Genomic DNA, 72,089 nt, shown 5'->3' on the forward strand with positions numbered 1-72,089 from the left:
ATGCTTTTTTTGGAGATGTATTGGCAAAATCAGGCTCCCACTGCCTGCACTTGCTCTCCATCGTGTCATGTCTCCAGTTCCAGTTGCTAGGTCTGCAGAAGTGGAGTGGCAGGGCCATGGGCAGTGTCATCTCTGACAGGTTAGACTTGTGTATCTGGCCTGCTCAGAGGGTTTGACAAGCAGTTTGTTTGCACTGCTGATCCTCAGCTGAGGATCTGAGAATGGGACTGATCAAGGAACCTGCCCCAAAGGAAAAAACACATCACAGGCCTGTACTTTAAAAACAGCAAAAAACCGAACAACACACACCTCTAAATAAAACTTGTGAATGAGCCAGGGATACAAATAATGCTAAAGAAAAAATACCTTCACTTTAATATTCATATTTTAAAAGAAAAAGGATGTTTTGTGTCCTAAAATGGCTAAAGATAACATCTTTATAAATAYTAGCAATCTGTTTATCATGGACAAGATACACCCAGCTTTTAAAGACTGAACTGCAAGGCTGGGGGTTTCACTGTATCCACTCAAGATACCCTCAGAAGTGATTGGAATTTATGTCAGAAGAAAACAATTCTTGGTATAAAAATCACTAATTTATGATCTTGTAACTGCTATGTAGGTATGTTGGCATAGGTCTAGTAAGCAGATAAACCAGTTTTGCTATGCATAAATCAAACTGTATGTGGCTTCTCTGGTCTTGGATCCCATCTTCTCTGTCTGAAGTAGAAAGTTAACTACTTCTAGTTTCCCACAAACCTTCTTTTGTAAAACTTACAAAAATGTGTTTTAGTGTTATTTCTGCTGCCTTTTTACAAGGCCCACTTTAGTTCTACACAAGGTTTGACTTTTGATTTAAATCTCTAATCCTTCAATTACAGGAGTTAGGGCTAACTTTATAGCTATTATTGTTGTATGCTGTAATGCCTACTAATTTATCAGGTGGACCATAAACATCTCATAATAGTGAAAGAAATTAATTAATGCCATCATCTGCRTTGTTGACATTTTCAGAAGTGCTAAAAATATTTCCATCATAGTAGTAAACAAATTAAATCAGGGTATTGTTGTCATCTTGCAGGCTTAAAAGAGGAATTTTGCCTGTGGTAATTTCACTTCTTGCCAAAAGCTGTAACATGGTACCTGGTGCCAAGCTAGTGGCTTGTCCATGTGACCATGTCCTCTTCATAAATTTCACTTTTTTTTAGTTTCCTCTTACATGCATACGAACTGTTCATCTGTCCCTGGACAGGCAGAGAACTCTTACAGCAATTACAACAGCAAAAATACTTAAATACCAGTTTTGTTTTGTTTTTTTTTTTAGAAGCTGGCAGTCATATTTTAACTTACAAACTGCCTTTAAAGATCATAAATCACAGCTTGTGTACATCTCTTTGAGGATACCATACAGACGTTTTGAACAACAGCCAGTGTTTTGTTAACCATTAATGAACTTAGGGCTTTCCTGCCTTTATCTTTTGCAAAACTTGTGCAATTGTAGTTAAATCATGTAACCATTGGATTGAAACAAATTATACAGTTTTAATACTGTTCTGTAGTTTGTTCTCCAGATATGTGATTTTAATGAAACATCTCATAAAATTATTTAAGAATTAACATATGAAGGGGTTTTTTTGAGAACAGAGAGGGGTCCTCATCAATGTCTTTCAGTATCTGAGAGTGTCAAGAGGATGGAGCAAGGCTCTTCTTGGTGGTGCCAAGCAATAGGATGAGAAAGGCAATGGGCAGAAACATTGGAAGCTCCATCTGAATGTTTGGAAGAACTGTTATGACTGTGCACTGGAACAGATTCTCCGGAGAGGCTGCGGAATCTCCCTCACTGGAGATATTCGAGAACCATGCGAACTCAATCCTGTGCCATGTGCTCCGGGATATTCAAGAACCACGTGAACAATCCTGTGCCATTTGCTCCGGGACGGTCCTGCCTGAGCACGGAGCTTGGACCAATGGCTGGGGGTCAGGTTGGAAGGAGCACTGTGGTCTGGCCCAAACTGGCCCAAACTGGCCCATTTTGTGTTCCTTGTAAATCCCACCCAACTCAGAGTATTCCATCATTCTGTTGGGTTTGGGTGTTTTTCTGGGAAGGCTTCTCGGTGTTCTATGGAAAAAGCTAACCATGCGACGGTTTGGGTTGGAAAGGGACCTCAAAGCTTATCTCGTTCCCATCCGCACCCGCCGCCATTGGCAGGGACACGTTCCACCGGACCAGGCTGCTCAGCGCAGTGACCGCCCCGGCGGTAACTGGGGAGAGAGAAGGGCTCTGTGCGGCCCGGCGGGAGGCACACAGCCCCCATTGCGGGCGGGCAGGAGGGATCGGGCGGGAGGGAGCGGACGGGAGGGCCCGACCGCCCTTTCCCATTCCCGCCCTTTCCCGCTCCCGCCCCTTCTCCTCATGGCCCCGCCGCGCCTTCCGGGGCGCGCGCTCCCGCCATGCCGCGGGGCTGGGGGTGGAGGGAAGGGCTCGCCCGCGCYCGTCAGCGCTGACGTCACCTGGCGTGAGGAAGTGCCCCCTCATTGGTCAGACGTCCCCCCCTCACCCCTCCGCGCCCGCTTCTGATTGGTCCTCCCGGTGGAGCTCGGCCAATCGGCGGCGCCGAGCGCGGGCAGGCACCGCCCCGGCAGGGGCTCGGGGGTGGAAGCCGCCGCCATGTTGTCGTGAGCGGTGGTGGCGGCGCTGCGGGACGCGCCGGAGCGGCGGGCTCCAGCCCCCGGGGCGGCCGTGACCTCCGGCGGCAGCTCCACCCCGGCGGGTGCCCGCGGTGCTGCCGCCGCCGCCGCAGCCTCCCCCCTGCGAATGATGCGGCGGGAGGCGCCGCTGGGCTGGGTCGGAGCTCGGGCGGCGGCAGAAGCGGCGGCGCTGGGCAGTGTCCGGTCGGAGGAGGAGGCGGCGGCCGCCCGGTCCCGAGCGCCCCGCGGCGGCCGGGCGGGCGCAGGATGCTGAGAGCGACCCCGCGCCCCGGTCGCGCCGCGAAGAAAGGCTCCCCCCGGGGCTGAGCGCAGAGTCGCCCCCGTCCCCCGCCCCGCACGTGCTTTTCCCCCCCTCTCCCCCCGTCTCCTCAGCCCCCTCGCCTTCCCGGGCACCGCCTCCCCGGCGCCGCCGGTGCCGAGCGGCCCCGCCCCGTCCGGCTCCTCCCGCGGCGGGAGCGCGGCGGGGCCGGTGGAACATGGCGTGGGTGCTGAAGATGGATGAAGTGATCGAGTCTGGGCTGGTGCACGACTTCGACGCCAGCCTCTCGGGCATCGGGCAGGAGCTGGGAGCCGGTGCCTACAGCATGAGGTAACTCATCCCGCGGCTTATCCCCGGCTCCGGCCGCCGCGTCCCCACCGGCCTCCTCGGGCCGCGGAGCCCTGCCCGTGCCGCTGGGCAGGTTGCGCGGGAAGGAGCCGGGCTTTTTCCTTTCCCCCCGGCTTATTTTTGTATTCCGAAAGGTTTTCCCGAGGAGTTGGCACGTGTCGGAGGGGCTCCCGCCCTGCCCTCCAGTTCTGCTGGCAGGTCCGCTTGGGAAGGAGGCAGCTGCCTGCGCTGGGGTGCTGTTCCCTTTATATGTGAAATCCCTGACCTAAAACTGACGTTTCSCTGTCCCTGCGGGATGTAACCGGACCCCACGTTCCATACGATGATCAGCTTATATGCAACAAATGTAATTCTTGATTGTAATAAACAATAGGTGTTTTCTGCCAGGTTTGAAATTGCTCTTTCTCGAGCAGGTAAATGTTGTAGTTTATAGGGATCTAGTATGGTTGTACTTTAATCAGTATGTTTATTCTATATTTTTGTATAGTGATTTTTTTTCTATTTAGTATGTCTTCAGTGATGGGGAGTTTTTTTCTTACTGTGTAGCTCTTTTTTGTTCGTAGTCAGCTTGGCGGTTTCCTTACCTTTTGATTGTTTTCCAGGTGGTACAAAGGGTGTTTAAGTAGCGTTTGGATGTGCCTTTTCCAAGCTAAGATAAAACTGTACTTGTTTGAGTTACTTTTATCTCGCCCATGGGCAGAATGTGTGGATTCCTGAGTGACGACTTAGTGTGGAAAAGAGAAACTGTTTTGGAGGCACCGAGAGACATTTTAAGTCCAAGGCCTTCAAAAGGGTTAGCCAGTATTTTAAGTTTGGCGAAGTAAAACAGTTGCATTTGATAGTTTTGAYGGCCTAGCCTTTATAAAAGGCACATTCTCTCTCAGGGGAAACCGAAACTTGCAGGTGGCCCCAAGCTTCATCTATTATGTATATTTTAAGSCACTACTTCCCAGGTAAAGTGTTTWGAAGTGCAGTGTATTTACTGGAAGKTACAAAAAGGGCTTCTGCTGGATAGAAATGAGGACCCCTGTGATAGTATTTGGGATTGTGAGCTCAGTGGGTTTATGGTGGGATATGTATTTAATGGGGGTTTTGTTCTGTGTGGGGTTTGATTTTTTTTTTCTTTTTTTTTTTGGTTTTTTTTGGTTTTGGTTTTTGTTTGGTTGGTTTTTGTTTGTTTGCTTTGGTTTTATCTTTTATTAAAAATAACATTGAGAACTTGCCAGTTCAGAGAACAAGGTGATTCATCTCTCTTGATGAGAATATTTCTGATTTTATATTCACCTTTTTTTTTGTAATATATTTAGCTGGTTTTTTTTTTCTACTTCTGTCTCATTTCTGTCTTAGCAAACATTCAGACATTTATCCCATGAAGTGGTGTGCCMGTTTTTGTGGGCAGCTGTGTGGTTGTTACCTGGATGGCTTCTTAGTGTCCAAACACCAAYAGAAAGTGCACGTGCTCCTGTACAAAAACTGCTCTTCTTTCTGTATCTTGATTCAGTTCTTTCCACAATCTCTTAAGATGAAAAATTTTGAGTACGGACTGTTCTCTTTTTTATATTTTCCTGTGTTCTCATAAGATCATTTCTCATGCCAGTAATGCACACTCTTCAGTTTCTAGGAACTGTAAGAATTATCATTCTTACWGTTGTTGGRTAGAWTGTCTGTTCTGGTCATATCATCATRGGATGGTGGGCAGCAATCCTARGTGGCTTTTTGTTATCTATACCTGCCTGTTAGGACATTCTGAATGACCACAGAAAGAGTTGTAGCCATTAAAAACACTTGTTTAGTATTGAGTTTAGTGTTTAAGAGTTGTAGCACTTAAAAAGCAGTTTTGTGTAAGCTAAGCTATACTTCAGTCATGAATTTTGTTGSACGCTTTGTCTGCAATGTAGTTTTGGAAAACATACACAGCAGTAGTATTTGTGACTTTATTCATGGACCCCATAGGTAAAGGGATCACTTAAATGCTATTAGTGTTTTCTTGATTCAGAGTGATTTCAGCAAGTATGAAAGTTATTCCATGTATTGGTTAGATTTCTGCTTTAGAGAAATTATGRCCTGATAGGTAATGGGAGAGGGGAAAACTAAGAGAAGTGGAAAAGCTTGAACAGGAGAGATACTGCTCTGTCACTGTTCACTCTTGCAACTAAAAGTTAATTACCTGTTGCTTTCTTACAAAAAAAAAGATAAAAGAAGATGAAATACTGCCTAGAGGAGGATGCTGGGACAGCTCCTCAAGGTACATGCCCCCTTTGTTTTGTTAGGAGGATCTGCATGTAACTCTTCTAACTGTTGGGGTTAATATATAAAGGAGTTGATGGTTCCTGGAGCTGATGATGAGTAAGTGCCCTTAGGCAGAATATATGGCATTATTCCTGTGTTTATTCTTAATGAGAAAGTTGCACATGTCCGTTGATCATCAATCTGTTGTAGGATTTTGGGATTTTTTCAGAGCTAAGTGCCTCCTCAATTTTCCTGCAGATTCACACAGTTTTAAATAGTTTCCAAAATTTCCCTATAAAGTTTTGAAACACATTTTTTTCTGATTGCTGTTCTAACACCTTCTCATGCAATAAGAAACTGCCTTTAATAACAAAATTAAATTCAATTGATAATAACAGTTGTCAAATGTGTCAAATAACACTCCCATCAAAACCTGTATAAAAACTTTATGTACAGACTTTAGTGCTAGGGAGATTTGAGTTAATTTCAGGCAGCTAATGTTAATTTCAGTTGATAATGACACCCATCATGTTTTCTTACAAATCCTCATAATATCCATTGTAACTCAACACGAATTGTATAATTTTGAGGACCACTGATGGTTGCTGTGAACTGCTAAAAAATGGGAGCTATTTAATAGAAAAGACAAGTTTCAAAGCTCTGCCTGTCATCTTTGTAACAGAATTCCATTTTTCATCTAATGAATTACTTCATTAATGAATCAATTTAMATTAGGTTAATTGAGCGTTAATAGAAAGACAAGTACCTTAATGACTGAGTCTTYATGTGTAATTTGGAAGCTTAGTATAGGGATTTATTTAAATACTTGCAGTTCCAGTGGTGTTYGTAGTGCTAAAATTCAAACCTGTCATGGGGAACTTGGTAATTACTTCAGGAGTAGCTGTTTTGGTATATATTTGTAGGTTAAAACCTGAAGTTTATTAAATTAGATTGAAAAAGCAGCTTTTGCTTCTGAAATGGGAAGGTCTCTACAAAAGACTGTGAAAATCCATCCAGACAGTCCTCCATTTTTGGACAGTCAAGTCAGTTTGACCTTGCTGCATCTCCCAAGCACCTAAGTGWCTTCAGAGAATGGAGCTCTCTGCTGCTTTAGAARGTTTAAAAGAAGGAAAGCCTATTGCAGTCTTCAGTCTTGTTTCCTTACTGTGATGTGGAGAGCCTTGGGTTGGGAGGGGACTTCGTGTACCACCCTAAGTACAGTCTAGGCTTTAGTCACCCTGGGATGGTCAGCTGGAAGTTGAGGAAACACTGTACAACTTGGAACTCTTTGTTTTTCAGCTTTTTGGTTCTTGTCATCCTTTTTTGGCTTCTGGTGAACATGATTGGGTCATGACAGTTAYTGCCCTAATTTTATAGTTGCTGTGCAGAAACAAATAATAAAAAAAGAGTTATCTCGTTCAGGTCTTGGGTTTGGCTGCTGTTACATTATGACAGACAAAAYTGCTGTTTATGCTTCCCCTAAGGCCTCCCACTCTTTTGAGGCTCTACTGCTTGTTATATTGTTCTTTTTTGAAGGGGAATGCTTACTTAAGGTATCCTGAATTTTTTCTTCCCTTTTTTTTTTCAGATGTACAAAGTGTTTTCTGCAGAATGCATTATAAAGCTTCTGTTGCAATAGTCTGTTCTACTTTGTTAATGCATTGCACTGTAGAAAAAGTAATTTTCGCTAGTATCTAGTGTCTAACATAAAATCTTATATACTGATTGGAACTGGAGCTTGATTCTTTGTGCAAGCACACAGATACATAAGTACTTGTCAGAAAAAAAGGCAGAAGAAGAAGAAAAAGAGAATCCACAAAACTAAGCCTCCTTGCTTTGTCACCACAAATAAAACGTTGAAAGATAAACTTCATGTTCTTGGTCACTGCCATTGGCTTGGAGCTGTTGGTTTGTTTGTTGTTGTTTTCTTCCAAGTTGAGTGTGTGAATACTGAAAGTCAGGGGCCATTTTCATTTTTAAGGAAAAGACTTCAAAATGCAGAACTGTCTTCTCTGTTTCCTGTCACCTCTTGCSGTAGATGGACATACCAGAYTGAGAGCAGGGCAGCAGGTCTGCCTATGTTTGCTCTTCWGGAGCTATCTATACTAGAGCTGCTTCAAGTTACAGSAGTTGCCTGACCTCCCTGTGTCAGAGGAATGCCTGCAGAACCGTGGATTTGTCATATTGAACATTTTTCTTTTCCTTAGTAGGAAGGACTAAGGTTTTAGTGTTGTATTTTGTTGTTTATTTGTTGTATTTTGTGCCATACTCCTCTTAAATTGAAGCCTTTCACCGTCTGAGTTTCTGTGTGATGATCTGTGGGATTCYCAGGAACAGCATCACATTTGCACCTGTTTGTCATTCTTGCTGGACTTCTTGACAGGTGCTGCAGAGAAAGTTGTTTCCCAGAAATTAATTCCAGGGGTCTTGCCTCCCACCAGACTTGYTTTTGTGAGCATTGGGAAAGTGTTAGAAAGTACCAGCTCTCCCATTGCCTTACATTTTCCTATGGCTTGCTCTCACCTCTGAACAGTTCACAGYTTGGCTTTGAGATCATACCTCTTAGTTAAAATCCTGCTAGAGAAATTTTTTTTCTCAAAGTATTTGTCCTCGTAAACCATGCTTTAAAAGGGGCCGTGTGTTCTTGGGATGCTTTAGTACTCACACCCAAAAGTATACAATCCAGAAGACAGATAAGGGAGTCAGTTGATGGAACATCACTTGGAATTTTAATGACGAAGTAGTTCCTGTTCTTGTAAGGACAGGAAATTCTTAATTTGTTTTTTGGTCCTATTATTGTTATTAAGGAGGGATGTGTGTGTGTGTGTGTGTGTGTGTGTGTGTGTGTTGTTTTTTTTTTTGAATGCTGTGGACCAAGTGTTGAAAAGAGGGTTTTAGATACCTAAGGAAGGTGATTTTGAAGGCTGACAAATGTTTCACGAGTATGGGAAGATATATTACATTTTTCTTGGTCTTGTACTATGCTCATAAAGACTTCATGACATAGGACAACTTCTCACATGTGATGCATCCCATTAGTTTAAGTGTTAACGTTCACCTTGCTTCCTCCTCTGAGCCTTCCATCTTTTGTATGGTGAGGTTTCATCTAAGCACCTCTAGCACAAGTAGCTAAGACTTGTTTAAATGGTATTTGTTTAAAGATGCTGTAGGAAGGAGTTTACATTGTATTGGCTTTTCTTTTCATYTGGAATGTACTAGTACCCAGAAGATTTTTATAAAGAAAAAATTGCCTTTTGCTGTCTTCTGGAGTGCTTTTTGGAGTGGTGGTATTTAAGAATGAACATTATGCTTTTTTTTTACAGCTTAATTGTAGGGTTGTAAAGTTCGATGTCTTTATTTTTCGTTCTTCTATAGTGACTATTAGTCATTACTGCTTTGTAAGTATTAGTAAAACCAGGTTAAAAGCTGCCAAAATTGATGGTTTTTTTGGTTTCTAATGCCTTGTCTCTTAACTAATTAATTAATCACATTATGCTTTCTTAAGCCAGACCAGCTACAGCTACATTTTTAACTTTAAATTGTGAGTGGAAAATGAAGGCTTTAAAGATATTTTTCATGAATACACAWAAGACTTCTTTTTAATCTTGTGTATTATGTGAAAGTTAATGCTGCAGAACTTAGTTGAGAATTGCAGGTAATTTGTTTGGTGAGATACTTTGTATGCCTTGGTTTTTGCACTTTGACTCGTGTGTGTATGTGTGTGTGTGTGTGTGTATTTTAAACATTGTCATTGTTTCTGTGTTCTTGCTATTTTAAAGTTCCTCCTCATAAAAGCACTTGTGTTTAGTGTGCTGAATTGTGCAGCGAGCATGGGTTCCTGGTGTAGGTTCCTGTCTTGGAACCGTTCTTCCCTCTGCTTCTCATGGTGCTCCCTCTTGTGTTGGGCTGCTYGTGCTGCCCTCCCGACTGAAACCAAGTCTTGAAGCATCTCCTTGTTTCTTCAAAATCATTGTAAGGAGCRGTCACCAATCTATGGAATTTTCTGTCCTACTCATGGATCCTTGYATAAGTAAACTCTTCTAAGGGTTTCCACTTCTCCTAAGTGGGCATTTCTCATCTTCCTTTGTAACTTACTTAARCTTTCTCTGGGCTCCACTTTGGGGAACTGGCATCAGAAGTAATTAGGACATGGTTCAGCAGGCTTGWAATGCTTTTTTGGACTGTATACTGCCTTGTCCTGCTTACCCTGCTTACATCAGTCTTTGTAGCATCTCCTGTGGTTTCTTCCTAGTGGAAAGGAACCTGTATGGGTGTCATTCCAGCTGCTTTGTGTGGAGAGACACTGTAGTCTCTACAAGGTATAGGCAAATCCCTGAGTTTTTTTCACCCTTCATAAATACATTTTGTTCCAGTCAGTATAACTTATTCCAAGTAGCCAGGGGAATGACATCCCTTACTGAATGCTTGCTGATTATTTGCTCTGAAAGAATAGTTGGCCTACTCCACGTGTACTCTGCATATCTAAGACTTTGGTAGACCAAGTCTTAGATTCTAACCTTCTGTGACACAAAAATATTGGCTGACATTTTATTTTTTTAATTTATTATGATATTGACACTTTTCTGATTCTTCAAAAGTGAGTTGCAGAGGAATTAATAAAGTTCTGTAAGTAAAGCACATTCTTGCAAAAATGAAGAATAGTAAAAAAGTTTTACTTGAAAAAATTTAGGGCACAATGTACAAATAAATAATAGTGCAATACAGRTAAGACATGTATAATTGTTTTGCAAAACGTATTAAATCTGTATTTGTGYTCAATGCAAGAGCTACAAACAAGATACATGTTAGATAAAAAGCGAATAAACAGGTGAGGTGATGTGGGAGCTGAATTTAGTTTAGAAACATTTTGAAAGAAATTTTCATGGATCTTCAAATGGTTACATCATGAAAAAAAATGCAGTGCAAATAAAACTCTTTGAAGAGTAATTTATGAAGGATTTCTGCATAAAAGGGAGACTAATCTATTGCTAATACAGATTACTAATTTTTGTAGAAAGCAGAAGATTTGCTGGTTGTGGTGAAGCTGTCTTTGTTCCTACAGCTTGTGGACAGTATGGACTCCTCTTTACTYTTTAGAAACTTAGCAGTTGCAAAGTTCTTCTGGTTGTTGTGAATAAGTGAAGTGAATCTTGGCATAAACATATAGCTTATGTTTTGTGAATCTGCTGCTTAGTCATTTTTGGGTTATTCAATGTGCTAAAGCCTAAGAAAAGGGAAGATTGACCATGTTAACAGAAATATTAGSTTAGATATAATGATACTAAATGTGGATAGAGATACTTTCACAGGGTAGGTAACTTGCTTTGGGGAATACGATATTTCAAAGGAGAAAGTAAAAGCCTTGCCTTCACTTGCATGTTTAGTAGGCAAGCTTTGCTGTGTTGACCAGTGGAAAGTTAAAACTGAACTTTTTCAGTGGACASTGTAAAAGCCCTCAAAAAGATTAAATTTCCAGAGAATCAGCACAACYGTCTGCTTAGGTCTCCTGGTATTGTTTATGTATCCTAAAGTTCTGGTGGAAGATGTTTTTAATACGGTTCACATAGGTTTTACTAATAAAATGAACAACAAAAATCTGTATGTATTTCTCTATGGGTTTTTTAAGTCACAAATAGCTTTTTTTCTTTAACTTCAGGCATAACAGGGCCAGCAATCTCAAATTTATTTGTTTTTTTTTCCTTTTCAGTGATGTTTTGGCACTGCCTATTTTCAAACAGGAAGATTCYAGCCTTCCACAAGAAAATGAGACCAAACATCCACCTTTTCAGTATGTTATGTGTGCTGCAACATCTCCAGCAGTAAAATTATATGATGAAACTCTCACATACTTGAATCAAGGTTAGTATACCTATGTGAATGCGGCTTGTGGTGCAAGTCTAACACTGGAATGGTATTTCATATTTCATTTCAATATAAATGTACTAGTAGAGGGTTTTTTGTCCAATTTGTAGGCTCCTAACTGTAGCACGGACCTTCCCCTTTTGTTTCTGGTGGAGATGAGGGGTTTTTTTCTTTGTTGGCTTGGTTTGTTTTTTTTTCCCGTTGTGAGATGCCCCTCTCCTCCACATCCCCCAATAAAATCCTCCACATCCCCCAATAAAATCAAGCCAATAGAGCTTTTAGGAGACAAATTACATGTAGTAATAGCCGAAAATACTTGACTAATTTTGCGTTTCTGTTTAAGTTTAGTTGATAGTAGCAAGTTAATTGAATATTTTCATCAGATATGTGTAAACAGTCCTCAAAAGTCATAATAAATGTTAAAATGTCAGTCCCTGAACAAGAAGAGCACAAAAGAGGCCAGTGTAATTACTCTCAATTTAGCTACACATATCTGTCCAGAACAGTATTATGTTTGAACATGAACACAAGTGCAGCTACCTTTGGATTTTGTGTGTATTTTGCTTTGTTTGTGTACATTTACCAGAAATTAACTAGATAAATACTTCATATAAATCGGGCTGGGGTTTTTTCCTCATAGCCTGTGGTTAAATGTATGAAAATCAACTTTTTCTTCTTGAGAGCGCACTCACTGCTGGGTAATCTGAATGTAGTCATTGCCATATGATAAAACCTTCTTCACCTCTGGGAATTACATTGGTGTCCTAAGTTTAGTCAGTTAGTATTCTCAGCTCAACTAAACTGATTTATCTTCTTTTTTTTTGGACCATATCAATGGCTTTGTACCTTCCGATTGCTTCATCCCCCTCCTCTGGCTCTAAGCCCTAGGATCTCCATTCCTATATCTAGTTCAGCTTTCTTTTCCTTACTGTGCTGTAATTTGAAGACAGAGCACAAACAGCAGGCTGAAGGAAGAAAGTGCTTGCTGTCTTGCTTCTGAGAAGAGCTTGCCATTTAAAGTGACACTGCCTGAAATGACAATCAGCGTTTCATCTGTCCTTGAAAATACCTTTTAATATAAAGATTTAATTGGCAAAGAAGTTTTRTTATTTTTTTGTGTCCTGGGTAGCTTTTCCTGATGTTGAATAATGAAGGCATTGGTAAACCCTTTTTCTAAGTAAATATGGGAATAAAAAAGTATTTGGCCAGCTTCCTTTCTCTGCTAGTACTTCAGACAGAAAGACAGTACATTTACTGCCAATGTTAAGACCTTTTCATTAAAATTTCTCTGTTAGCTGTTAGTGTTTGTATACACACATATGTATGCACCCGGAGGGTGGTTGGGCACTGGAGCAAGCTCCTCAGGGAAGTGGTCACAGCACCGAGCCTGACAGAGTTCAAGAAGCATTTGGACAATGTTCTCAGGCACATAGCATGTCTCTTGGCATGTCCTGTGCAGGCCAGGAGTCAGACTCTATGATCCTTGTGGATCCCCTTTCAATTCAGCGTATTCTGTGATATGCAAAAAAAAGGTTTTGAGACATGAGTTCTTTCATACTGAAGGCAGCTTAAAATAAGGATCAGTTTGCAGCACTGAATTGTGCTGATAGGTACGTTTGTGTAATGAGTTGGATTGAGTCCTCTAGCAAAAGTGTAATTTACATGCTTGTTATTTAGATATCTGGTTTCTGGTTTGGCCCCATTTTTGTTTTCTTGCCTTAAATGATTTCCAACGGAAGTATCCTCTTTAAGTTCATCAGCAGTAGTTTTAGTTTCCTGTCTTGAGAATATCAGAAGCAGCGGGGGCATTTCCCCTATCTGTTAAGCTATGGTGACATTCCCTAAGGCARTACTTAGCAAGCCCTGACTTTACCCTCTGTCAGTATTTTAATTAGTATAGCTCAKTGTCACTCRGAGTTCAAGGAGCATTTGGCTGATGCTCTTAGTCACATGGTTGAGGTTTTGGTAGTCCTGTGAGGAGCAGGRTGTTGTACTTAATTCCCATGTGTTCTGTGAGTTAATGGAATATTTAACATGATTAGRTGTTCRGCTGAAGCTGATTCTAGAGGTTCAGATCTTGAAATGATGAGGGTTGGTTGTTCAGGGGTTTTACTGTGAAATCTGTTAAATTGGTCCATTGRGAATGCATATTGAAGTTGTGAGACAGTTTTTTGCATTGGCTGCTGTTCAGCTAGATGTATATGGAATACAGAAGTGGTATGGAAGATAATTGCTTTTGAAAGAGAAGCATTCTTTAGGTTGGTTTACAGTGCAGCAAGGCTTGGAGTTCTGTGAATGCAAAGAACTGCTTGGGAGAGATGGGATCCAGCTCGGAAAGGGGAGTGACAGTACCTTTGCCAGCTCATGGCTGAYCTGGTCAAGAGGGCTTTGAAGTAGGAAAAATGTGGGAGGGACAGAGTAACCAGCAGCACTGTGTGGGAGTGATGGACATGGTTGATAAGCAAAGAGCATGAAAGGGAATGCAACATCAACAAAAGGAGGCTTAAACRGGGTCATCTCCAGCATTTGGATGTAAGCAAGTAGGTGCCTGTAAGGCATCATTCCATGGAAACACCAAAGCCCTTTGTAATATATCAGCATGTTAGGGTGCCTCTGAAGTGCATGGATATGGCACAGGAAGTAAACATGAGGAATTAAGACATCTATGTGATTTTGGGATCGAGGAGACTAAATGGGATGGCTTGCATCAGTGCAGTGTTACAGTGTGGGGAYATTGGCTCTTTAGGAAAGGCAGAGCAAGAGGCTAAGGGAGGGGAAGTTATGCATTATGTGGGAGAACAGCTGGAATGTCTGGAGCTCTGCCTAGGGATAGGTGATGTGCCAATTGAAAGCTTATGGGTTAGGATTAAAGAGCAGGACAATATAGGTGACACTGTAGTGGGGGTCTGCTGTGCGCCACCTGATCAGGAAGAACAAGATGGGACCTTTTTTGAAGAGCTAGAAGTAGCCTCATATTTGCAGTCCATGGTCCGTGTAGGAGGACTTCAGCCACCCTGATGTCTCCTGCAGGGACAGCGTAGCAGGACRTGAGCAACCTAGGAGGTTACTGGGAAGTGTTGATTGACACCTTCCTGACCCAAGTGATAGAGGAGTTGGTGAGAAGASCTGCTCTGCTGTACCTTGTGAAACAGAGAAGGGCTCAGTGTGGTTGTGAGTATCAAGATCAAATCAGGCTTGTCTGCCTTCAAGATGGTGGACTTCCTTATCCTGAGAGGAAGAAGCAGGGCAGAAGACAAGATCACATCTTTGGACTTCAGGAGAGCAGAGTCCCATGGAATAAGGCTCTGGAAGGAGGAGGGACCTGAGATAGTTGGTTAACATTCAAGGATCAGCTCCTCCATACTTTAGAGCAGCAAATCCCAATGAACAGGGAGGTGAGCAAAAATGGCAGGAGGGCTGCATGGGTAAGCAGCCTAGGAAAGCTCAAATACAAAAGATAGGCATACAGAATGTGGAAGCAAGGACAGGTAACTTGAGAGGAGTACAGAGACACTGTCCAAGCCTGCAGAGATGCAATCAGAAAAGCCAAAGCCAAGCTGGAAGTTAATCTGGTGAGGAATGTCCAAAGACAAGATGTTTTACTCAAAGTACGTAAATGGCAAGAGGAAGACTGTTGAAAATGGGCCCCCTGCTGAATTGGATAGAATCCATGGTGGCACGGGACATGGAAAAGGCTGAATACCTTCTTGGCCTCAGTCCTTTTTGGTATCACTGATGGCTGATGTCACTGTGAGGCCTCTCTTGATCATCTTTGAATAATCTTGGTGACTAGGAGAGGTGCTTGAAACTACAGGAAAGCTAATGTTGCTCTGATCTTCAAAAAGGAGGACCTAGGGAACTACAGACTTCCTGGGAAGGTGATGGAGCAATGTTTCTTGAGAACAATTCCCTGTACATGAAGGAGAAGATAATCATTAGGAATAGTCCACACAAGTTTCCCAAGGGAATATCATGCTTGACCAGCTTCATAAACATCTGTGATGAACTGGATGGCTTGATAGACAAGGAGAAGTTAGTAGATACTGTTTGCAAGTGATTTCAGTAAGGCTTGTGCTGGTTTCTTCCGTAAGATCCTTATGGAAAAGCTAATGAAGTATGGACTGGATGAGCATTTTTTGAGATCCTCAGAACCAGCCAGGCTTAGTGCTAGGCAGTTGGCTGTAGGTGGCCTTACCTTGTGCAGGGGGATTGGCCAAGATGATCTCCAGCAGTCCCTTCCAAATTTGACCATCATGGGATTTTTGTGAATGAAGTTACCACAGATTCAGTGTGAAGTAGAGGGCAGTTATCATCCATAGCTTATGTTACCCTGCTCCTCTGGCTGCTCTCCAAGAAAGAGCAGAGAAAATAGCAWAWATAGCTCYCATGTAGGGMTGACAAAAATCAGTGCTSTAGTGCTTTTCACTTTTTCAGAATAGCTGCATGTCCAGAACTCCAAAATGGAATGTCTGTTCCTCTSTCTTGAAAATTTCCAAGCTGTTTTTACATTTTCAAGTTGGGTATTCTTTGATTTTATCTTAATGAAATCTACTGTCTTACTATTATTCTGTAGCTGTCAAAGGTTAGCAACATTTCTTGAGGAAAAGATCAGAATTTTTTTTCTTCACCCACCTCCTCACCCCCCCAAAAAAAGCTGAGATAGAACAGAAAAATACTTGAGAAAGTTTATTAATATTGCTAGATTTAAAAAATGCTGATTATAAATAAAGTTGGACTTACATGTTATAACCGTGTGAGTAGTATAACACTGGTGATTGAATCACACTAACAGGAAAGGTTTTCCTCCTGGTAAATATAGAAGAAGAAATTATCTGTTACTTACTCAGCTGCATGAGGTCAATATCTAATTTATATGGATTTATGTCATCAATGACCATATCAATCAATGTTCATATGCTTCTTGGGTAAAGAAAGCCTGTTGCATATGTAGAGTATGTACATGAMTATGCTAATTGTGTTCCAGGAAAAAAAAACAAACAAAACAAAACAACCTGAAACAGTTCATAGTTGGAATTAACATCTGTGGAAACTGAAAGGAGTTTAAATCATATGCTCGTTCACAGGGTTATTGCCTTGTAGGGCAAGTCAAAATGTCTTTTAAATGTATGATACACTGAACCAATAAAGGCAGCCAAAAGAGCAGTGTTGAAGGTGATGATTTTGCTGCTTTTGATCCTAGTGACTATGTTGAAATTTATTTTGTCCTATGTTTTAGTTAGGAAAATGTGATTTCTCAAATGAATATGTTCTTTTCACTCTGAAAAGAAAAAAATCCTGGTAGTTAAATAAATTGCTACAATCTTTGCCTCTTTAGAAACACAGCAATTTATCATATTCCCTGGAAAGATAGGTTTGTTCATACTGTTGATATGAACAGTAACTGACTCTTTTAAAGGTGTGTTTCTGAAATTATGTAAAACATAAAAATCATACGAAGGCAACAGGCATATGGACAAAATTAAACATGGGAGAATAGTATTTATATTTTGGGAAAAGTTTAAAATCTCTGCAAGAGTTTGTTTTGGGAGTTAGCAGTTGTTAGTATGTTGCCATTCATCAGTTTTAAATAATAAAGGAATTCAGCCTTGAAATGTTTTTCTTCAGAAAAAGAAATAGAGAAGCAAGTACCTACACTTCATGCAAAGTGTCATAATTAAGCTTTGAAAATATCTCTAGTTTTAAAGGGACCAAAAAGTTTCACTTTGTTTTTGTTAATTTGCATGCTGTGAAATGCACGTTGCTGTCTGGAGCTCTCAAATTCCAGTTACAGGTACTGGTATTCTTGTGTACTATGAACCAAAAGCTAATCTTGCATTAAAGACAAAATAGCCTTGTGCTCTTACTCTTTTAGTGATGCATTTTTTTTCTCTTTAAAGGTCAGTCCTATGAGATACGGATGCTAGATAATCGAAAAGCTGGAGATATACCAGAGATCAATGGAAAGCTGGTGAAGGTGAATTTAAGTTCACTAGATTGTATTACTTACAAACCAGAGACTGTTTTATGGAATTTATTTTTTCTGCTAGGTATATTGGTTGCTTGGTATTTGCTAGGTATATGGGGACCAGAGATGTTTACAAATAAAAAATGTATTGATAGAAATACCCAAAGCATACTTGTGTGCACTGAAGACCTAAGTATTTATGCAAAGCTTAAGATAGTTGTCTGTGGATTTTGTATTCAGTGTCTTCTGAGCCATCACATTGTCCATTTCAAGTGATCTGGAGAGGTGAGAGGAAGGTAGAGGATCATTTAGACACAGGTGGAGGTATTGTGAATGTGTTTCTTAAGAAGTCTTACAGAAAACACATGGAGCCACCCTGCGGGTTTTGCAGCAGTGGGATATTGGAGATACATCCATAGAAAAATGGATGTCCAGTTTTGCTGCTCGTTGAGCAGTTTCTTCCAAAGCTAAGCCCCTTTCCTCAATTCCAGATTTGTCTCCTCATGCTTCTATGTTAGAAGAAAGTACTGTGGATCTGAGCTACTKTACAAAGTATGAAAATGTAGCAAACTGAAAAATTACCCAGTTCAGAGTACAGATGATAAATAGAACTGATGGAGGGGTTTGGATTTTTTTTTTCTAAGCATCTGATGATTATTGGTTTTATTGATTTTCTAAAAAATCTTATTTAGGTGTTAGGAAAGAAGAAAAAAACTTAATTAAAGTCACTTTGAAAGTGGTGCTGATAAATGCACCACAACAGTGTACCTGTTGGAGGCTGAATCTTTACCTGCCAGCTTTGGGCTGTGTGATTTGTGAAGTTTGGCTTGCTTCTATAGTCCTATGCCTTGTTCTTACTTGTCTGTGGGATGCTTATTCAGAGATCATTTCAGGAAGTGTTAAGCACAAGCATAAAAGTGGGATTTGAGAGTTCTTAATTAAACTTTTACAACCTGGCATGGTGATTTGCTGTAATAAGCATATAGTCTATTTTGCCCCCTTAGGTGCTCTTTCCTTGTAGCCTTGAGGTGTCTCTCTGCTGTAGTTTTCTAGSTTTGTTTGTGGGTTATGAGTCGTTTGGTAAGTAGAACAGGGCAAAGCAAAGTAAARGTTTAGAAAAGTGAATTTTACCATAGCAAGGTATTSTAATGCTGCATCAATGAATTTTCCATTTTGGACGCTTAAATACTGGAATCCCAGTACTTTACCACAGAAGTAATTCCATGGTGGTGAAGGTGGCTGCAGATATTTCCAAGTTCCAAACTTGCCAGTTTGCAATGCAAAAGGGAATGGTGTGTTTGTACCTCTATTTGCTTTCTATTATCTTTGAAATAAACCCAAGGTAACACAATCCATCTTGAAGAAGCACTCCATTTGAAAGTTCTTGGATTTTATCGATGCTTTTAGTTGCTGTTAATACAAGAAAGACTGTGTAATAATGGAAAAAGAAGCATGCAAATTTGTCTGSATTCTATATGTTGGGTAACAATGTGTATGGTATCTATACCCAGCCTCTGTAACAAATTRCTTTGTATGTGCATTTATTTAGCAGTACCAAAACTGGTCACAAAAGCAGACATTGTTAGATAATTACTCCTAGCTGCATAAAGTTAATCATGTTGTAATTGTTCTGGGTGAGTATTTCATCTAGAATAGTTAAAATAAGTTTAGAACATTTTAGTTCTTTCTATTAATKAAAATCATAGTTTTTTGTAAATATCTTATAAATACTAGGAAGGGAATTTCCTATTTTACTTCCTAAARTGTCCTACAAAAATTCACAGAATACTCAGTGAAAGAATGCTCAAGTAATATTTGCCATTTTTCATAATAAATTAAATCTCTGTTGTTTGCTTTCTAAAATAATTTGGCATTGCCTACACATTGTTGATGCTGTGCTGTCAGCATTTCTCAGTTCACTGTATGTAATCCAGAGTGACCTTTCAAGTGTCCAATCAGATCCCTTGCATTTTTACCACATTTTCAAGCTGCTCGGTTCTATTTCTGTGTTTTGGAATATTTTGGGATACTGATGGGTTGCCAGATTTTTTGCTGTAAATACATRTTTATCGGCACTTGTGGCTATCTTGGCATGCTTAGGTGCTTTATCTTTTGGCTGTTTCTAAACGTGTGGTGACTCTGTGGCTCATCACAGGATTGTCTTCTTTTTTATTAGAGCATTATAAGAGTTGTGTTCCATGACAGAAGGTTGCAGTATACAGAGCACCAGCAGCTAGAGGGTTGGAAGTGGAACCGCCCTGGGGACAGACTTCTCGATTTAGGTATCTCTGTTTGTTGCCACTGTTTGTAATTCAGTTTCCAAATTTAAATTGCTCACATTCACACTTATTCACACTTATGCTGGGACTGGTGAAAAGGGACAGACCAGATTTCTGGATGCTGCTTTGTCATAGGGTGTATTTTGAATGTAAATGTTCTTACAACTTACACAAACTTTTAATTGCTATAAAAGTAAGATAGCATCTCTGCAACCCTATGCATTTAATAATCTTTCTAATTTYGACTGCTGAGTGTTTCAGTAATTAGGAGAACACAGACAAAAGTAACTTTCTCTACTAGATTGTAAAAACAGTGCCAACATCTTTTTTGTACTTGGCATAGCTTGATCACTTTTGGTGCATAACTTCAGGGGTGGTAGCAAGGAAGGAGAACCAAAAAGCCCCTAAAACYTTGAGTACTTTGTATGTTGAATCTACTAAGATCCTATGTATCAGTCCTAAGAAACTGGACCAAAGCCACCAAAGCCCACATTTTTCCATCCTGCCTTCTGTATACTGATGGTAACCTTATATTACGATWTATCTATAGCATTTTCTTGCAATATGATTGTTCTGAAATATATGCTACTTATTTTAATAGATATTCCAATGTCTGTTGGAGTCATTGATATCAAGACAAATCCAAGCCAGCTCAATGCAGTTGAATTTTTATGGGATCCAACAAAATGTACATCTGCTTTTATTCAGGTTTGAACCTTTATTTGACTGGATGTCTGTGTTTGGTGCCTTTCAGATCATAAGCAGCAGTATATTTGAACTACGAAGCTTCTTGGGGTATTTTTTTGTGGGATAGTCATTAAGTTCCATCTTTGTGAGAAAACACAGTTTCATAGGTCTTAGTAGAGTCCCCAGTAAGGTTTTTCAACTTAATTTGGGTTTATAAAAAAGTTTAAATAAAAAGCTTTCAAAAAGTCCTTGAAGAAGCTGTCATAGTTAAAATACGATGTTGTATGAAGTATAAGAATTAACTTATATTCCTCTCAGTAACTCTTACTACTACTTTCAGCAGAGGCTTGGCTTAAGGATTTAAAATTAAAGTATTGCCCCACAAAAATGAGGGTTTTAAATCAGACATTCAGGGAGGTTTATCACTACGTCAATAAGCTTCCTTGTAGGAATTCTGTAATTTGTGTATTTATTATTCAGGGCAATGAACGCGCTTTGTTTGGAAGTTATTTAGATAGAATGTTCATATTCACATTGCWTCCTTTTGTCTCAGATCCGGGCGTATAGATGTAAAGTTTCAGGTAGCAACATTTCTTATTTAGGCTGTCACAATAGGTTAAATTCCATATTGTCAGTAAATTAACTCTTATCTAGCACAATAAAAGATAAGTTTTTTAGTAAGAGTTACATAATTGCTAAAATGTACTCTTCTTGGAGAACTGAGAGGTAAACTATGGAATATTTTCCTTTATGCATTTTCTTAGAAGCTTTGATAATAGACTGAAAATGGAACTGATGCATATTACACAAGTATATTCACTCATTCTAAAGGTTGGCTTAAAATTCCATAAGGAACCAAAAAGAATTGGGAGCACTGTCCAGTGAGATTCTTCATAATTCCTTCTGCTCTGATTTTCTCATTTGATATCCTTAAGGGGTTTTTATAGCTTATGAACCAGTCTTCATTCTGATGCAGYACCTGAAGCAATTACATACTGATTAAAAGGTCTATTGATTTTTAAAGGAGTTGGACATATTTGAAAATACCCTGAGATGAGGCTGCATGAGATGAAAACTCTTTCAGTCAATGACCTTTTATGGCTTTGCTAATATTTATTATGAGAAACTTCATGTGATGTGGGTAACATATGAAAAMGTTCACATCTGAAATGCTTCTGAGAGTCCTTTTTGTTTGGTCATTGGTTTTTTTTCAGGTACATTGTATCAGCACTGAATTTACCCCTCGTAAACACGGAGGAGAGAAAGGGGTTCCTTTTAGGATTCAGGTTGACACGTTTAAACAGACTGAAAATGGAGAGTATACAGATCATCTGCATTCAGCCAGTTGTCAAATCAAAGTTTTTAAGGTAAGAGTAGAAAACAGATTCTCAAGTCTCTAAGTGAAGCTCTCATAAAGATATGGCAAACCTATATATTACTGCTTGTAATGCTTCACATCTGAGATCAGATTTCAGTTACAAAACCAATTTCCACTTGTGTTCATGTTCACATAACTATTTGTTTTTAGCCCAAAGGAGCAGACAGAAAACAGAAAACAGACAGAGAAAAGATGGAAAAGCGAACTGCACATGAAAAAGAAAAGTATCAGCCTTCATATGACACCACAGTTCTTACAGAGGTAACAAAATAAAATTGCATCTGCTSACTGAGTAGAAAATACATACATAGAGCACATTACTTAGCTGTAATCTTGAAAGGGTTGGGGAAGAATTAGTTCTCCATAAAAATAAGCTTTTTGTTTGACAGACCTGTCCAGCAAGCAGCAACATTAAATKTAAAGTTTTTGTTTAGTAAACATGGATTTAGATACTCAATAGATGGTTGTATTAAAACACATTTAATTTTGAGCACTGTTTGACTGACTGTACTGACCCCTGGAGCAAGACTTTTGATACAAATTTCAAAATCTTGCAACTGAAAAACAAAAAAAAAAAAAAAAAAAAGAGGGGGGACTCTAAAGTTTAATTATCAAATTTGAGCTTCAAAGTCTATTTTTCAGAGATTACTGAATTTAAGGCCAGAGCCTCAGTAGGTTTTTTTTATTTAAACATCAGTGAGTTCTTTGCAATTTTCTAAGTATTTCAGTTTTAAAAAGGCTTTTAGATAAAAGGCTTTTAGATCTTTCCTCACTGTATAATGAAAAGAAATTGATCCACATCTTTGGTGTTTGTCCAGATGAGGCTTGAGCCTATAATTGAAGATGCAGTTGAACATGAGCAGAAAAAGTCCAGCAAGCGGACTTTGCCAGCAGACTACGGTGATTCTCTGGCAAAGCGAGGCAGTGTAAGGGACTTCTGCTTACCTTTTGATTATGCAAGATACCTTGTGCAGTGTTAGATATAGGAGAATCTTCCATTATATAAAGTAAAAATACTTTTGATTGCCGTGTCTTAATTTTATTCATTTTTATGTATACCAATTGTTCCTTGTTTGTTTCTAGCAAAGGAATCCTTCCTAAATCTAACACTTAAACTGTTGCAGAGGATCTATTTAACTTAAAAGTCAAGAACTTTCAGTTTATATGACTTTAAATGAAATAGGTTTTTGCTTTTCTGTACATGTGTAATCAGTGGAAGTAAAACCAGTGAAATTTAGTGGTTTGTTCCTATTTGTACTTACATGCAATGGAAGTTTTCACATACATCAGTATTTTAAAAAAGCCACATCATGTTGCAGTGGTTGTTAGTGATTTTTCCTTTAGCCATCTACATACTGTGCTCCAAGCAGGTTTAATGCCGTTCAGAAGAGTCRGCTCATTTTTGTGACCTGTTAACTCTATATGTGCACCTCAGAAGGAATCTAACMTGTATCCTGTGCCCTGACATATGTCCTATGCAGTTGTCCTGCCAAGGGTTAGCATTTTAGATTTCTTAAATGCTTCTCCTTAAGAGAAACAACTCTGCATCTTCCATTTGGCAAGTTTAAATGTCAGTTAATAATGTAACTGTGGAAGACAATTATTTGACTGTTCTTTGAACAGGCATAGTGTGCTAAAGCTCTTCCCCAGCAGTACTGTAGCAATGACTATCTGACTCCTGTCCCTCAGGTGTGATTTGGTTTGTATTTATGATCTGTGAAAGTAATGTATAAAGTTTTATATTTAGCTTATAAAATACTTCAGTGTATGCCTCTTGTTGTTTATAACCCATGTAACTGTGTGGGAAGAAACAAGCAATATTAGTTGAGTTCTTTGAAGGATATTTGGATTTTTTGTTTTGTGCACCCAAAACTATTGTATGCACTGAGCTCTCTGAAATTACCTTCTTCTATTCTTGGCTGTTGGTTTTTTGGTTTCTGTTCTTTTAAGGTGCACCTTTAGGATTCTTTGGCAGTGCATTCTTTTACTTGTTCCAGCTGGTCCTGGGGGAGAGGCAGGAGAAAACAGGCTTTTATCACTTTCGCTTATAAAGCATCTTTTGAAGCTTCTCTTTGGAGACATTTCTGTGTTTTTCTCTTCTTCTGCTGTTRCAGCTATTTCACTGAATGATTGTTGCTTATAGGGAGAATAATAAAGGTATTTTTAACAGATAGGACAAATCCACTACCCAGAGTAGGGCAAACTGTAGCTACATCATTCCCTACAAGTTGTCTAACCTTTCCTAAACAATCTCTTGGAATACTAAGCTTCTATGAATGGAAGTATTACCTTAATTGTAGTGAAGAAAAGCTTAGGTAGGACAGTACTGGATTTCTGATGCCTTTCCCAAAGCACACAAAGGATAATGACCACAGCCTGTTGTGAACAGCTGTTATATACATCTTTCCACTTAATTGTGCTGCTGAATATTCCTGTTTTGCATTTRCCCATAATAAAATGCTCAGTTTTAATTTGCTCAGTTTGTTAAACCATGTTGAATTTTACCCATGTAAGATGAAATCCTTTCATCTTAACTTGGTTTTGTTTGCAGATTTAAACACATGGTATTTCCATCATTACATTGATTTTTATCATTAGCAAAATTATTAGAAATTGCAAAGCCCTTAGAATATATCAAGAAACACTATTTTTTCTGTATTTRTAGTGAAATCTCGGTAATTGCTATGCACTCAGTGCTGGTATTAGCTATAGAAGTTGAATGTAAAACTTGTTTGCTTGACCTAGAAAAGGAATATCTGATCTACATCTCGAAGGCAAATTCATCGACCTTTTTCTTTTGTCACCAGACTGGCTTATTCTTACGGGCCCTGTAAATATGGACAAGGATGATAAATGTTTCTACTTARAGCTGTTCTGTCCTTGCAAATCTGTCTTCCCAAATGTGGCCATCAGAAGCTTTGGCTGTTTCTAGACTTCCCTCAGACGTGCAGATTAAGTGTTCCATATGTGCAGTACCATGGTCACAGAGGTGCTGAGACACAAAAAGTGAAGACCTGTGTCCCTACATTTAAGTATGAGATTGACACTCTTACACATGTTATGCGTTTGTGTATTGTGGATCTTGTTGCTTCATATGTCCTGTAGGAACTCTGTTACAGAAAAAAACTCCAACCAAACCAGAATTGTTTGCAATGTACTTTAATAGATGSCCTCAAGACTCCTTGACTGTTCGTTAGTGCTGTTCCTAGTTGCCTAGAAATATTTTTACCTTTTATTGAGTTTCAGAAATTAATGTTGATTCAATCTGTAGTTCTCCTCCTTTTTAAAACTGAATTCTTGCTACATCTTCTTGCTACATCTGCATCCTTTTCATTCCTTGATTTTTGCATCTCATTTTGTTTGTTGTCTTTTTAATTTTACCCCTCCAAGATTCTGTTCTTCTATTTGTTAGATATTTCCATTTTTGTTTCTTTTATTTTTTCTCTCCTATGTGATTATTTCCAGCTCAGTCACAGTTGGATTTGGACAGATTGGTTTTTTACTGTGCTTCCTTCAGGAAACATTGAATCTAATATTTCTTTCCAGTCTAATTTGTATGGGTTTCTAACACAATGCAAGGAGTTTGGTGAAGCTTCCTTTTGAATGGTCATTTTTCTCTGCTCTCCTGTCCTTRCAAAGAACCCAGAGGGTTTTTTTTCTAACTACCCATCATTCCCTTATCACTTCTGAAAATAGGAATGCCATCTAGATAAGGTTTTCCATTACTTCTTTGAATTCAGCTGATGTATCAAAATTCAGTACAGTCACTGTAGTTTCTGCAGTGTTTATCTCAGTATTGTCTCAGTATCAGGCAAGACATATAGTTAAACTGCTTGTTGGACTCTTCTTCACATTCTGAAGGGTTAACTTTTTCTGTAGATGTAAAAGGCTGCAATTTAACCTTGCCTTCTGGACCTCAGAGTGGTTGTTTATGTGCAGGTGACCTTCTTTCAGGGGCCATTTTGGGAAGGAGGTGCTTTGTTTTCCTCTCTCTCAGTATATAAAAGTTGGTCCTTATGTAATGAGGAAGGAAAAAAACCCACCAGTTTCTTTCCCCTGCTTCGAATTTGTAAAAGCAGGAAAATTTGTATTCTTGTAGTTGTGCCTTCGTTGTTTTTTTATGTCTGCAGTGTTTTGCTTGATTTTTATATTAGTGTATATTATATGTCATAAGCTGGAATATATACACTACAGTTTGATTAAACTTGGTCAARTAGTTATTTTTTGCAGATAGAGCTGATTATAGAGCACAAGGAAGTTAAAAGACYTCCAGGTATAGACCTTGAAATAAATTGGAACTTTAGGTTGTGGACATGAAAGAATGAAAAAGCCCTATACCATRTATAAGAAAATTGATGCTTTGTTCTCCAAGGAGGTGCTGTGTGCCCAAGTATATATTAAGTCTAACTTGGAGAACAAATTAGACTTACTGTATTTTGATTTTGTATTTTGTTTCCATGTTAATTTGATATTTGAATACAACATGGAGTTCTTTGCCAAGGTTCAGTTTTACTGTCTTGTAAGGTATGAATTTGGACAGATTCTRGTATACTGGAAGTAGGAAGGGATATTACATTAATCCGTGGCTTAGAGTAACTTGCGATTTTGCAATTCCTCTGCAGTTAGGAATGTCCTGAGTTTAAATGCTAATATATCCAACTAAATGCTAATATATCCACCTAAATCTGATAAGTTGTACTTAGAAAGATTTCTTATCTTTCTTTTTAACTCTGTAAAACTTAATTCATGGCCTATAYTGAAGGCTTTTAAACATCTGAAACCAAAATGGTTTTATTCTGAATTAATCCACATTTGGAAATAAGACATAGTTTCTGGAATATAGTAGCATCAGCAGCAGCTAGTAATGGAGGGCAGTTAGTCTTGATACCTCAAAAACATGGTCTTGGTAAATTCATCAGTGTGTATGAATTGTTTATTACAGGTAAAGATACAATGCCAAACATCTTTCTGTTCTGTGATGGCTTTTTACAGAGCTGAATGCTCCCTTGTGACAGGTGACATTCTCTCCTGTGTTTGGGTCCATTGGTCAGGAATTTCTGTATTAGTATCATTACCTTCCTGAATGTCATTTGGTTAACTGAAATTTGGTTTAGGATTGTAATAAATATCCTGACTAATCAGACCACAAGGATGAAGTCCAGAGTTCTGTCCCTGACAGTGACAATGGCAGGTGCTTTTTTAAGGAGACAGTGCCACTTTCTGTGATCCATTCCCCTTATAACCTCCCCCCCCACACACAATCCAGCATCATTAGAAAATCATTAGATGTTAGAAAACACATCCTTGCTTTGTAATGTTAATGGATTTGGTGGCTAGGCATTTGCTTAATCCAGTTTGTGGAGTGCAGGACATTTGCACATGGGAGTGATTCCGAAAGCATAATCAGCTCAGGTTAATTGCTGGAAGACTTTCTTGTTCCTTGAACCTTTCAGAATTAAGTATCTCAGTGCTCAAATACTCCCTTTTCCYTCCACAACCTGTAAGACAGAAAAAAGGAGAACAGAGGCAATAGGTATGTTGCCGTAGTATTACACTTACTATTTATTTTTCCTTTTTAGCCAACCTGTTCAGTCTTAGTGGATAGTTAGTGGTCATTTTGCTGGAATAGGAGACAAGGTAGGAAAATATGTTTATGGTAGAAGAAAGGCTACTTGCTTTGGGTTGGGATTTTATTTTTCTAAGTACTTCACATCTGTTTCTTCCTGGATTTAAACCCAGATTTTTTTTTGTGAAGAACTCTTGCTGGGTTTGAAGGACAGAAACATTGACTGCAGTACATACCTTGGAAATGGCTCAGAAGTTGTTCTCTTGMACCAGTGCATTCTTCTCTGCACCTGAATTCAAATATATGGTGACTAGACTTCTGTAAGGGAATGGTGGGTAAGAATGTGGTGCTTGCATCTGTATCTCCACATAAACATCTTGGATTAAAATTTAGGAASAGAATGTCAGAAAATGAAAGAATTYTMATTTTGATTTCAGAATATTTCAGAACAACAGTTGACATTATTATGTTGAGCTTTTCTCTTAAAATTATGGCTTTGGACCACATATTTAGRGAATGAAGGCTACATGTAATTACCTGATGTAAAGTAATATCCTTGAGGTTAACATTAAAATGAGCTTGAGGAGACAACAGGTGGGAATATACAGAACTGGAGGAGGAATGTCTCACCCTAAGAGACATTCAGGTCATAGAGGAGGATGCTCTGTGTGGGAGCACTGCTTGTAGCCCAAAGGGTGGCTTTGACCATGTAATCAAAGACTCTGGACACTGTGSCTAACAAAAATGCTGGTTTGAGTCAAATTTCAGATAAAGAATGTTCCTCATTTTTAATTTACATGCAGGACTAATTTATTTTAATTCCATGTGCCATGCTGGGGAACTTGCCATCTTATGCTGACAAGTGAAGATTGGTGTCCAGCGCAGAAACGTTGTTAACTCTCTTAGAGCAGGTGGAACTTGGTGTTGCACTGAACTGTTTGCCTTATTTAGCAGAAAGATCTTTCCACACAAAATCGTTRAAGCAAGTTTCCATTGATATCAAGTCATACTTGTTCCCCTCCTCCTTCTTCCTCCCTTCTAACAAGGCTCTGATTTAAATCTGCGAATTCCTTACAAGATATTTAGCTGGTACATGATAYTGTAAACCCTCATTGTCTTAACAGGCATGGTCTTAGCTTACTTGATCTTGGGCTACTYGCTTGTTTTAATCATGTCTTTGAACATACCAAAACCTGTTCGGTTTTTGTTTTTCATTAAAGTACTGGATTTTTAATACTGTTGGAAGCACTAGAAGGTAGCCTTGTTTTGAAAAGCTTTATCATGATAATTTTAAAAAATACCCAAAAAAAGACTGACAAAATTGGACAGCTGCCTTATCGTATAAGGCACTTGCAATGACCTAATTTTGTGTAAAAAATTCCAATTTACCAAGCAGTTCAGAAAAATCAGTCCATGTAAGTAAGCATAATTTTAGTCCTGGAGTAAATAATTGAAAATCTGCACAATATTTCTGCAGAAAATTCTATTTGTATTTAATTGCTCTCAGATACATTCAGTATATCCACAAGGTGCATCCAAATTCATAACTTTACTTACTATTATAGAACACTTTTTGTCTTGTCATTATCCCTSCAGTTTAAACAGCCCTTTCATCACATGCAGGATAAAAGACATTTTTTTCCAGCAGATGGCTGGGGGTTGGTTGTTTTTGGTTTAAACTGAATAATCTGTGCAGGTCTTCTGTCACTTTCACCAATAATACCTTCTTTTTTTTAAACAGAAGGCATTATAAATATGAGTCTTTATAAAAGAACWACATAAAACAGAACTGATTTTTATCTGGAATGTCTGCATGTAATGTGTGGGATAGAGGGAGTCTTTATTTGGAATTGCAAATTGGAATACTCTGCGGATAAAACTCGCTTTAAATGAAAGAAGTGTGCATCAGAATAAAAAATGTATTGTCAAGAGAAACTCAAGTTTTAATTCTTTATCTTCAGTGCTCACCATGGCCTGATGCTCCTACAACATTTGTCAACAACAGTCCTACTCCTGCTCCAACTTTTACCTCTGCTCAGCATAACACTTACAGTGTCCCAGACAGGTAGGTTTCTATTCTGTAGCTCCATTAAAGGCAACATTTTAATCAGGCTTATTCAAAATGTTTTCTGAGTAAATCCAACTGTGTTCTGTTTCCACTTGGGAATTGGGACATTGTTTTGACCTATATATTTCTTCTACGGTGACATTTGTATCGCATGGTTCAGTAATAAAGTAGTTACTTCTGCCTCACCATTTTCTTTCTTACTATACATTTTTAAAAGTTTCTTGTCCTTTGTCATATAGCAAATACTTCACCTTTTAAGTATTGTAATTTAGTCCTTGTCTATGGAAACTATTTTTAGCTTTTTTTCTGTAAGAGCAGTCTTCATTTCCCTCATACACAGTATAATTTGCAAGAAAAASCCCCAACAAATACCTTCAAAAGCTTTTCAATAAAAATTGCATTGGTGAAAACATTTTTTATTAAGCCATTTATTAAACTACTCTAACCAAACTTGCACTTCATCCAAACATTATTTCCAGTGGTATGGTCTAGTCCATGTCCTGTGGAATGGTCTTTCTCTGAAGTTTAACTAGTTTCAATGTTTTATTTCTTTCAGTTGTGATGTTTGTCATTTTGGGAATGTTTCAAGTTACTTTTCAACAATGTTTAAATATTTTGGTTTGTAGAATTCTAGTAATACTTTTTTTTGTTGTTTAATTTGTAGCAATTCTTCTTCCCCAAATCATCAAGGAGATGGAACCTCTCAAGGGTCAGGAGATGTGAGTGTTTGCTTTCTAGTATTGATCATGATTGTATTTGTACAGCTGTGTCAGAATATTTGATTTAACTTTGAAAGTAATAGGTGCTAAGAAAGTGTTGAACTGAGGGAGATTTTATTTTTAATGGCTTGGGTTTTGTTTGGCTTTTGTAGTATCCAAATTATCGTATCCCATCTTGTTTCTTACAGCAGCTTCATCCTTCAGCCACAATCCAGGAAACTCAGCARTGGTTGCTCAAGAATAGGTTCTCTGCCTATACAAGGCTTTTTTCAAATTTCTCAGGTATCTGTAGTTWACTTTTTTTCTGTCTCTGTGTTACTGAGCAATTTCTGTGTGGAAGAAGTTCTCTAAGAACAATATGGCATACATATTTATATGTATTTATTTTCTAATTTGCTTGTTAAAAAGCAGTGCAGTTCCCACTGCATGTGTGGGCACAGGACATGGCAATAGAAGCACTGTGTGGAGCAATGTTTTGCTGTTTGCTTCCTCAGTCTTCCATGGAATTGTGCAAAGGGTGGCAGGACATGAAACACACCATAAGTAAAATGCCTTTTTTCGGTCACACATGATGGGRACAATAATGTGAACGATGCCAGCTCTCTGCCTCTTAGCTTAGCTCGTGCTTCTGTCAGGATTCCCTTTGGACCAGGCTTCTTCTCTGGGAAGGTTTATTTTGCTGCTGGTGGTTAGTTTTTGACCTATGCTTCTTGTGTGAGGGTTGCTAAGCTTTCTCAGTGAACTTTAGTACCAAATTTCTGACAAAGACTCTTGGAAAACTTCTCTTCTTTTTCATTATTATCTTTATAAAAGTCAAGTACTAGCTGGGTGACTTTTTTTTTAAGCATGAGGTATGGGAAATGTGGCTTTTATAGTACTACCTCAGGTCTGGGTTTTTTTTATTATAGTATTTAAGCTCTGTGATAAATGATTTTTGCTGGCTTTTACTTGTGCATTCCTGGATAGTCTGCGGGATATTTTCATGAATAAAGACTTTTTTTCCTGTTTTCCCACTCATCTATTACAGTGACTGATATTTCAGAGTTTTGTTTTGTTGACACTCGTGCTGCTTGTCAGAAGAATCTTTCTTCCCATTTTTTGCTGCAGCAGCACCTTCTATATATAAGTACATTGTCATAACTTAAGTGCACAAAGGAAGTGATGGATATGTTGAATGYCTGGGATAATTCATTGAGTGACAGACCATGGGGTATTTTTGCTCTGTACTTTGCATGCATTCAAAWTACACTGCCCTGGGTGCCAGCAAAAATCATTGTTTGTCTGTAGAACAGTCATCTCTCTCCAAAATAATGGTGTGCCTTGCAGACTCATACTGTTTCTAAAGCTGTAAATGCCGTAAAGTGTACTCGCCACGTTTGGAAAAGAGGTTGCTTTATTCAGCACTCTCTAGAGCATGGTCTGAATTTTACTTACTCCTGTTTCCCAAATTCCATTTTTGTTTTGGTTAAGCTTGTTACTCTTGGTTTAAATGAACGTACAGTTAATTTTAGAAAGAATTGATGTGCTGCAGTAATCTTCATTAAATTCTCATGTGTTTGTCCAGGTGCTGATTTATTAAAGCTGACAAGAGAGGATCTGGTACAAATCTGTGGTCCGGCCGATGGAATTCGGCTGTATAATGCACTGAAATCCAGGTGATGTGCTGACCCTGAGCCTGAGTGGGTTTGGTTGGGGGATTCTGGAACTGGGAGGTTTGGCACGTTATTGTCAGGATGGGCCTTGGTGCCTGTGTGATCTGCCTCAGGAGTTGGCAGCAGAAAGTTGAAAACTCTCCTGCTGTGCATGCCTTCAGGGCAGGCCCAGGTGAGGTGCAGGTGGGCTGTAGGGCTGCACCAGTGTTGTTTGGCCCTGCCAGTTTCTTGGATACAGATGGATTTGTTGCTAAGATGTAAAATGGTCCATTAACAACCTGAGGCTTTTTGAGGTTACAGGTGTTGAGTGCTAGCACAGGTGGCATCTTTGGGGGTGTCTGATTCTGTCTGAAATGGGTGTTTGTTACCACTGGCCCTTCTGGAAGAATTGCCGTTGTTACTCAGTCCTGTTCCAGGAGTCGAATGAGCAGCATTCTGATGAGCTCTGAATGAATTGAAATTTGTTGAAATGCAGCAGCATCTGAGAGACCACTTACTTAGAGATTAATTGAATGTTTTGGGGTCAATGAAAGAAGGCACGTGAAGTGTATGGGTTAGCATAAAAATCWACAGTTGTGGCATAGCAGCTTCTGTATTTCCAGGGCACACAGCCTTTCRTGTGATGTGTGATTTCCTTGGCTTGCAGGTCTGTTAGGCCCCGTTTAACCATCTACGTGTGCCAGGAGCCACTACAGAGCATACAACTGGAACAACAGGACGCAGGCGGTGGAGATAGCAACGGTGCAATATACGGTACAGCACGTGCTGCTCACAGCACACCACACCTGGGGCTCAAATCTATAAAACAAGATAGGTGTGGGAAGAAAAAACAAAGCGAAGAGGCTTAATTGCTGTTTCTACTGTACAAAGTTGTGTCACAGTGGTATCGCTACAGAGCGAACAGAAAGAAACKAAGACCTCTCATGGTTCAGTCATTGAGTATTTTCACTTTGAGTTATTATATTACAGTTTGGTAAAACTGTAGTCACAGGGTAGTGAATTAAGGAGCTCTGGAATCAGCTGTGCATGTTGTTACAGACAAGGTAGCAACCATATAAATGCAGGTGCATGCAAAAGCTACATGCAAATAAAACAATTCTTTTCCATTTTCTATTAGATCTTCTTGTAATTTTCTGTGCAACTGAACTAAAACTGTGGAGTCCGGACATGGAAAAATAGCCAAGTGGTGAATTGGCTCTGGTATATTTTCCTGACAGACAGCAGTTGATTCAACACAGATGGGAATATAACTGTTTATTCATAAATTCATGTCACAATTAAGAGAATGGAGCTATTTGAAATTATTCTTTTCTTGCTCTTGGTTTTGAGAGACCACTCTTCCCAGCTGAAATCTGTACAGGCTACTGCAATAGTGCTTGTATATTTTCCATGCAGGTGGAGGAGGATCTGTAAACAAAATACTGCTGCTGTCAAATACATGTTTTCCCTCAGGATCCAGAAGAATGTGTAAACTTGGAGTTGCCAAGGGCTTCTAGCACTGTTAAATAAAGCTATAGAACTGTAAATACAGCATCAAACTGAACAGCTGCTTTGCCTTACCATTCTGTTTGCTGTGTTGCGCTCCCACTCCTCAGCTCTGAGGTGATCTGTAGGATGGTCAGAGAGTTGCAAAAGGCTTTATTTACCAAAAAAAAACCAAAATGTCCATCTATATTTAAAGCAACAGCATAGGCATGTGWGTGGGGTGTAGGTATTACCTGATTCTTTTGAGACTGCTCAAAATTACTTCCAAAACCATCTTTTGGGGGACTCTCTAAAAATCCATTTTTAAGTCAGTTTGACATGATTGCGCCTTTTTGTGCAGGATACAGGAAAAAATAAGGAAGCTGCCTTCAGTCTCAGAGCAAATAGAAGCCTCCCCCTTGTCAGAGTGGTGTTTATGACTTTTCCTTGAAAGAGAAGACAGAGCAGTTTATGCTTTTAGTGAGAACAGGGAGAGAGTAAACTGGAAGTTTTAGGTTTTAAAATTTTTGAAGGCCTGGAGTATAAACAAATTCAGATTTTTATTTATACAGTTATTGTTATCCACTAGTACCATGCTTATGTAAATGATTTTTTTTCTTGTAGTTTATCATGCAATCTACTTAGAGGAGATGGCAGCCTCAGAAGTCACACGCAAGCTTGCTTTGGCATTTAATATTCCTTTGCATCAGATCAACCAAGTTTACAGACAGGGTCCCACAGGCATCCACATTCTTGTTAGTGATCAGGTAATTGAAATTTTATTTTCTTGGCATTTTATTTATGACTTGGGAGTAGAGGATTTTCTTATGCTTGCCTTTTTATTACTGTTTTTTCTGTTTGATAATGCAACCCTAGTATTTTCTGACATATAGAGTATTTTTTCCTTTACATTAAAATGAGCAGGATTCTTTAAATGTGATTCTTCCTCTGCCTAGCTAAACTGAGATTGAGGAGACAGAGGCAACAGGTTTATATAGTTCTGAGATGCTGCAGTAATTATTTTATATATATTTATTTTGAGCACACCCAAAGGCAGGGAGCATTTAAACACTGCTGAACTCTGCTTATTTGAGTGTCTRCTCCACAGAGTTCCAAAAACACAGCCAGCAGTAATAGGTTCCCAACTGGTTGTCACAAGAGTAAAACATAGTATTTTGATAGTAATCAATTTTATTTTGGTGTATATCTGTCACTTACGGAACAAAAACAAAAATACAGATTTGCTCAAAAAAGGCTGTGTTTAATATCAGGGTWGTTGAGAGTTGTTCTTGTTTTGCTTTGTTTTTTGATTGGTCATACACCAAAGGGTTTTGAACCTTTTTTTTTTTTTGTAGATGGTTCAAAACTTTCAAGATGAGAGTTGTTTCTTATTCACCACAATAAAAGGTATGTTGTCTTTTCTTTCCTGACCATCTAAAACTTGTTTATTCTAGCAAGGAGCCTTCTTTAAAAATAATTAAAGATCTGCACACACAGCGGCAGAAAATATTCCAGAGTTCTTCATTTCCTCGCCAGATTTCAGCCTCTGTGCTCAGGCTTTTCTCCAAGYTTTCAGGATTCACTAACAAACTTYACTTAAAATTCAGTCAGCCATTACTGGAAAGTGATGCTAGCAAATAATTTTGCGAATGGTAAAGTTTCAAAACAAGTTTAAAAAAAAATTAAATCCTAGCAATAGTACTTCTGAAGTTCAGAAACTGAATGTTAACCAAGTTCTGAGAGTCTGCAGAATTGAGCATAACATTCTGTTCTTTCCCTGCTAGTCAATAATCATCTTCAGTGGGCTGTTGTTGACTCCCACACTTCCTTAGAAGTCCAGTTTATTTCTGGTACAAGGTGCCAGCAARTGGTTCTAATCAGTGGACAACTTTGACTCTGGGCAGACTTTACCTACAGAAACTGTCCCAGCTTTGGAGGTCCAATTACAAATCATTAATCATAACATTTCTGTTTAGCACAAGTRGGAAATTTTTAAGAGCTGTTTTTGTTTTAGATTAGTTGTATTTTCAAAACTAAGTCCACAGTTGGGTGTTTTGATGCACTGTGTTGTATTTCTGTGGTTCTGTTCAAGACAGACTGACATTTCCTTCTTGTTTTCAGCTGAAAATGGAGAAGGCTTCCATATAATTCTGAAGTGACATCACACACTTGCTAGACCGATACTCCAACGCAGAATGAAGTCCTGCCTAAAGATTATGAAGATCATTCAAAACCTTAGGATCTAACTTCACTGTATAAGATGTTTCATATTGAAAACACAAAATGACCTTTCTAATGAGCTGTTTGATAGGTGAACTTTCTTATCACTGCCATAGCTAAGTGTCCTCATRAGAGGTATAATGCCATGACAGCTTCTGTACAGGCATGGAAGACAATGTAAGCAAAGGTGCTTGCCCTTCACTGAAATAAGGCAAACAATGGCCAGTAGATACAGTTTATAGAAGCGAAGCAGTGCTGCTTTTCTATTATCTGTATCCAGTTGGAGATGAATGTAAACTTATTTTGGGGCATTTACCTTTTTGTGCCAGTTTGTCTATTACGTGCTTGTACCTTACGCTGGTTTTATTTTTTGATGTTAGCAGAGCACATGCTAATCTGTGTGGAGATGAGTAGTTAAGGTGATAGTGATCAGGTTGTCAGGTCTTTGAGAGTAAAGCTGTCAATACAGCTTCACGTGTAAATTGTGTATAAGAGTATATGTAAGAAGTGTAAATGCCAGAACAGGGCTTTTAAGAAGCCCAAGACAGATGCAATATATGCATGCAGCAAACTGCATTATCAGTAGTACCTTATTGGAGGGATTAATATAAATCCTATGGGGTACCAAGTAATCGTGTTTTGCTTTAATGAATTTAATGGAAAAGAATTGCCTATGCATCCTTTATGTTTAGTTTCCTAGGTTCTCTGCAGAGCACTGCTGCAGTTTAACTCTTTGCTTGTAAAATTGTGGGTTTAAAAATACTGGCAGTGAGAGGAGGTKGGGTTTTCAGTGGAATTATGCTGATGAGGGAAGATGACCCACTGGCACCACAGGGCTGTCATAGCTTTCAGCAGCATTGAATAAATTGCTTGAGAAACACTAAATATACACCCTGTAAGTCTCCTTCCCAGCAGGTGAATGCCCTGCTGGAGTTCCTATTCTGGACAAATCTCTCCTTATCTTTTCTTCTGACCTTCCTGCACCCTCCATCCATCCATACTGTACACCTGTTACAGTGCCTCTTCCCTAYGACCAAATATTCACTTTTCTCTGAAACAGGCAATGTGCTTTCTCGGTATTTTGGATGTATTGTAAAGTCATGGCACAACATTAAATTTCAACTGGTTAGGTACTTAGAGGGGAATATTTCCAAAGGTATTAGGTGACAGTTGGAGAGCTGTCATTCTGTGCCTTTGGAAAGTTCCACCTTGATCTCTGGCTTAAAAGCTTGAGAATAGTTGTTTGCTTTTTATGCTGTGGTGTTCCATGTACACCAATACTACAGCATGTAAAAAAGCAACTTTGATTTTTTTCATTTCCCCTTTCATAACTGGCTCAAGTGCTTAGCAGAAAAGCTTCTAAAAGCTGTAGCATTTTGAAAATTTAAATTCATCGGACCTAGACGTTTTTTTCCTATTTTTGTTTTTTTTTCTGCACTGAAAGTAAAATTTTATGTACTTAAACATTTCTGCCTATAAGTTTTCATCTTTGGGTATTGTTTGGTCCTAGTATTTTCCTGAACTGACACTTGTGTCTTTTTAGCTCACACCATATTCAAATCCAAATGTTTTATAAAAGTGGAAAAATCCTTGATTGGAAAGTATCCAAATATCTAATTTTAAAGAATATTGAAAGTTGTACAGTAGTTTGTCCAGCTCACTTGAAATTGGAATTAAATTATGGCACCAGCAAATGGCTTTTGTTTTTTAATAAGATGTACACATTTCAATTTAAGTATAATAAATGTTTTTCAATAATTTTGTAAATGTGCTTTTCTTTTGGTTTACTTCTTTGTTTCCCACACCCACATTAGACATAGTCCATTAAGATTCAGAATAATTGCAGGACCTGCCCTAGCAAGAATGGTAGGTCAAGGTAAGGAAGGGAAGTAAACCAGCCCTGGTAGTATATCCGATACACAGTGAATTCACATGGATCTTCTGCTTCTAGTAGAAACCTTGCTTAGATGCGAAATAATTCCAAGAAATTCAAGTTTGACATCAGCTGATTGTTTATTTAAGTGTCCTATATCAGAGTAGGTTCCATTTTTTTTGTACATCTTCAATGCAATAGACTTACAAGGTTCATTGTGTTCTTAGAAAAAAAAATGAGCCAACAGAAGGCAACACATCTTGACATATGGGTACCAATGACTTCCCTGGTACAGTTGAGAATAAAATCTGGTTAAAACTCTCATTACACCAGCAGTGTCTTAATGGAACTCTATAATTGTAACAGCACTCCACTACTGTGCAAAAGAAGCCCAGATTGGCTTACTTTATAGYAGTAAAGAAATCCATGTACTGTAGTCTAAGATAGAATTTAACCCCACAGCTGAGGTCTTTAGTTTACTGTCCCCATCCTCTGAGTCAKGAACACAACCCAGCCACTGCTGGCTGTGGAAGTTCATGTTCACACTCACTCCTCTTCAGAAGTAGTTTAAAGTTTGCAGGGGGAAAATTGCAGTACTATCCAGTAGTAGCTTTTCCAACTGTTTTTTAATTTTCAGTAAACACAGGCCCAGAACTCTTTAAAACACACATACACACACACACACACAATCAAACTTACACAAAAAAAGCTTTCTGAACTGTCGAGTAGTTTCTCTCAGGTAATTAAATTGCTTAATATAAAAAAGTTTATCTAATTGTCTAGCACTGAAAAACTAAAGATGAAAGCATGGCCTTAAGAGTTGATACATAGATTTTTATCATTATTATCATTCAGAAGTTGACAGTTTCTTAACCAAATGTGAAGAGTTTGGCTTTCTACATTTGCAAACCACAGGTTTGGTTTGGTTCAACTCCTGCCTACAGACTGATGAGCACATATGCTTGTCCCTAAAATGGGTGGGACAAATAGAATTCCTTGCTTCATCCTGTTTTCTGTAGCTGAACCTGTTTTCCATTCATCTGTAGAAAAGCATGTGTGCTACACCCCTCTTCCTGGAAGTGCTGCATCCTTTCCTTCCACCCCGCAGAGGTCGCAGAGGACGTGGGGATGGCATTACAAGAGCACCATGGATGGTTGTGGCAGCAGGTACAGTAGAGTGCACAGGCTCTACCACAGTGGATTTCTTACCCCCGTTCAAGGCCGATGGCATCGGGCAGAACGTGCATTGGTGAYGGGCAAGCTTTGTACGAGCAGAGTTCAACTGAACCAAGTCCAAAAAACTTGGAAAGTATTTCTAGTTCTAAGGTTATCTTGAGGTACTACCTTACCTTTTGACATTACCTATTATGTCCTGATACATAATTAAATATGAAGCTGAATCATGAAAAACAACAAGTTGCTGTTTCGCTGTAAGAGCTTATGATTACTTCGCATTTTTTGGTCAATGTCTGCTAAAGCTGATTTGTCCTTAAACCTGATACTTGATCTGTGGTATATGTTACAGAACAGCAGGCTCAGTTCCTTGGCATGGCAGCCTTAAGCCCMCCTTTACATCAGAACTTCACACCGAGCAGTGCTTACAAATGCAAATTAACTTCCAAGTTTTGTGAACTTCCACCAAGTAGCTGCTACGCTGCAATGCCCACGCGTTTGACACAGTACTGCAGTTCTCATGCCAACAGAAGGAAGGAGTTACTAAATACAAACCAAAGCATCACCAACTTAATCCACAGCTGCACATTACGTTTAGATTTTTACCTGGGGAAAAAAAAAACGCTTTTCTTGTCACAAAACTGGATGACCAAACACCACCATTAGGACTTGTCAGGAAAACAACTCCTTCCGCTGACTTGCAGTCCCATTCTTCAACAACAAAATTTTCTGTGTGGCTGCAMTCACTGTCAAAGGATAATACAGCATCTGCAGAGGCGCTGTCCACTCCCTCCGACCGACGGTGGGGGAGTTACTGGAGCAAAGTAAGCATGAACTTTCACGTGAGGTAGATGAGCCTGTGGATGAAGAGGCTGTGTTATAAYGGGAGAAAAAGAACAGAACTGAAAAGAGAAGCAGCACACCTCAACTGTTGTGCCAACAAGTGCTCTGCCATTAAGGTTAGTTAGGGAAAAAGAAAGTGGATACCAGCCAAGCTCTCTTCTCACACATAATTYCTCCTGTTCCATCCAGCTAAGGCACACCAATGTCTGGGCACTCTGCACAGGGCTCCCTTTGGTTTCCCAGCAGAGCACTGATAAGCCCAGACAGCTCTGCATCAGGAGAGGCACATGTTTTGCTGCAGGGGAGAGAGGGATGGATCCTGGCTACTGAAGGATGACTTGCCTGTACCTTGTCTCCCCTATTCCCGCTGCTGTTCTCATCCTGAAAAGCAGCACGAAATAGAATTGTGCATCTGCCCTCACTTTGAGTCACTATCAGGGATGAGCTTTCCGGTTGCAAAATTCTTTGGACACAAATTTGGGATACGAAGCTGCAGMCAAGTTTAGCTCCAAGGCTAAAACGCTGCCCCTGCAAGGCAGGTGTTCCTGGACCTAATGGATATGCAGGGAAAAGGTTTGGGGCTGGATTCCAGGGCCTGMGGGCCCTACAGCCCAGCCCAACAACTGAAATATCCATGCAGATGTTTCACTACTGGCTCTGCATATTCATGTATATTTTAGGATATATATACATACATATATATACACACATATTTAGATATAGCATACACCATCCTAAAAACAGAGGCCCGTATTTGAAAAAAATACAGAAAGCAGAAGATAAGTACTCATCATTCCACCAGCAAAATGTCCTGARTCAGAACTGCCAATTATTGCTGTTCACACAGGAAAGTCACAAACACGGGGACCTAACAAAAGGCTAATCAGACTGTTTATCCAGCCTGCCTTGCCTGGGACACTTGTAGGACATCTACCATCTCAAGCAGTACCAACAGCTCTGGCATTTCCAGGGGAACAAKGCAGGAAACACATACTCTGATCCGTTTGATTCCAGCTCGTGTGACTTGCTGACAGTCATACAGCTCAATTCTCTCCAAGTTGTGGCAGTTCTCCAGGTGTTCCAGAGTCACGTCTGTGATGAGGAGACAGTTATCCAGCTCCAGCACCTGCAGCCTCTCGTGCCCACACGTRCTGTTGCTCAGGTGAAGAATCCCATCATCAGTGATCAGTTCACAGTGAGACAAGCTCTAAAACAGAGAGGCAAACAAACAACATCCTTCAGTCCTAAGCTRCTCGAGCCTCTGGACATCAGAAGCCCTCTTCAACCTCCTTCACTCCAGTGGTTAAACAGCTACAAGTAATACACAGCTGAAATCCAGAAGAGTAAAAAAAGAAACTGCTTTACTCCACAAAAYGGCTGTACTTTTTGCTTCAAAACAAGTTGTGTCCCAAAACACATCCCTGGCAAAACTCCTCAGGCCCCTCTGCTCTCTGTGAATGTGGGAATTCTTTTCCAATTGTCCCACACAGTGCAAACAGCACCATGCCAGAAACAACTTTAAAGGATGATGGAGAACATACGGGAATAGATGAGTATCTGTTCAAGGGTTACTGTTTCACAGCTGCCATGTTCTCATRCATACACCAAGACCAAGCCCGTGCAAGTCCACATAGATAAAGAACAATCACAGTGGACTGATTTCAAAAAAAACAAGCTGTGAGCACTTGGCACCTCAGGCTGTACAGACTGGAGCAATAAACATCTTGTACAGCTGCAGGAGCAGTCTYTTCTGCAACACTCAGCATAATAAACCAAAAAAATCTGCTCCTCTTCAGCATARTTTTTCACTCCCTTGAATTTCAAGAACACGGAAAACGATGCCGCATCTCAGGCAGTGGCACCACATAAAGCACTCTCCTCATTCCTTTAGGGAATTCATGACTTTTGGAGAAGCACGGATGATGACAACAACAGGAAACAGACATTCCTCAGAGGCAGCTTAAGAAAAACCACTCTTTGTCAGCACTGAAATGAATGCTCTCAAGTCTTCCCCAGTGAAACGTGCAGGATCTGTGAACTCTACTCCTCTTGCCCTGGGCTCTCAGCTAGTGCCGTGCTTTTTGCTCAGCTTTGTGTTTTGTCTGTACTTGTACCTAAGTCTAATAGGTTCTGGTTCTGAAGTAGCATTTCCTTGYCCCAAATTCTTTTTTTCAGATAGGAACTGAAGACTAACCACTTGCAACAGTCCAAAAGCCATTTTTAACTCAGTGCAAGCAAACAGTTATGCTCAAAAGGACGCCCTGCCAATCCCCCAACTCTTTGCATGTAGCCTTTCCCCTGTCTGGGTGCMACACATCTATCTTTTATTCCAGCCTGACAAGGCAGCCTGGGGACTACCAACCTTACCCTTCCTTCACTTCATCTACAGTCACGAGCATTTCCTGCCTGCTACCTGCCACACAAGGTCTCCTTTCCTCTACAGTATGAACAGGGAACCGGAGAAAGGCTGGGAGACAGGTCTGTACTTCCCCTGGAGTCTGAAGTCTGGTCCAGCTGGTCCAATTTAACTCACCAAGCATGAGCAACCAGCAGGGACTCCAAGCAATACTACAGGAAGTGCAAACTGTCTCCAAAAGACAAGAGAAATGAAGTGCTTGTCCCTACCAACAGTGTTTAATCTCCTGACACCCATTCTGGCAGTCTCTCAAGTCTCCAAAAACGTCAGCTCTCTCCTCTACCTCCTTTCTCTGTGTACGTGCTCTGAGCACTTGGTTTGGCTCAGAGCCTGGGAACAATCAGCAGCTGCAGGGTTAACCAACATTCATAACAGAGCTGCTGCTCCAAGGAAGGACAGGAGGTTCTGTGAAGCTGTTGGCTAATTAGGAGTATTCCATCCCAGGAAGTAAGCAGCTTATAAAATCAGCTTTCCTGGGACGCASTATTTGGTACTGAAAGGACAATACAGGATGTACAGCTGAGTTCATAGAACTTKGTAGAACAAATATGCCAAATTATACACATTTCATATTAAACCACAGGATTTTTCTGACTTTATAAGCCTGCTAAAAAGCATTAATAATGTGGTATTTTACAAAGACAATTGCTTGAAATCCTAAGAACAAAGAGATATAGTAAATTTTTTTTTAATACATACTAACTGCTGTGTATAAATCAAGTATGGCGTGACATATTATAAGAATTTCACATGCTGTGAAGAATTCAATTGTCTTCTCATTTTCAGGACTATGATGAGTATTTCAGTTTCTCTATTAATTTGAATGTACAGTTATTAAATACTTTACCAGAAATTACATTTTAAGTACATAAGGCAATAAAGTACTTGAGCATTCTGATACTGAAGAAGATTTGCCYATTTCCACCATCTATTGAGTCTCCAAACATGAAAAAAGCAAATTCAAAGTTGATCTCTGCAACTCCAAAATGTCTGTTCTAACTGCAAATACAGGAGTTTACAGGACTTTGGAAGCACCAAGATTAGTTCATGTATTTGGCACCTGCCAGTCTTGTCTTTTTGTGTAGTTCTGAGCCATTGCTGTTCACACACAATCTCTGAGTATCTATTCTTCCTACCCATAGGTTATATATAAAGATATATACCAAATAAAACAGGTTTTCTGATTCTCTTAAGAAAGCTGTGATGTTTTACCAATGCTACACTTCCCTGTCTGTAGGCAAACACACAAAGGCCAGCAAACAGGAGCAGATTCAGAAAAAATGCTTGGGAATTACGATGTTTTATGGCATCTCTGTTGAAGCACTGATAGAACTGGTAAAAAAGATGTTCTTGCAAGAAGATTGTATTGGATTACAATACAAAAATGTGTCCCACAGAAATGGCTCCACATCTCCTGACAACATTTGGTTTAACACCAAGAATGATGGTTCAGAAATTAAGCTAGACAGATAAGGGAAAAGATAAAAAAAAAAAGCCAATAAAAATAGTGAACAAGCTCCTTTTAAGAGCCATCTTTCCTCATGTTGCTACCTTAGTAACACTGAGTGAGTAACACTAATCATAACAGAATTTAATTAAGGAAGCAGAACACCTTCCTTTAATCCCACCTAAGAACAGATTATAAAGATACTTGTTCTCTCATGTAGATCTAAGTAGTTATAACAAATCTACACTAAAGGACAATTGGCCTGAAATACAGGAGCTCCTACTGTATGAACAATCCAGTAATTTTCAAGTATCTTGAAAACCAGACAAATTTATGTTACCTCCAATTTGTTTTGATGATCTGAAAGATCTAAGCTACCACTCCCTGGAAAACAGTTCTTTGAAATACAGTAAGCAGAGTACCCCACTCTMAATCCTCTCCTTAATTTATTATGAAGGAAACCTTCCATAATTTATTATGTATTTGATGTGAAGTGTCATACTCTGTTACAAAACCATTACTGTACACTTAAGAGTGTCTATTAAAGGATCTAAGTGCTTTAATTTTAATCAAATATGTAAGGAATCAAATATGAAGAATGTTAACCATAAAACAAAAGCTTTCAGGTTATTACTGATTTGGTAACATTTTTTTAATCACACAATGCATGTAAATATTTTAGGAGTAATGTGCTGCTTTTAGAATAATTATGAAACTTGCAYATAATTTGCACAGTATCACTGTACATCAGGAATGATTTCTAGACACAGAGTGAACAGCCTGGGTTTGAACTGTGGGAGTTGTGTCCCTGTGTGTTTTGGGGGCAGGAGTTACACTTACCAATGCTTGTAGCTTAGGACAGTGTATGGAAAGTTGTATCAATGTGCTGTCAGTTATCTAGGAATAAAAGAAACAAACAAGCCATCAGCAACAGACAGCAGAAGAGGCAGCCCTCACATAAGGGATCTCTTTCTCTACCAGATGAGGGTTCTGTTATTTCTGGAAAACAAYCCATCACCTGTCACTCTCCAAGTATTTCCCTGTATAGAATTTCCCAATAATTATTTTTATTTCCGACCATAACCACAACACTATTTATAAAAACCAAAGAACATCTAGATGAAGATGTTAGTGTATTGCATTCTTATACTGGACATTAAATATTCCTTTTAATATTAAATCTCACCAAAACACACTCTTCCAAGTCCATCTTCTCCAGCTCATGACAATTCTACAACAAACAAAACATGAAAAGATAAAAAAAAGAACGAATAAAACAACATACAGATATGAAATCATGCACCGGGCTAATAATAAGGGATAGCACAGCTTGCAAGAGGAAACTGAGATCTAAATCCCTTCAAACATTTGATCACCATTAAAAGACAAAAAAACCTTTTAAAATAWATAAATAGATGCATGAACAAGGAACACTCCACTTCCCTCTACATTTCAGCTTTTCTCCTAGTGAGTGAAATGTCTCCCTCTTGCCCTGTAAGGTTTGAATAGGACATACCAATGCTCATCACCCCTGCTTCCCTTCCACCCTCACTCCAAACCTAAGGCATTTACAGACTGCACTAAATCAGCTCATCAGCACACATACAAATCCAACTGCTGTGTTTATCAGCCTAAACCAAACTCATCTGGAATACACTTAAGCCTATGGCACATCTCTCTTTGTTGTCATACATTAAAAGAAGCCTTAAAACCAAATTGCTTTGCCAATGAATGCTGAAAATATTAAAATAAGGTCTACTTTAAGGGTAGRAGAAAGCTGCATGTCACATCTACACAAGTAACTTTCTCAGCATTCTGAGAGACCCGCTGCAAGCTTCCAGAAGTGCTTTCAATATCTGATCATGACTAATTTCACGAATATCACACAACCTTGTGACCTTGCAGYAGACCACATTGAAGTGAGCTGTGGCACTATTCCCAATCCATTTTTTCCAGGAATAGAAAAAAAAAAAAGGTTTAACTTGCAGCCCCCAAGAGCAGGGTTGAGGTGACTACCAAGAGCCTGAGGCTGTTAGTGCTGAACAATCAGAAAACCACTCTGTTTAACCACTGTGGCTACAAAACAAAAAACCAACAAACCCTTTCATTCACAATAAATATCAGSAGCATAAATGAATCCCATTTATAGAATATATTTTTTGTCTTCAGGTTTCCTAAACCAGCAAGTATACAAGTCTAACGTGAAGCATTTGATACCGACAATATACTTACTGTACATATTTACAGCATGAACCAGGGCTCAAGTGCTTATAGTTTATAACRTATAGTGTTCTGTAATTTAAAGTTACCCTCAGAACAATCTACTCTATGCTGATTTTTTAAATGCAAATATCACAAGATTGTGTATCATCAATATAAAGGAAATTTGGCTAGAACACATAACACGAGTTTAGAATTATGTTAAGTGTAATAAATACAATTGGAACAAACTTAAAAAGAGAGGAAAGAAGTGAAAAATGCAATGATAGATGGCAAATTAGATCAAGTTGCAGATCTAAATATAATCCATAAATAAAATAGCTTTTCAGTCCCCTCCTCCACTGGCTTCTTTCTATTTGAATTTTCCTCTTCTCATATTGCTTCCCAGCAGGACTAGATCAATTCACAGCTGCTCAGSAGCAATGAAACAAGGCAAGCTGTAGCCTTCTGAAATGACCCTTACCCGTGCTAGGAGGGTAAACCCAGCATCTGTAAGATGTGAACATCTTGCRGCTTCCAAAATCCTGGAAAAGTTTTAAATGTTAAAGAAAATATTAACATCGAGAAAAGCAAATGTATTTGAGATACAGATCTGTCTTCTGCAACTTAAAAAGTTCTCAATAGCAACTGTGTATATATATATATATATATATACACATATATATATGCATATATACAGATACAGATATATAGATATATACAACCCCCCTCATTTTTCACAGTGATTTGAAATTAAAAAGCAGACTTAATCCAGTTTATCAGGAGATTCTGACAGTCAGTGAACACTTAGTGGAAAAAAATTATACACATTTARAGGCATTTTAACCTCTTGTTTCAGTAAAAGCATAATGACCAAATTTTCTCATGTCTGAGGAAAGATATGGAAAATTAAACCTTGAGTTAAGGAAAGTGCAGATGAAGCCTTTATCTCAGATCCGTTATCYAAACAAAGGCTGCTGGGAAGCTACAAAGCAGGGAAGTGCTTACTAGAAATCCCCTCAGAGCCTCTGCATGAAGCACAGTGAAGCAATTTACCAGAAATCAAGGAGCTTAAAATCTCCAAGCCCACAGTAAAAACAATAAACTRTGCCAACACAATCTTGAAGAAAACCATACAGTGTTTTGGAAACATAATCCTAACACTTCCGAGAGGCATTGGGAAATAGTATTGGAAAAAAAAAACCCCTAAACAGTCCCAAACAGCACCACTAGCATGCACAACAGGCCTCCATCCCATTAATGTTTTGCTGTCTTTGTTACCACTGTCCTTTCTTTAGTCAACACTTTCCTTCACAGGTGGAGTATCAAGATGAAAAAGGGGAAACCACAGTGCCATGGAATGMGCAGCACAAACCAAGTGCAACTCACCTCAACAAACACTGCTGCTATACATGGGGCTGGTGAGGAGGAGCCAGGAAAAGAGGGACAAAAGAACTTTTTGTGGCAATACTGAGAGGCCTCCAGGTCCTTCCACTGGTTTARGAGGTCATTAGAACAGTCTCTCCAGCCAGAAAGTGCAAAGGGAAAAGCCATGTGTGTGCATGGACATAATACAGCCCCACCAAAGTACAGGATGTGGGGCTCTAACTATGACTTTGCTGGATCAGCCTTTTCCAAGTCAAAGCAAGAGGGCAGCCAAATTTAGAGCTGAGCAGCCCCACAGGCTTGAAAAGCCATTTCCAGGGCTCCAGTTTTCAAACGAAGTATAAACTCAAGCCAAGTACAAGACAGGCACCTCTTCCCAAATGGATGGTTCTAATGCCTCTGCCTTTCTTTAGACTCACATTTGGGAATTCTGTGCCCTTCCACCAAGCACAGTTAGCAGCCCATCATCARGTACTCTCTGCTATTCTGAAAATTGCCTATGATACCACACAGGGCAAAAACACCACCACCACAAATAACCCCCATGATTCAGGACACATTTGTTACCCTTCCAACTCTTTTCATCATTTACTTGCTACAAATCCCATCTCATTACATGGCTGACTTTAAAGGGGCRTGGAGAGGGAATGGCACCTGCAACATAGTGAGGATTCTACTTACTGCACACCCAGCAGAAGATGACAGAAACAGCAATAAAAAAAAWWWAWAAAARTATCAAGCCCCTGTTTGAAAAAMCAGGTGGGAAAGCWCTRGGCAGCATGGAAATAAAGAGCAAASTTCTGATTTTTGCTTCTGTTTTAGTGATTGTGCTTCAATACGGAGGGCTCTTCTTTTTTCCCGTTAAAACTGACTTGAATTTCCCACTCAGTGATTTGTGGAAAAGTACCTAACATAGGAACTGATGAGGCAAAATGACATYCAAGAGCAGATGCGCCACTCTCACGAAAGAACTTTCTCACAGACAGACTCAGAGTTGCATTCATTGTGTACAGCTGCCTTTYGGGCACACCTGGAATGTCTCTGCACTCGGCACATCCCTACTCCTTTGGAATTAGCAGCCAGTGGGGCTGAAAGGAATTTCATCCTAACTTTCACAGCCCCACCCTGWCAAAGACATTCATGATTCACAGGTGCATTTCCTGACAATCCTTACCAAAATACCTACCAGTATTCTAGCATTAAAAAGAGCTAATAAAGAAAAAAAAAAAGGGAAAGTAGCAAACACCTGAAAGAGCAAATGTGAGGAGGTATGACAAGACACCTGTATCTTGACCTGAAATAAGAAATACAGCTGAAGGGTGTGCTGAAAGCTTGACCTAAGCTTTCGTCCAAGGAAATATTTGTGACTTATAACAGCTGCATCATGGAAATGCAACAGTATCATGGAAAGCAGCATAGCAGGATATTCAAGATCCTGAAGTGAAGTGAGAGTAGCACAGCATAGAAAATATTTAGAAATTTCCTAACAGGGCCAACAACTCCRCAACTCCAAGAGAGGCAGCAGTTTTCTTTTCACTCAACACTGAACTATTCAGAAGGTACAGAACAAGGGCAGAATTACACTTCCCTTGACTTCCAACATAATTTTTATCAAGTACTTTCCATCCTTGATCCCAAAAGTCTAGATGTAACCAGCTGTATCATCTGTCCTTCCAACATGCAGTAATCCTCAGCAGTAATCACTGCAAAGGGTTGTTTTCTTTCCTTATGCTGTTCCTCATTAGAGCAGCAGAGAGGCAGACGCCTTCCCCCTCGTGGCACACACAGGGGCTGACAGTTTATCTACCAAAGACAAAACTATTCCTGCTGCAGGCATACTGTCCTTGGAAAGAACTGCACAACTAACAGCAGTTTAGACCTCCTTTTATTTCCCATCTGAGATGTTAATTGAGAAAATGAGACAARTAGTGGAAAAAGACCAGCAACAACAGCAGAGCTTTCTAAGGAACATCACTAAGTGTGTCAGAAGACTCCTAAGCCTCTAGTAAGTACCAACAGTGACACAAAGGGGACCGTCAGCCTGGAATTGTCTCAAGGATAGTCTTGTACAGTAAAAAAAGCTCTTTTTTCACTCATTCAGCTAAAGGAACACTTTAGCATATGGTTCACTGGCATTTGAATGTAGCATCCCCTAATTTTTACAGACTACACATTCCTCCACTGTCTGTGGTTTAAGGATAACAAGTTCTGACTCCTGCATGTTCCTGTCATAAATGTCAATTTGTCAWCCAAAAATCTTATCTTTTTATTAAATTTACATTAAAATTAGAAGAAGTGCTATATGTCTCTACAATATGTCTCTACAACCAGGGAGCTGCTGCATAACTGACTGGTTTTAAAGCCTGCCATAACATATATGTCAGCACAAATTACACAAATTATAATTGATAAGCTCCTATTGCTCAAAACATCTCTCATAAATATCAATCTTCAGTGCTTACAAAGACAATAGCACACTTTATATCAGAGTTCCAGAACACCAGGCTGTACTGCAGAGCATATTAAAAGCACTTTTATAATAAAATCTTAAAATATAATAATTAAACATGATTTAGCTATTTGTTTGTAAGACAGATGACTGCATAAAACCACATCAGAGTACAAACACCACAAGACACAACACAACTACAGATATCTCTATCTTTAAAAAAAATAATGGGCTTTAAATCATCTTTTCTTCTAGCTTGTAATTAGTATCTAAAATATTTAGCTAGGAGCACAGAATTGAACTACTGAATTCAGCATGTTTTATTTTTCATATATTAACTCTTGTTTTTCTAGTATCTAGTATCACCGTGAACTACATTAATATGAAGCTACAGAGGACCAGCCCTCAAGTTTATGTACTTTTAACTTAATGTTTTGATTGCAAAGGTAATGCAAACAGCACAGAGTTAAACTAAACCTGTAGCTACCAGCTCATCTTCAGAAGTGAATTTCTTAGATCAGGCCACTAAGAACATGACAAACAACACACTCATGATATACTCACTTCAGCCTTGGGCAGTTTAGACCAAGTGCTGTGAGAGAAGCATCTGTCAGGTTGCTGCAGCCTGAAACACAGAGTGACTGCAGTCTATGGCATCCTCTACAGATTTTCACAATGCCTTCATCTGAAATTTGCTGCAACAMAGAAGGCTGAAGTTACTTCTTATCAAGAATCAGCCAAGAACAAGAATCAAGAYATCACTGAACTGCTACTGTTACACTGTATATAACCAAAGCAACCCAGATTTTGAAGCAAAAAATACCACTGTGAAACCACATACAATAACACTGAAGATAACACTGAAGATAATGAACACTCACAATTCCTACTTAATTATGTATTTTTCCATAGATTTTAAGCCCTACTCTAAGGCAGTCTGAAGCACAGAGGGAGAGTTGTTTGTTGTTATCTCCCTTTTWCACTTTGTTTTTGTTTTCTAATTTTTCACTTTCTTTTTAAAAATTGTGCTCACTTCTTATATATTGGTGGGATTGAGGTCTTTTGTTCCAGTGACAGTGTAAGTTTGGGAAAAATGTGAAAGTGATCTTAAAGTCCCACAGCAAGAGAGCAAACTACCTAATTTGCACAGGAACCGTAGGACACCAGGGCAAAATACTTCACTTTCAGATAATTTTTGAAGGAAGAGTTACAGGGAAACAATGACACATAATCTGTTCTTTACAGAAAATRAGTGAAAAAGCCAGGTTTGCCCTACCCTATGCAGTTGTCTTGAGATGAAATGTTTAACTCAAGAGAGGATTTTTCATTTCTCAAATTTTTTTTGTAGCAGATACTCTGTAAAGAGTAACTCTAAAACTGGAAAATGAATAAATAAGTTTTCTCTCTGGAACAGGAACTATAAGAAATAGCTCCATCACAGCTACACACAAAATAGCAACAGGAACTGGACTGCTGTGTGTGTGCAAATATGATTTTGYTTACAAGTCTTCTATTCCAGAAAAAGCTCTCTCTCCTCCTCCTCCTTCTAACACTATGAATTTAATTTTTCTGCTGGGTGGAACAGGTTGTTTTATTTCCTGGCATAATATTACTCTTACAATAGTAACAAAGACTTCCATTTTATTTTAATAGAGAATATTAATAAGAGAGTATTTTTAATAGAGAATACACAGTCCTTGTATAAGCCCCTCATATGAGCACATTCATACAACTGTAGCATTTTTCTGATGCTATTACYACAAACATAACCCTTCCTAGATAAAAACAGGATGAGAAATAGCAGTTAGCTCAGCAACCTTATGCTCCTCACCCTAACCCAGCACGTTTTAATAGCAGAAGTTTAGATTTGCAACTTGTTCAGTTAAATTTGAATTATTGTAGGCAGAAAACTAGAAGTCCCATTTTCTTTTTGTGGATCCAGAAGGATTTGCATCATCTACAGGTAAGAAAATCAGCTTTGGAGTTTTGTCCAACACATCTGTCAGGTATTTCTAGATTTGAGTCTCCAAAACCATGGCATTTTCTGGAGCTGTTTCATTTCCTTTGAGAAATACTCATGACACTATTRCTGGGGAAATGGACTGCTTTGAAGGTAAGGACTATGTAAATTTCATGCTGCTGTAAAAAGCCCTCAGGTTATATAGGAAAATCTTCCACTCTGAAATTGCTTGTGATTCCAACGCCTACATCCSTCTCAGGAAAGAAAAGTGTTTGAAAAATGTCTGCCAAGTGCCTGGTTTCTAAAATCTTTCTCTAAAGATGAACCTTTCAGATGTGCAGTTTCCAGAGCAAATGTAAGTTCATTCCATAGCTGCTGGAGCTGGCCTGGCATTTTGCAAGGCCCATTAAACACAGTCACTGGAATTACAGTGGGGGTCATATCATATCAAGCTCAAGGACACCTGCTGTGTGAAAATCAGTGCTAGCCCTTTGATCATAAGGAGCTGGGATGTTTCCGAGCTACAGCAAACAGGACACACCTCCAGTGAAATAAAGCTTTAAAGCACATGTAACTAGGGAGAACACAGAGTAGCAATTAAAAAACTCAAAGGAAAAAATACTTTCCCTCAGGAAAGTTTTTTTGTTTGTGCTACAAAACAGACATCCTGACCAAGGGAAATCTCTGGTGCACTTCTATGCCAATGCCACTGTTAAGTGGGAGAGACAGGAACCRATTATCATCAGATGTCTTGAGAGCCTTTCACAAAACCAGTCAGAAAAAAACCAGGCTTTGATATATCTCATTAGTCTCAGGCAAAACACAACTGAAAAAGAACTTGGGAGAAAGAAGGCAGCAAAAGGAAGAGCAAAAGGGGAGGAAATTATGCACTGACTTTATTTATTTCAGTGTGGTTCTGACCAAAAGAAGGAACCTCCTTTCACTGCTGTTATCTTTAAGTGCCYAGCTTCAGTGAGTACCTAAATTCAGACTGAAAAATTCACTTTCACTGAACATCTGGATCACGGAATCTCAAAGTTTGTATTCATATTGTTCTTACTTTCTGCAATTTTAATGTAACTTTTAATAATCCCTAATATTCAAAAATATTCAACACTTTAAAGAACTCTGTGAGGGTCTATCTTAACAAAAAAATGTTCCCATGCCCTATTCATTCAGGAATAATCTGTAAAAAGACTTGAAAGTTTTGCTGGTTCTTATCATACTTTCTAGTAATAAAACCAGAAAACTTTTCAAAAACAAACAAAAATATAACTTCATTGTTCAAATCTGCATGATTGAAACACTGAAATACTACTTTATTTCAGTATTTTCTATGGCTTATTTGCAGGGAAAGAATTACTTAGATATATTTAAAATCTAAAATAAGGTCTTTCCCATTCCTGAAAAGTCACATCAGAAACAACAAAAAAGCAGACATAAACCAGAGCAAAGAYGATTTGTGTTCTCTAAGTAGAATTCAAAGTACATGAATGATTCCCAGTCATTTCATTACTAATGAATGTGTCCTTCCATTAATATTGGAAAAGCATTCCCTTCTGCTACTTAGATGATTCTGAATCATCTTCAGTTATGATGCCATTACATTTTACTCTCAATTATGTAGTCCAGAACAGGACTTCTGCTCAATTAGAAATCTTAGAATTATGAATAGGCCAAAATGCTACACAGTTCATGAAATCTGAATGAATGCAGTTAATTCTTACTCTAGAGTTTACCATAGTTAAAAGATGCAATGAGGGGGAAAAAAATAACCCAACATTTCAAGTCACAACTTAGCAGTAGAAAAAGACAGCTCATTTAAAGCCACTATTCCACATAAAATCCTGTAACTGCAGAACTGTACTACGTGAATTTCTTAATTCATTAGCATTCAAAAATGAATTCTGATTCTTACAGAATGTGGAAKTTTCAAATACTTACTGTACATGATTGCAAATTCAGGATTACAAGCTCATGACAGTGATTTTGAATATGTTTCAATGCTTCATCTTCTAACTGTATTTAGTAATTAAATTGGACATAGGAAAAGAAACAAGAAATTAAAAGCACAGCAAAGCAGCCCAAAGAACGTACACATCTTGCAATATTGAACAAATTACTATAACAAAAACGGTATTTTTTAATTCATGGAGATTTCAAAACCCAAAATAAAATTTTATTCCTAAAGGATCACCCAAGCAATTATGTACCTGTGTGCAACCTCTAAGAAATAGAGCTTTTAGTCCACTACACCCTTTCACCAGTGCTTCAATACCATCCTTCGTAATCTGATCACACCAGGAAAGATTCAAATGTTCCAGATTTCTGCAACCCTCACTGGGAGAATTAAAAAAATACATAAAGTTAAATCCAGCCTTCAAATAGTCATAACAGTGGGAAACCCAAATTAAACACACTGTTAGAAATTAATGATAGCCAGTGGACCGTGCCCGGCCTCCACAGAAAAGTCATGAGAAAAGACCACACACAAACACCATAGTCTACACCCAAGAAGTCCTAGATATAGAATACAGCCAGTGCTGATTCACAGTATTAAGGTTCAGCACTTAATTTAAATCAATTTTTTAAATTTTATTAAATGCTGAACAGCTCTTTAAATGCTTTTCTTTAACACAAAACACTGAATCTTCTTACCTTAAGCCTTTTAAAGAACTGTTTGTGATGGCTACACAAGATGTCAGATCCAGATGTTTCAGCTTGGAACAGAATCTGCTAAGACTGTAACACGTGCTGCAAAACAGCAGACACACTAAAAATACCTTCAGCTACTTCTGTTTCCAAATTTWCCCATCAATCAAAAAACCTTTTTGACTTACCTGTCAGTGATCTTTGTGCACCCATTCAGATTTAAGTGTTCAATGTTTCTGCAGTTCTGTGCAAAGGTCCTAAAACACCAAGAAAGAGCTGAACTAAAATAATGTTCCAAGTGCAATGCAGTCACTAGAGCGCGCTCTGTCCTGTACCTTCTCCCACCTCAGTCAAAAAGCCTGATCTTCAAGMCACAGAGTAATTGTAAAGTATGCCTCAAATACATCTGTTTCMGTGGTTGTTTCTTCCTTTTCCTACTGCAAGTTTCTGGTCTTAGGCAAGTGYTGTTTCTCTCTCAAACACCACTTGGACACGTCGGTTATTTGTGTCATATAAGTGCCAGAACTTATTTACTTCAAATACCGTAACTGAAAACTCAAAGGGCAAAACCAGAAAGTTATAAGCATCACATCAGTTAAACATTAGGCTTCTGGGGAGAGTTTTTGTRTATCTCATTACTGAAGTCTTCGTAGGTCTTAATAAGGAGCTCGTTCCCACACCAAATGGAAAGGGACACACCTGGTGCAACACCAAAGTGTGACCTAAACCTWTTGGACTACCAGCAGAAAGCCCTGTAGGCTGTAAATTACTTCTTTATTATTTTAAAAATTAAAAAGCATCAGTGTGCWCTACTGGGTATGAATTTTGAGGATGATTGGATTCTACTGCTGAGAGCCTGTATGTATCATTATATAATTATCCTGAAGAAAAAAAWAAACTTTCTTTTAATCTCTGCAAGTAATATTTACAGCTGTGTTGCACTTTAGAACACTGTTTTGATGCCCATGTTTCCTTCAACTGCATGGATTTTATTGGCAGGAGGGAAGRRAACATATAAAACCAGTTTTGTCTGGAGGCTTGCCCCGGTTAGCAGATCTGACTACACACTCAGCTGGTAACAACTTCTGGCTCTCCAGTGTGGATTGAAAACAATGGAAAAAAAAGCCCCAGCAAGCAGTTATACTGGCGAGAGTTTCCACTTGAATTCTCAAAACAGCTATTCCAAAATTCATGTACTGGAGGGAGATTTACAATCAAGACATGCTTCAAATCACTTGGAAAGATGTTACACTCCAGAGGAACAGCAAACTGCCTCTGAGATTCAAGCGTGAGACATGTCCTGACAGACCTACTACAAACATTCAGTGCTTGCATGGCAAATACCTACATCAGTAATTGGCTATTTTGCATAAAAGCATATATTTTGCATAAATCCTGAGAAGAAGGATAAATAGAAAAATTAATATCACCCACAGAACTAATGGATCTGGAAACAACTCAACACAAATAGCYTTATAAGAACAGTCACTTTCAGAACAAGTGTCTGAAAATTATTAATGCATGAATTTATTCTAGAGACAAAAATTAATGAATTAGACTGACTCATAAATTTTAGAAATAGCTAAAAGGCACAGGACACTAGCTTAATGCCCAGTGCTTAACAAAGTTTTTGTGCTTGTATTYTCCACCTGAGAAGGGCCACAGTACATCAGACAGAACACCATCCAGCCCAGGCTCCTGGGATAGAGGAAGAAAGTGTAACTGCAAAAAGYCAGACCCAAGCCTTCCTCCAAGTGTTCTTTGAGCCCTAAAGTACTTGTGGTTTAAGAACCCTTCASCTAGAGGTAGGATCTTTGGGTTTAAATGCTCACAGAAAAATCCAGAGGAGCCTGGCTAAACAGTTTGCATTACATAAAGCTTTTTATAGACTCGAACAATCTTCTGGGAGCAAATGGCACAGTTCAGTTCATATACCATGAAAAACAAAGATCACTGTCTTCTCTAGAGCATCCCATAGTTTTTGCTGCCTGGCTGTTTTTATATTAGGCCAAGAAGAGAATCCCAGGTCTTTCCTGATTTTGTAGGCTCTCAATTGTATCAGTGTTTATCTTTCCTCCTATTGCTAGGGTCACCGTTTGTCAAGACTAGACAATAAACAACAAAATGAGCACTAATCTTGAGAATCTGACTATTGTAGGATGCCAGAGTATAGTCTGAAAACATTTCAACCACTTGAAAATGGAGCAATATCWACAAAACCCTAATGAAAGAAAAGGACACATTTCTCAAAAGCACAGCCTTTATTTCTTCATTTTCAGAAAATAACAGAAGCTATACTTTGATCTCAAACTGATGTCTCATTTAGTCATTATCAAGGTACTAAGTACTTACCTAAGTATCTCATTTTGGTCATCAGTCAGAATACAGACAAATGTAACAGTAACCTAATTGCATGTGGTATAGACATTAGGAAAKAAGAGATATTTCCATTGAGGATTTTACTTACTTTAAAGAGGAGTCTCCAACACCAAGACATCCTCTCAGACTAAGCTGTCTCAGGAACCCACCACACCTTTTCGATATATTTTCCACAACACGACCCTTAAACAAAACAAAAGCAAGATTTAACTCAGTTTTATTCTGACATAATATTCTAACCAAATTAAAAATCCCAGGAGATAAAACCAGCCCCAGCCACACCCGACCAGAACTACAACTCTGAATTTCTTTTGCTTCTTTAAGAAAAAACAGCTACCTGTTGAGAACCTTCACTCACACTCAGGTGCTATTCAATTCAATCTTTAATTCTCTCTTCTTCCTTTGATCACAYACGGCTCAAGTTTTTGTTGCAGCAGGCCCTACCCATCAAGACTACCAAAATGATCCTCAAGGTTTGTCAGATGTGTAGGGAACTGCCCCTGGGTGGAATGGAAGGCCTGGACACTCCTCAAAGGTGACAGACACTTCTACAGCACGTCAGTTTAAATTGCCCACAGAGACGTGCTTAGACCAGCACATCATGACAGCCTCCAGTGAGTGTCTGTTTTGCAGCTCCTGCCATAGGCACGGCTGCAACTGAAAGGTGTCAAACACCGTGGTGGGAGCAGCAACAGCAGGACTAATACCTAACAGCACTGTGCATTTTTTTTCTCAYCCTTTAAAGAAGAAATAGGTATATAATTACAGGTCAGTGAATTCTTCACTGTCCTTGTTTTCCTCTCATGTTACCATGGGATGGTAACAATTTTACTGAAACACTAATATGTTTCTTATATTTTATTKTCTTGTCTAGTACTAAAGTCTTGGCCATCACTATGTAAAAATATTTTCTTATCAGAGCTTGTTTCTTGGTCCATAAGTAACATTGCTTATCTTATCTCTCAGAAGAATTTACACCAAAACAAACAAACTGAAAATCATATCTTTTTAAAAGCTTATCAATTAATCAGAATTATTTCTCAGCAAAGGCCAAGTACCTTTACTGTAAGGAATATTCTTCAATGAATAACATATAATAAAAGTTCATATTACATTGCAGAAAAAAGCCAAACCCTAACGAACTATTCAAAGAAAAGACAAACAAATAATAAGTTTTCTCACACCCATTTATTTCTTTAATCATGTAAAATCTCCCAAAAAACAGCACACTAAAGAAGACAACTTTAGTGCATTTGAATGCATTTGGCTGTTTGAATAATTTGTCACTCAAAAAAGTAGTTCTTCAATCTACCCCACCTTACAATTGGTTCCACATATCAAGAAATTCTAAGGTACATTTAGTTTCAAGATCACACATTTTTGATAGAAAAGAAACATTTTTAATATGTTTTTCCCCCTCCTCACTTTATTCTCTACCATATGAGGTCTTAAATATAGAAAACTTCACAAAACTGAACTTTTCATTATTTGATATTCTCAGATAAAGTACTGACTGAAAAATCACCAAACAGCACAACATTCAACTCAGCACAAAGTTGTCAAACACAATTAGCAGCTTTTACCTGTACTAAATCCATAGATATAAAATATGCTATTAAAACAGCTAAACAGARTTCTTAGACACCAAATGTTAAACTGTATCTTGTTTAAGCACTARCTTGTGTAATAATTTCTGGTTGAACACACTCCTATGAGTAAACTTTAGGGGTTTCTATTATAAATGTACTTAAATATAACATACTGAAATATATGAATTGCTCCAAACCACAATAGCTTTTTATGGCAAAAGAAGGTCATAACTTAGTTTCATTCCTTCTCCTAAATGCTATGCTACAAACACCACTAGGTAAAATACGTGACAAAAATATTGAAAATTTGAAAAAACAATACTATGTTTCTAAATACCAAAATTATTGTAAACACATAAAAGCCTCATCAACAGAAGGGCTGCAGACCTGTGGGGCTTTTCTTTATTTCTTAGCAAATGAGGAATATAAGTTTTTCTAAAGGCAACTGAAAAGATGTCATTAAAGCTGCCAATTGTCTTTGACACRTTTAGATTGAGGCAGATACCTAAAATCCTTCTCCTACCTCTGGCAAGATCCTTATTTAAGATGAGTAGAGCACAGGAGTTGGCAATAAAGTTTTAAAATAGAGGTGAAAAAATTTGCCCTCTATGTTACTATAAAGCTTTAGGAACAGTTTGTACCATGGTTAGCAAAATACAGCAAATGAAACACATCTGGATTTTATTCATGCAACTAAGAAACTAAAATATAAAATACATAAATAAATCTATTATTCTAGTCTAAATTTAATTTGTATCAAACAACAAATAATAAACCAGTTCCGATTGAATCAAGGATTGTTGTTCCCCACCAATTTTTGTCTTAATCTCCAGATGTCGTTTTTAATTTTGTTATGCATACCTATGAGAGCATTAATGCAGACATGTTTATCTTACAGAAGACAAGTCTGCGCTAAAACCTTTCATTATACACTGAAAAGGACTTGCTGCACATGTACCTGCATTTCATGCAAGTTCAAAACTTACAAAACAAATGGTCATAATATGGTAATCAGACACACACCAAATCAAATCTAGGCAAGTCCTCAGTAAGAAAAGTTGCTCAACATTTTAGTGCTTCAATCTCCAGATCTTATAGCCAAGTGTCCCGTGAGTTCCCAGCACTAGATGGCCCCCTCACAGAGAGATTTGGGACCAGCAACAAAATTATCCTCTAGATGGTAAATGTGATTCCAAGAATCTCACTCCATCCAGAGGCAGTGTTTACACCTTTCCTTTCTGGAAATGAGCAAGTTTCAATTTCTAGTGCCCTGTATGTATATGATATATGAAAATTATCACAGCTGGCAACCAAAACTGAAACACTCATCCAGGAAAAGAAAAAAGAAAGCAAATACAGAGTTCTTTTTCATTTGCTYCTTCACAGCTTTTTCTTGAACTTACTCATTAAAACATGTGAACACAAGCACAGTCTGTGGGGCACTCAAAATGGGCTATGCTCTTAAACATCTCCATAGGAATGAAAAATACCCTAAAAATGAAAGACACTAACCTCTATATCCGTTTGAAAGTTAAAGAGGTCTATTCTTTGCCAATTGCTTCCATCCAGAGCTAAAACATTCCATGCCTACAGAAAACAAATACAGTTTATTTATTACCTCCATTGCCTGCTCCCTACATTTTCCTSTGAGTAATTCAGATATTACAAACTAGGCAATTTTATGCAGCATTTAAAAAAAATTGTAGATATTAGTAGTCATACAGTACCAACTAASTAAAAACAGAATTTGCAGAATTTAATCTCAAACGTCCTAAATAGATTACACTTTAAAGGCTAACTTGTGGCTACAAAACATAGGGAAAGTAAGATATTAAATGTGAGATATGTACATAGGAAGATTTAACCCTCCGTTCTTAAAAAACTTTTGTAAAACTAATGAGTTACTTTTCCTAGATCTATATGAAAAGAAAGTAGCAGCAGATGAGATTCCTTTCAATAAAACCACAGTTTCTCAACCTCACTAGCTACTATTCTGAGAAAACAGAAACCTTTCAGAAAACTGCTGACTTTCCACTATTAGGACCAGGCCTTTCCTTTACACGTGCTAAGTTACACATATGTGTTTGAGAGCTTGTCCTTCACTGTTGAAGCAATAGTTGTTCAAAGTGAAGCAAAATAAAAAAGCCAGAGAAACACAAATATATGTAGAAAATGAGAAAAAAAAAAAGAATACCGCATCCAACTGACAGGTAGTTCTGAGAGAAAGATCCAGTTTATTCAATTACTGTGGTTTTCTTATGCAGTTTTGTAGGTTTTAGCTGAAACCTGAYATCACTTGACTCACAAAACTTACTGAAGTTGTAGGCCAGGGTGATATGGGTGTAGGAATGAAATGATTACACACTTAATTTTACATTAAATCAAACAAACAAACAACAAAAAAAAAATCCACACAGAATTAAGAGAAGAAAAACATGAAATAAATTTCATTCGTGTAGTATAATAATACAGTTCATTGTACACAGTTGATGTAGAAACAGAATATTATTCATTTTACTTCAAGAAAAAAAATGAAGACAAGCTAAACACAAAAAGTTACTTAGCATGCCTTCTCTAATATCTTGWGTGTGCCTTTTTCTTCCTCTAGTAGTCCATCTACTTAACACCTTTRGTATTTGGCAAGAAAATGACGGATGTACTTTTTAGACATACACATTAACCAAACTATATGGAACTTTAAGCAGGAACTACACCGGAAAAATAAGTGTTRTAAAGCCACATGCTTTATAAAAAGCAAGTGTCATCAGGCCAACCTGGGCTAATCCCTTCTCCAGATCCAGAGTGTACATRACTGGATATCTTTTCCATAGCCTTTAGATACAAGTCCTGTACACAGCAAGTAAGTCCACACCTAAATGCAAAACTGGAACCACTGTTCATTTGCTTTAATAAACTAAGASAYTGAGGAAACKAATTTTTTTTTTTYYAMMRGRARSMRRWTKSWAARRAWYCCMWTWWTTKSMWTTWAWTWARRAAAWWRSMWYCCMARGRAMMAMMAAAAAAACCCCAAGAGAAATACATACCTTGGAAACTTGTGCACAGCGACACAAAGTAACTATGTCCAAGAAAGAAAATATTCTAGAAAGAAAGGAAAACAAGTACAATTAAAATGTTAAATTATAAATTTGAACTAATATTTGAATCCACAGTTCTGTAGTTCTACGGAAAGCACCAGTTACACAAGAAGCAAGTCAAATGCTACATAGGTGTTTTACCAAATTATTTTTGGTTATTGAGACTTACAGAATAATATAGCCATCATCTAAAGACTGTCAACACCACCATTTGAGAATCCAGCAGGTGCTGCTTCTGAAAATCTACTTTCTGTTCCCTCTCCCTACTATAACAAATATTTTTTCCTCTTAATTTAGAGAAACTAGCTTATATTCCTTTAATTGTGCTACAAATAAAGACATAACTTACACAAATATARATGAAGATTTCAGAGGTTGGTGAAGTGTAAGAAATAGATAACACATAGGTATAAATCCAAGCTCAAGAAGCTAAGTAGTAATACAATGGACAATGACACAAATTTCTGAAAGGGTTTCACAGTGACTACCAAGTCTAACACAGTATCTTTTTATAAAATGTATTCTACATTTTATAATAATAAGAAACAACGACAGCTGAAAATTCAGATTTACTATTCTGATCATGGAACCAATTTCTCAGGGCTGTCAACTCTCAATAATTTACAAAAAGAAATTTTTCACTGTCAAAATGAATTTTGCTAAATACCATTTCCAAAMACCAATGAAATTGGTCCAAAGGATGTTCTCAGTAAAAAAGAAATCATTMGCTTAAGCATCAAATATAGATCTTWTTTGGAAACCATTTTCTATTACAGAGAATTGAAGCTATGAAATATGTGAAAGATGTTCTTGTAATTCACTGATAAACTGCTACCTGTTTGCCAAGGAATCATCAAAACAATGAACAGTAATAAGAACAATTTCATATTATAGTGAGATGCTAACATTAAGGAGCAAACAACTGGTAAGAGATGCTGAATTAATCATGTAAAATTCTGGTTACTGTTTTTCAAATGAAAATCAGAAGCTAGAACTCAAAATGCATGCCTAAATCTTAAGCACCGTGATTTTTAGCCATAGTAAAAGCGAAAAAGTGTAATGAAAGTACTTCTTAAACATAACAACCTTCTGGACGTTTATTATGATCACTTCACATAGCTGTCTTCCAGTATTTCATCTGACATGGAAATTCATTCTCTTTCTTTTTCCTTCTTTCTTTTTTGCCCTACAGTAATACACTTCCTAAAAAAAAAAACCAAAACCTAATAGCCAAGCAAACAGGACAGATGTTTTCAGAAGCTATGAAAAGTTAATAAAATCCTGTCAATAACTTTTATTTTGATGGCATATATTTTGTCATTTGAACATTTTTTCTGAGGCCTGTCCACTTTAGCAAACTTAGAGGTATTTAATGCTCAAAGTACATACACTTCATGTACTCAGAAAATTGCCGGACTGTTCAGATAAACACTGAAGAGCATTCTCTCTCTTTTAAAAGCAGCATAAATATCAGTCAGACCCACCAGGAACCCTCTTCTGAAATTCACCTTTCTCCCTGCCATGAGGGAAATGTCACCAGATGAAGGTGTGGAGATTACACGACAGAGAGAGAGCTGCAAAAGCTTCTTGGCTTGCAGAARCTTCCTCAAAGAACCACCGTGCAAGTGGAACCTGAGGGTTATCTCAGATTTACAGAAGCACAAAAGACAGATTTCCATGTTATTTGCAACAAAGAAAAAATTCATGACACAATACCCTTGCCTAAATAAGAACGTGACATGCTTTAGAAGTGAGGTATCCAATTCTACTGAAATGAGAAACAACAAAAGAAATTGTAAGATGTTTAAGAAAGGGTATTTTATACACCCCCACTTAAGACTTTAAGTTGCCTGGCAGTCTGTCTTCATGTTTCATTGTTTATTGCTGTTAAGAGATTAACGTTGATGCATGATTTCTGCTAAAAAAAAAGGTAAATTAAAACCAAATGGAGAACAGATGTATTTATTTTTGCTTCATTCTATATGAAGTGACTTTTCAAAAAGTCAAAAACTGGAAGTGGTARTTCTATGTTAAGAGAAGAAACATTTTAATAAGTGTAAACCTTCRCGATGCTTTTAGGGTGTTTCTTTTTTTGTTCTAGAGAAGAAACTTTCCTGCAAGGCAGCCATCCCCATCAAAACTCGTAACAACATTAAAATGCATCATCAGCAAGCAAAAGCACAATTGTTACCCTTCACCTAAACAGTACAATAGGCAAGAGATGCCAGTAAATACTTTTATAATTTAAAAGAGGCATCTTGCACACGTGCTTGAAAACACTTTTTTCCACACTTTTCTAWTTATTTACCCTCTGCAGTACAGTCTAACACATGCACCAGTAAYACATTCTTGCTTGTCTCCTTGCAGTCCCACAGAATTACTAGCAAATCCTTACCAGTCAGGAAAACTAGCCAACRAGGCACAAGACTCAAAGGTTTAAAGTAATGTAAAGCCTTTACAAGATTTCAGAGTTTTTAAAGACTTTAAATGCAACCAACAGAGATGGAAACATTGCCAGTCATCTGTCAGTGTCAGACACTGACATTGTCTGGCAGTTGGGTGAAGSACCATCAGCATACACTTGCAATTTTAAAAAGTGGAAAAAACTACCAAGCAGGGCAGCTGCTGGTTGTATAGCACTTCTGTCCTCTATGACCACAGCTGCGTAAGTGGAAGCTAATGCAGCCAGCAGCAGGATCCATTTCCACTTCAGTCTTTGGCATGTATTAACACAAGGAAATGGAAATTAGGTTAATAAGTTCACAGTAATGTTAGGATCATCTATTCTGGTTTCTAGTATCCCAGGCTATTCAATTCTCCATAGTTATCTCTTGTATTGAGCTCATGAAGAATATACTTAGCAACACTTGGAGCCCTTTGAGCCTTTTCATCCCTAGGCACACACCACTCTGGACATGTGCCTCATGAGTTTGGCCTTGGAGACCTTTCAGTGCTAACAGTAGCTGCAGCACGTGAGCTTCATGCCAAAGGCACAAAGAGTTGTACAAGCTCAGAGTTCCTCAACTCCCTCATGGCAAACTTGCATTTGGCTAAAGCCTGGCTTACAGAAAAAGATCTATTCTTTGAAAGCCTTCAAGACACGGAAAATCATCACCTTCTCTGGTAGTTTGTTCCACTGGTTAATCACTCTGTCAAAATGTTTCCCTTATTTCCAAGGTGAATGTCTGACTTCCAGCTCTACGCTGTTTTCTACTTTTCTTCACCAAATTAAAGAGTGTTTTAGCAGTTCATACTTTCTCTTTACCGAGTTTAAAAGCCACTTATCATGTCATCTTTAATTCCTATTTTAACAATCTTTTTACTTCAGCTCTTTAAATTTCCTTTTCTCTGCCCATTATTTTTTCAGCATGTTTCTTCCAATGTAGACATCAGAAGCATGTGCTGCATTAAAAAATTTATTAGTATCAACAAAGCTGTACATAGACATTATGTATGATTTCACTACCCTCACTTTCAAAGCCATTTCAGGCCATTTTAACAGCCTTTTTAACACAGCATCAGACAAGAATCTTGCAGTATATCACCTATTTCACCATCACACCCTGCTCTGGGAGTACACAGCCCAGGCCACAGCTCTYTCTGTATTATTCTTTACTCCTGCATCTCTATCCATGTGAAATTAATCTTGTTTGAACATACCCAATTTATCATATTTTTCATGAAATTCCTTAGGAGTGCCCAATTCATAGGGGTTAACCCCTACAGTTCTTTTGTGTCATCTATAACTTAATACCCTTAACATGCGCTGAAAAACTGTACACACACTGTTAACTTTTAAAATTAAAACATCCAATGTTAAAAGTCAAATGCCTAATCAATTTTGCATTTGGTAAAGCAGAAGTATGTAAATTTGGTTGGTAAAGACAACTAAATTTTTAATCTCTAAGAATGATATTGTCCAATGACTTGTTTTCCTGACACCCACAACAATTATATTTCTCTCAATTTTTGATCAAACAAATCTATGGTGAATTTTTCCACTGCATACTGAGATTTCTGGTCATCCCTTTCTTGGCACTTTAAAGTGCTGCAGTTAGAATTCATATTCTTCTAGTCTGGAATGTTCTTGATACCCAAGACTCACCMAAACTCAGCGTAAGAGGGCCACAGACCTTGGTCACCTTTTTGAGGCATTTCCACTGCAATTTATATGGTTCCGCCAATAGGAAGTGATGATCTATAATCTCCATCATCTCCCCATGTATTTCCACATGTGCTTCATTATTCCCTTGTGCTATAAACGGACTGTCTAATGTCTTTCCAAACACAGAGACAGCTGACACAGAAAGAAACATCTATTTCTCAAAACCCAACACTGCTCAATGTACCTCCCACAGAGAGAAATTTAATTGTGCAAGAGTCAAACTGCTTCTCTCTTGCTTTTATTAGGCACTTCCATGAATAAGCTTTTGAAGTAATGGCCCACAACTACCCATTTTAAATATGTTGATACAAGGATTGATAAAAAGTGGATAACAAGATGCATACAGTGAGTACCACACACAGATACTTGACTTACTAGAAATTCTGGCCCAACCCCTAAAATCTGGTATGACAGAAACACCTGGTAACTTCTAAAAAGCTTCAAAAAAACCTATGTTACGGTTTTGTTTATAACTGGCTTGTGAATGGAACTCCATCTCAGAATGTCTGTCTTTCATGCTGTTAAAATTTATAGTGGTTTTGCACACAAGGAATTATAACAAACTTTATCAAACCAAAAACCAAAGTAATAAGGATGAGAAATGCCACACTGAAGACAGCACATCAACTAGATAACCTGCTTAGAAGATCCCTTCAACTTTACCACACCTTCCAGTTGTTACAAAACATGAACACAAACAAATCGCTTATATCTTCCCCATTTTAGACCATGGATTCCTTACTGATTTGCACAATTCCTTGCATAGCAAATCTGTTYTCATTACAGTCCTTCACATAAAATATGGAAGAGTAAAGCCTACATATGTGGAAAAGTATCACAGAGAGACAACATACAGCTTTCATAGCTTTGGTTTTCTTTTTTTAACAGTTTTTTTCCCCAGAATTTTCTCCAAGCATGCCCAAGCAACACAGTAAAAGGTCATCAGATGCTCTCATCTCACTACTAATCGAATTTGAACACACACAGTGGCAAAGTCTGATAACCACCATAGAAACTGTCTTGTATTTCTCCTAAAGTGTCACAGTAAATACAAACCATTTTTATAATTCTTTATACATGGAAGGTTTGTCTTCACCCTTTGTCCTCCACTTTAGTAAACACCCTACTGAGGTATGARGCATCTCATGGTTAAGTGTAGTCCAGCAGTACATACAAACACTAGAATAAAAATATGCAGACTAAAAAACACAGAGATAAGATAAATAATTCATAGCCATAATCCAGAAAAGCAGACTCTTTAATGAACATTAAATTATATCTATACGATTAAATTAACAATACTTGCTGGTGTGCTTCCAAACTTCACCAACTTTGCAGCTAAATCCTGTAATATCTTATTCAACAGAACCACAAAACAACACTTTTCCCCAGAAGATAGTGAGGCATATTTAAATTTTAAGGAATTTGATTATTTTCTATTAAAAAAAAAAWTTCTTTTAGCTCACTTCTGTCAGACTGTTTCAGTAGCAAAAAGCTGGGGAGCACCAATTGCTGCATGAAGTACACACCCATTGACTCATCTAATGCTTGACCTTCGAGGTCAATTATTAAAACAAATCCTTTTCACTGCAGATAAGCTATTTTGTAAAGCAAAGCACTTAAACTAGAAAATCTGTTAGATGCTCCAGTAATTTAACCCTGCAGTTTCCACTTGTAAACAGCTTATGTCTTTCTCAGCTGAGCCCCATAGCAAATATTTCAATAACAAACGTGGCACCAAAACMCATTTCTTTACAAGCCAAACTTCCTTTTCTTCCCCCAAAGCACTTATTACTACAGAATCCTTACATAAATATTGGCAATTGCAAAATAGTAGGCTGACTACAGGATGCCTGACATCTATTTTCAATTGAAACAGAAATCATCTTTTTCTACAAATAATCAGATTTGCTGGACTCATTTTATAGAGGACAGCATCTAACTTTTCATGGCCTACATGTTACTTGCAAGACAAGTGAATCGTATTACTTATATTTTAAAAATTAGTTTCGTACTTATTTGTAAAGTATGACCATGTATAACACAACAGCAACCTTTTCAGATACTCTCGGTATCTGAAACAAAATGCCCAAGGATAAATTCAAGAAAGGCCAGTTTTGTTTAATTTTCCAGTCTTAGCTAGTCTATAATTTTTTAATGCAGAATTTAATTTTATGAAGTACAAATTTAGCAACTATAACACATCTTACTAAATAAAAGCAGTTACTCTAATGAWTAGTTCACAGTGGTTTAACTTGCAACCCATAGTCCTAATCCAACTTCCTGGCCATTCCCACTATCTTACRGTTTAGTTTTCCCCATAAGTGAAGAGACTATAATTTGGCCATCAAACAGCCAAAAATTCATTATACCCACTTTGCACATTAGTGTCTAGGTAGAGATGTGGACAAATAACATGATGCACTGTGACATGGAGCCTAAGGGTGTCCCATAAACCATGATCAYTACTGCCATAGATGTTATGTGCTTTGCTTAGTCACTGCAGTAGGATTTAGGAGACTTGATCCAACCTGTAGCTCTGCTACGGGCCTGGAGGATGATCYTGAACCAAAGGTTTCTCTTCCTGATGTCTGTGTCTGCATCATGAATGCAGATAATAATGTTCACCTCTCCTGTAAATACTTCATGGATTACATACCAAAACAGTTGAAGTATTTTTAGGTATGGTTTTCTATTTAAGCTGTCTAGCACCAATATTTAAGAATGTTTTTTTCTTTTTAGAAAGTAAGAGTATCTTCTGCTTTTTGGTTTTTGATGGCACTTTTCAAATRGAAATGAGGAAGAACATTTCCCCCTCTGCCTCCCATAGCTTTGTATAAAAAGCAGACTTTATTACATCACTAATATTCCTGAACATTTAGTTCTGATAATGAACAAATTAAGAGACCGTTTTAAAAAAACTCCGGTTTCGAGGTAAATAAAACTAAATCAAATTAAGTCTTTATTAAATATAAGATTCCAAAGAGAGGTTTAGTAGCAAATAAAAGAAAAACAAAGTAAAACAAAATAAATGGTRAAGTATAATTCCAAGGGTTGTGTAAATCATTGCTATATCCCCTTTAGCTGTTACTCCTGCTTCAAATGCTTTTGTTTGTTCCAGTGTGACTAATCCTTTGTCACAAGCATGTTCTTAAGAGATAATACCTGTAACTTGAACTAAGCAATACTGAGGCACTCCATTTACAAGGAAACCCCAACTGTTCAAGGAGAAACATTAAAGGAAATATTTCCTTTGCAAAATTCACAAATCTTACTTAGCACCTTGACACAATAAAACCCCTCTTTCCTTTCCGAATCTCCTCTTCTCATTAACACAGTATAAAAGAGCACTAGCATGCAACTTTCCGCCTCTGTTCTTCAAGCCTCTCAGTCACATTTTTAAAGGAATTCCATCTGAAATATCACTGCCCAAAACATTCCATTTTGAGCTTACACTGGCACTTAAACTTCGTGAAMAAAACCAAATCACTTAAACATACTAAATGCCAGCTACCTACTCCAATTTCAAAAGGCAAAACTGAATTGTTCATATAATCATTTGCAAATGTTTAGCATTTCATAAAAAGAAGCCAGAAAATGCGTACAAAGTGCCGACTGGTGAAGCAAAGAGCTGAAAAATATAAACTTGCATCTGGAACTCATCTTGGTAACAATTTCATAAGCAGACAAACAACGCATGCAGCAATGTAAAATGAAGGTCAACATGAGATCTCCACATTCTGAAGGAGGTATGCTGACCACCAAGCAYTGATTGAGTCTTTAGTTTCCTCAGGCAGAGACTGTATTATGTCCTGATTACAAGATAAGTTACTGAAAAGCTTAAAAACCCTATCCCTTTTCAGAATATAAGGAAATTTTTCTAACAAAAGCAGATTAATCAGAAAATTGCAACTTGTTGCATTGTCTGTGTTTATTTGAAGCTGAATACAGTACCTTGAAGTCTAGAATATAGAGAAACTAAGCGACTACACATTGTAATATTCTATAAATCATGTCAAAAAAAATAAAAATAGCATTGATAATGCAATATTRTTTTTTAAATTGATGACAAAGCAAAAATTCTGAAAGAATCCAGTATATCTTATAAAGTCCTAAAAGAACTATAATTCTGTTGTTTCTCTAGCTAAAGATCAAAATATTTAACTAATTTTTTTATCTTATTCATGACCTGTGTCYATGGCTCATTTGGATCACTTACTTAGTTGACTTTCTGATCTCTTTTTTGGAGGTATGGACCATTGGAAATGAATATATGACTCCACAGCAGTGAGTCAGGATTTGATATTATGCTGTCATGAATTGTATTGTTTCTGCTTGCTTCTTGTCAATGTTAGTCTCCACATTTCTAGTTAAACATTTAAAGGAAGCTCACACTATCTTGAATAGTGTGATTAGTGCTGCTCTGCACTAATTCTTTGGACAGATGTATTTCAGGCATGCTAAATCAAAAGACTTAATGAAAATTACTTGTATGAGGCACTATTAGAATTCGCTTTACAAAAAACAATAGATTTGAGAACATATACAGAAAAGAAGTCTTATTTGCATAAGAAGCTCCTATATAAGCACTGCAGTTCATAATCTGTATGGTTAACATACTTGGATTAATTTGGGTGTTCTAATTCTAAATCATTATATTGTAATTGTTTGGCAGACTGCTATAGAGGACTTCGAAGACTTGCAAAACTCTCTAAAATCAAAACAAAAGATTGCATGCGCATTATAAAACTGGAATGTTTTTCTGAGACTGTCAAACACTAAACAGCAGTCTCAGCTACTCAGGGTGAAATATTTCCCTATTTAATTATACAAATCCTTGTATAATTAAAAAAATGAATCATGTCTGAGATGACTGATTGTTTTTTTCCTTTTGCCTTCAAAACACATACATTGTTCTTCTGCTTACAAAATTCTTACCAACCAAGAACTGCTCCAGACAAAAGTTTTATATTTTTCAGTTCTTTGACTCACTAGTCAGTACTCTGTATGCTAAGACACAGCAGCCAAATTTTACAGCAATTGTGGGTCATCCAAGTACTTCCAGGACCTAGCTAAGAAATATCAGTGGCATTATGACAATTTCCTATTGTAGCCTTTGCTGTATTTATTTTCTATTTCCCCCACAGTTAAGCACATGGTAAAGCATCACTTCAAATATATCAAATACTATGTTTGACTTCACCAGTTTTAAGCTTATGGCAATTTTTTTCTCTACACCAATGAACACACTACAAGCTGAGCAAAAAGCAGTGTGCAGTAATAAAAACAAAGAATAGAAACATTAAAACTTATACTTTATTAGATGACTAACAAGTTGAATATTCTTCCCTACAAGAAAAGCTGCTGCTGAAACACCACTCCTGGGCTCCTCTCCTAATTTCAGTCCCAAAACTGTGCTTATCCTCTTCTAAATCTGATTGAGCACTCAAATTTTGAGTCTGATAGCTAAGATTTATTCTTAAGCATATGCACTCAAAAAGTATGATTTATAGCAGAACTCACAGTAGTTTCTATATTTGCGGTACAATTTATGAAGCTGGTATTTTGTAGGCAGAAAGGAACTGAAAATTATTTAAGTGGCTGAAAGAAACAAACATCTCTGTTCCTTAAGCTTAACACTTCTGTGAAAAAAACTTATAGTACAAAACATTAGCAGATAAAATACAAATGAACAAACATTATCTATCCTTGTACATGCCAAAAGTAATGGCTGTATCTCCTATTTCAAATGTGCATTATTACTTTTTATCAAGCACCAAAAAAAAAGGTTTGAAATACACTTTTTTCTGTTTCAAATTATTTTCAAATTCACACTGTAACTGTATTAATGCATTATTGTAGGGTTTTTTCCCCACCAATTTACATAAATTAAAGAAAAAAAAAAAAGAGACACTTTAAAGCTGCGACATCTTACTAGGAAAGTTACCATTAAAATTGTATTAGCCTGACTTGGTTTCTGATTATTCTGAAGACAGATATGGGTTTATGAATTCCAGACACCAACGCAATTCACAATGTATGTCCTGTATATTGTAATTGATGCTTTTCCATAAACACACAGGCTAAGAAAAGAAAATAAAGCTTCCATCATCCAAAAACTGTTAAAATGACATGATTTATAATACCACCACACAATTCTTGCTTAAGCATCACACAAGTGAGCATTTATTCAACCTTTTACTTCTTGCAATATATAATAGCAGAGGGGAAAGAGCATTCCTTGCCAACTGGCAAACTAAAAGCCCTGCAACAGCTAACAGGGGTCATAATTTTTCCTTTAGCTTGAACCATACTACAATGCAAAGTTTTTAGAAGCAGACTATTTCTTTCACAGAAGGATTTTTTTTACCAATAAAAATAAATGGCCATAAACCAGAAAAAACTACAAATTAAATATCCCMCTCTCTCCACTCAAGCTATACTACCAACCTCAAAGTATAAATGACCCCTCCAAATAAGGGTCTTCTTCAAAACCACCACTTTCCATTTAGATCAGATATCCTCTTCCTCTTCTACCCGGTTATTTGGGTCTATCTGAGAAAGAACAAATAATCTCTGGTTTCTTACCCTTTCAAATGAGTTTCTTGCCTGAGAAGCTGAGGGTCTCAACCACTTACGTACAAGCATAGTAGATACTCGAGGGAAAATGTGCAACAGACATGACACTGCCTTGAAAACCTTCCAGTATAATTCTGATTGTTACGTTAGCAGTAGTAGTAGTAGTAGCAGTAGTAGTAGTAGTAGTAGTAGTAATAATAATAATAATAATAATAATAATAATAATAATAATAATAGTAATGAACTGCAGTAAAATACCAAGGGCTTACTTTGTTCAGCTTTAGAGTATGCAAGTATAACAACACTATTCTATGAATAAATTTCAAAGTTTGTTTTTTTTCATAAATCTACCATCAGGAAAAAGTCTTCCAATTTTAGAGGAAAAAAWTGGATTGCTTGTTATAGCCAGATTACATAAATTTAAATACTTGATGCAAATAAGAAAAAGACCAATTYTGGCAACAGAAGAAACTGTGTTT

The 72,089-nt window shown here is 38.0% G+C and overlaps 2 protein-coding genes across 5 annotated transcripts; one reads left to right on the forward strand and one right to left on the reverse strand.

Moving 5' to 3' along the window:
• The first annotated feature begins 2,674 nt into the window (after positions 1-2,674).
• Positions 2,675-37,964, forward strand: UBP1 (upstream binding protein 1). Of its 3 annotated transcripts, none has more exons than XM_057377127.1 (16): positions 2,675-3,298; positions 11,253-11,404; positions 17,305-17,381; positions 19,549-19,654; positions 20,253-20,359; positions 21,553-21,705; positions 21,867-21,977; positions 22,535-22,642; positions 29,244-29,347; positions 30,015-30,069; positions 30,261-30,351; positions 31,634-31,724; positions 32,368-32,474; positions 33,810-33,952; positions 34,541-34,592; positions 35,307-37,964. In XM_057377127.1, exons 1-16 carry the CDS (start codon positions 3,186-3,188, stop codon positions 35,342-35,344), a joined length of 1,608 nt encoding a protein of 535 aa, XP_057233110.1. In that variant the 5' UTR covers positions 2,675-3,185; the 3' UTR covers positions 35,345-37,964. The 3 variants fall into 3 exon arrangements, with proteins under 3 accessions (XP_057233110.1, XP_057233109.1, XP_057233111.1); XM_057377126.1 differs by having other exon boundaries at positions 2,677-3,298; positions 30,258-30,351; XM_057377128.1 differs by lacking the exon at positions 22,535-22,642 and having other exon boundaries at positions 2,780-3,298; positions 30,258-30,351.
• Positions 37,965-39,196: 1,232 nt separating this feature from the next.
• FBXL2 (F-box and leucine rich repeat protein 2) lies at positions 39,197-56,334 on the reverse strand. Of its 2 annotated transcripts, XM_057377130.1 has the most exons (11): positions 56,271-56,334; positions 53,992-54,060; positions 53,810-53,924; positions 53,365-53,491; positions 53,096-53,170; positions 49,756-49,886; positions 45,841-45,901; positions 44,344-44,388; positions 43,998-44,054; positions 40,289-40,501; positions 39,197-39,308 (listed from the first exon to the last, which is right to left on the reverse strand). In XM_057377130.1, exons 2-11 carry the CDS (start codon positions 54,014-54,016, stop codon positions 39,201-39,203), a joined length of 957 nt encoding a protein of 318 aa, XP_057233113.1. In that variant the 5' UTR covers positions 54,017-54,060; positions 56,271-56,334; the 3' UTR covers positions 39,197-39,200. The 2 variants fall into 2 exon arrangements, with proteins under 2 accessions (XP_057233113.1, XP_057233114.1); XM_057377131.1 differs by lacking the exon at positions 53,096-53,170.
• Positions 56,335-72,089: the final 15,755 nt, after the last annotated feature.

Source organism: Malurus melanocephalus, unplaced genomic scaffold (genome assembly GCF_030028575.1).
Source record: "Malurus melanocephalus ecotype Western Australia unplaced genomic scaffold, MMel_1.1 scaffold_300, whole genome shotgun sequence".
Classification (NCBI taxonomy): domain Eukaryota; kingdom Metazoa; phylum Chordata; class Aves; order Passeriformes; family Maluridae; genus Malurus; species Malurus melanocephalus.